This window comes from Benincasa hispida, chromosome 1, assembly GCF_009727055.1.
Source record: "Benincasa hispida cultivar B227 chromosome 1, ASM972705v1, whole genome shotgun sequence".
Lineage (NCBI taxonomy): Eukaryota > Viridiplantae > Streptophyta > Magnoliopsida > Cucurbitales > Cucurbitaceae > Benincasa > Benincasa hispida.
In genome coordinates this window covers 14,421,485-14,486,448 of record NC_052349.1, presented here as the reverse complement: position 1 = coordinate 14,486,448, position 64,964 = coordinate 14,421,485, and the positions used below count along the sequence as shown (strand labels likewise).

The following is a 64,964-nucleotide window of genomic DNA, read 5'->3' as shown; positions in this document are numbered from 1 at the left end:
TCGTAAGATTCCTATGTCAACTTGCTATCATTTTTATGTGGACTAACTAGTCGTTAACGTGGCGACTCCTACGGAAGTTTTGTAACATAGGAATTCGGAACAACTCCAGCCTTCAGTAAAATGGAATTACGGTCTTATAGTTTCGTGTCTTGGATATTTGTCTTTAATCTCGGATGTATTATTTCATACCGTCCTTATAAGATCTGAAAATGGCGGGTCACACTACAAGTTATATAAGTGTTAGTAAAGATCTTGAACAAAAACGATAACCAAAAGAAATATTGAAAATATAGTTAAATAGTTAATAGTATTTAGTCAAGAACTGCTTGCTTCTGTGAAGGAATCTTGACTACCCCATGTTAACACTTATTCTAAATTCACTTAAGTATCGTAGCAAATTAAATAAAGGATTTATGGGCACTTTATTGTTTTGCTAAAATGGATTTAGATGCCATATTTAATAGAGTTGTTTAAACTGTTTTCAACAATGCAAACTCGATATACAACTACTTACTTCTGGACAAATTTAACGGAGAGGTTACTCCGAATTGGAAAATCAAATATCAAACAATATTGGTAGTAGAGATTTGAGGTTTGTTGTTAACAGAGGAGCGTCCTCCAGTTCCCAGTTCTGTCATGAACAAAATCACTTAAATAACAACGTTGTTTAAATGAATTGCAAACTTACAACAGATGAAAGTCAAGGAAAAAGAAATAAATGTTATTTAAACGAAATAACAAGGTCACGTCTGGTAAGACCGTTGATTTAAGAAATCCTCACTTCTAAGAATAAAACCGTTCAGTAAAAGAAAGGAAAGGGAAAAAGAAAACCACGAGAAAAACAAAAATAAAACCCTAAGAAAAAAATGTTTCCATTGTGGAGAGGTTGGGCATTGAAGCCGTAATTGCCCAAAATATCTAGCCTGAAAAAAAAAAAAAAGAAAAAAGAAAAAAACAAGATAAATTATGATTACTAGTTGTTTGGAAACATGTGTAGTGGGAAAATTCTCACCTTCCGGATATTAGATTCGGGCATGCTAATGCAGATTTGTACTTTTCTACCAGGAACTAATTCTGGAGAAGACTTTCTGATTGGATATTTTCAGGTGGGCACAGGTGAAGTATTTAGCTGAAGCAGTGGGAGATGTGAATTTGTATTTTGGGAGATTTTTTATCTTACTCAAAAATGTGTTTTTGTACCTAAGATGAAAAGAAATTTTTTTCTGATTCCAATTTCTTGTCTTTAGAGTAATTTATAGGTATCTTTTGAAATGTAATGAAGTATTTGTTTATCAAGAGGTAATATTTGTTTATGCTCGGACTTGCAAATAACTTATACAATTACAACCAACGGAAGCAAAAAGCTATTTTAAATATAGAGAGTTAAAGCGGTTGAAACTCATAAAAAAATATAAAAAGCGAAAATTTTTCTCTAACCTATCTTTTAGCACCCTCAGGCTTTGGTCAGAATTAATCCAACAGGATTGGAGATTAGTAAAAAACGGTCAGTCTAATCAGTTAGAAGACAGTTCCTACCTCCATGTGAATCATATCTTGAGGCGAAAAATGACGATAAGATTCTATTTTTCTGACAAAGGTCTTCGTGCCAAAGGAAACCTCTGAATTTATACAACTCAGACCTTTGTGGTCCGATTAATGTTAAAAGTAGAGGAGGATATCAGTATTTCATCCATTTTTATTGATGATTAACTCTTGATATGCCTAATATTTACTTAATCATTCACAAGTTTGAAAAACTCTTTGAAAAAAGTTCAAAAGAATTTGAGGGCTGAGACTGAAAATCAGTAAGTAAAGAATTAAAACTTCGATCTGATCGAGGTGGTGAGTATATAGATTTCGATTCCAAACTAATCTAGTAGATCATGGAATTCAAACGGAAACTCACAACATCTGAATACACAACGTAAATGGTAATTGCAGAAAGGAGAAAACGAACCTTGGTTGGATATGGCCTCGGTCCTATGATGATATGTCATATCCTCAATCCTTTTGAGGATATGCAGTACAAACTAATGTTATATTCTGAGTGTTGTTCCGTCCAAAAGTGTTTCAAAAACCATATGAACTGTGGAAAGGACGCAAAGCAAGTTTAACGTTCATTTCCGCATTCTGGGGTTGTCAATCAACACGTTTTGGTACGAAATCCTAAAAAATTGGAAAACACATTTAAAATTAATCTATTTATAGGATATCCCATGGAAACCAAGGAGGATACTTTCATGATCACCAAGAAATAAATGTTTGTATCCGACAAATAACCATTCTTGGAGAGGATCATATTAAAAATCATCTACACCTCGAGTAAACTAATATTGCAAGTACCGTCTAAAGATATTTACGGAAAATAACAAGAGTTGTTGATCAAGCTAGTCAAACAACGGTTATTGTCCGTCAATCCATCCCAAAAGACTTGGGAATGTCTCCGTCGTAGTGGGGGATTATTCAAACAACCTAAACACTACATGGGTATTAACAAAAAAACTCAAAACGTCGTACAAAAAGAATGATGGTTTAGAGGATCCATTAACCTTAAAAAGGAAATGGAGATGTCGACAGGGAAAATGATGATAAAAGACGTGGGACAATTGAATGGAGTCTATTGAAGGATCTCATACCAAGAAAGTTTCCTGAGCGTGGTTCATATTACTCCGATTTCAACAGTGACCAAAACACAAAAGATATACATTCAACCACAAAACAGTTATGCATATAAACCTAATTATCGGCATGCCCATAAACCCCACAATAAATAATAGGGAAAGGTTCATACAATTGAAGACTCTCTTCGAAATTCTGAACCCAATGCAACGGAAACCCTCAATCAGATCTACCAACCCCCGGCGGGATTATGGTCAATTGAAACAGCACAAATCAGTACAACACGAACAACTGCAGCAGGGACGAACACACCACTAGTGAAACCTGGTATTCCTCCGGAGTGAACCCAAAGAGTGGCGCTTTTGTGAGTTGGTAAGAGGACGGAGGACAACGATTCTTTTAAAGATAAGGCCAAGTGGGAGAATAATAAGTGCTATCGTTAGCGGAAATGCCTATCGTATAGAAGAGTTAACACGATCGTGTAGGAAAGGCTGAAACAAATCGTTTAGGTAAATAACGGATACCGTCGTTTAGAGAAATTGGTGAGGTAGAACAATTCGTTTAGACGGAAAGAACTTCTATTCGTATTAGGCTCTCGCGATCATTTTCACGAATTTTTTTTGGGCGACAAAATTAATATAAATGCACCATTTGTGAAAAATGAAAACACCCTTTTCCATTTTTAACCCCGCCAGTTACAATAACCAACGCTACCCACTACCCAAGTCCGAAACGTGAAGATTGGTTAATTATCATATAATCAATCAATTAATTAAATAAATAAAATATAATCAATATTGTATTTATATCATATAGTTTGATATCACATATCTAGTATTTTCTCCTCTACTTGATATAAATCATATTTATATCTAATTTCCTCCAAATAATGTATCTCATACATTTAGCCAAGTTATATCAATATAATTAAACAATCCATTATAATCAATTTCAATTATATCATATATCATTGAACTTCCTCTTGTCAATTTGAACATTTCAAATTAACCCAAATACTGGTTCTTCGACTTTATCCAAGCTACCCAGGGGACCTAATGAACCTGTGGCTCGAAGCTCCAACAGTACGTGAATAGTTACTAAACTCTTTAACTACGAGATCCACCATCCGTTAACTGTTAGTGATCGCACTAAAGACCAACAGCTGAACTCTTCTTACCCACAAATATATTTATGTGTCCATTGGATATAACCAATCCTGAGTACGAGAACCTTCACAGATTGCTCGTAAGTACAGCTAGGCTAATTTACCGTTTTACCCTTTGTAGTTACATCTCACTTCTTAAGTACCACTGATTCCTCTAATGAAATTATACAACATAAGTCCAACTATGTGTGAACACCTCTCGGGCCAAGAGAATGAGTGTGGGCCACATCGTTCAAGCCCCGCGAATCAACCCTTAAGGGAGTCATCTATCTATTTACCCATGCCTCGGGAAGAAGTGAATTCCATCTTGTGTAGTTGAGTTCCCAACTCTCAAATTAGACGATCCAAAATGTTAGGTTTGAATCACGACCCTGGCCACTCACACCCATACAAATCAAAGGACCACCCTCAATAGCAGGAGTTCCCAACTCACTCAGGATTGAGGTCATGTTACCTATGGTCATCCTAATGAACTGAAGTCTCTTCATGAACGGTGTTATATAACAAGACGTTACACTTCGTGGTCAGATCTTATACAAACTCTTTGTATAGGACGCCCCTGCTCGCATGTCCATACACGATTGATCAGGATCAGACCATATGTGACAAATCACAACATTTGTGACCATTCACAAAGCGGGTCGTCGTCCGTTAGCGTTACCAGGATAAGGTTCCCTTCTTTATCCATTTATACAGACCATTTTGGTTATCACTCAAGACATGATCCACTTGTATGTCACACCAATACATGCTTGAGTCATATACAGATAACCAGGGATTTTATGTTTATTGATTTTGTTAAAAGCAAATAAAACAATTAACGAGCAAAAATACAAGATGTGAAGTAAATATCATATACTAACAACATAAGTGTTCGTACATACTGTTTACAAATACAGGATACGAGACTTTAGGGCATAACCCCAACAATCTCCCACTTATTCCTAAAGCGAAGTAGGGGTGTACAAAAATTTAGTACAAAACAATAACAAACTAGGGCATAAAATCTAGTACAAGAAAATCTCTCACTAGTCTTAGTCCAGCCGCGGCGATCCTGTAGACTCATGCTCCGTAGATGACCCTCAAACATTGTAGCCATGAGGGCCTTCCGTAAACAGTTTAGCAACATTGTGCTCTGAAGCTATCTGGTATAGCGATCACGTCCCCTCCATTGCACTATCTCGCGGATTACATGATACTTCCGCTCTATGTGTTTGTCACGCCGTGACTCCTTGGCTCCTTGGAGTTCGCCACTGCCCCACTATTTATCACAATAGAGGATAATGGCCTAGACATATCTGGAACAACTTCCAGATCTTGTTAAGAACTTCTTGAGCCAGACACCCCTTCTTAGCAGCTTTCGCAAGCCACTACGTATTCTGCCTCCATAGTGGAGTCGACGATGTACCCCTGCCTTAGTGCTTCGCTATACTAAAACTCCTCCATTAAAGTAAAGACTGACCTTGATGTGGACTTGCGAGAGTTCTTATCAGTCTGAAAGTCAGAATCCGTGTATTCTGTAAGGATCAAATCCCTCGAACCATACACGAGCATGTAGTCAATGTACCATGCCTAAAACAGTGTTAGCACTTTGTTCTTACGATCCCGAAAGGTTTGTATACGTAGAACAAACTGAGTCACTCCCAAATCTTTCATTTGGAATTGGGCCGCTAGCCAGTGCTTAACTGCAATCAGTAGACCTACGTCATTCCAAATGAGTAGGATATCGTCTACATACAACACTAAGAAGACTACTGAAGCGTTAATGATCTTCTTATATACACAAAGTTCATTAACGTTTTGGTCAAAGCCATACGACTTGATCGCGGTATCAAACTGTATGTTTCAAGATCGAGACGCCTGTTTCAGTCCATAAATGGACCGATTCAGTTTGCAAACCTTTTGCTCTTTACCTTGGGCTATGAATTCCTCAGGTTGCACCATATAAATGGTCTCCTTAAGATTGCCATTCAGAAAAGAAGCCTTGACGTCCATTTGCCAGATCTCATAATTATAATAAGTTGTAATGGACAGAAGGATGCGGATCAACTTTAACATGGTAACAGGTGAGAAAGTCTCCTCACAGTCGACTCCCTCAACCTGGGTATAACCCTTTGCCATAAGTCGACTCTTGAAGGTCTGTACCTTCCCATCAGCACCTCATTTGTGCTTGTAGATCCATTTACAACCTATAGAGTGAACCCCATCAGAATGATCTACAAGATCTCATACTGAGTCGAAGTACATCGACTCCATCTCGAGATTCATAGTCTTGACCCATTCATCCCAATCAACATCCTCCATTGCCTTCTTATAAGATAACGGATCCTCAACGCCGCCATCTACTACCGTACACAACGATCAAACAAGTGGGAGATGCGGTCGTTTATCGCATAGACAATATGCTTAATCGTTTAGATGAAGTATACGATCGTGTAAGAAAAGTAAGCGATCGTCTAAACGGTAACCTATCGTTTACATAATAGCGCGTGACGGTGTAATCGGTATGTGATCGCTTGGCAATATCGTATATGTAAGCGATTGTGCAGTCACTATCGTATAAGCACTGATTTTCTAAACGATGACACTATCTTTTCACAATGCATGTGCCCTTTGTTCTCAACACACCGTCAGCTATTTATAATGCACTCATATGTTATTTAGAACAAAAGAGGTGCATTTCCATTTCCTTTATAACCGTTCAATGAATGTGATCTTATCATATTCATAACATATAATTAATATCATATATTAATTATAATATTTTCCTTTACTAGATACAAATCATATTTATATCCAATTTCCTCCAAATTGTTGTATCTCATACATAAAGTTAATTATATTATATTTAATTAACTTGTTCAATTATATCATATATAATCGAACTCCCTTTTGTCAATTTGAACATTTCAAATTGACACAAAAAATGACTCTCAACTTGTACCCAAGCTACCAAGGGGACCTTATGGACCTATGGCTCGAAGCTCCAACGTCAACTATTCACCATCCGTTAACTGCCAGTCATTCTACTAAAGACCGACAGTCGAACTCTTCTTGCCATAGATATATTTCTATGTCCATTGGATATAACCAATCATCAGTACGATGACCCTTCACATATGCTCGTAATTGCAGCATGCTAATTTACCATTTTGCCCTTTGTAATTACATCTTCCTCTTTAAGTACCACTAATCCCTCTAATGAATAATACAACATAGTCCTACTATGTGTGAACACCTCTTAGACCATGAGAAGGTACGTGGTGCCACATTGTTCAAGCCCTGAAATCAGCCCTTAAGGGAGTTATCTATCTACTTACCCCTGCCTCAGGGAAGGAATGAATTCCATCTTGTGTAGCTGAGTTCCCAGCTCTCAAATCAGACGAATCCACAAAATAGTAGATTTGAGTCGGCGTTCTCGCCACTCGCACCCATGCAAATCAAAGAACTGCCCTCAATGGCAAGAGTTCCCAACTCATTCAGGATTGAGGTCATGTTACCTATAGTCATCCTAGTGAAGTAAAGTCTCAGTTATGAACAGTGTTATATAACGAGACGTTAACACTTCGTGGTCAGGTCTTATACAAATTCTTTGTATAGACGCCCCCCCTCGCATGTCCCTTACACGAATGATCGAGATTAGACCATCCGTGACAAGTCATAACACTTGTGACCATTCCACAAAGCGGGCCGCATCTGTAGCGTTACCAGGATAAGGTTTACCTTCTATATCCATATACTACAGACCATGTGGTTATCACTCAAGACATGATCCACTTGTATATTACCATATATATACTTAAGTTACATACAGATAACCAGGGATGTTAAGTTTATTGGTTTGTGGTAAAATGATCTAAATGTGCAAAGTCAAGTAGTGGAGTAAATATCATTTATATTATACATCACAAGTGTTCGTACAAAGTTGTTTACAAATTATTGGACATGAGACTTTAGAGCACAAACCCCAACAATCTCCCACTTGTCCAAAAACGAAGTGGGGAGTACAAGTAAAATGGCACAAAACAATAAATTAGGGCATAAAAACCCAATTCAACAAAATCTCCCACTTGCCCTAGTCCAGCCGCGGGCAGTCCCGTAGACCCATGCTCTGAAGGTGACCCTCAAATACTGTAACTGTCAAAGCCTTCATAAACGAATCAGTAATGTTTTTCTCCGAGGCGATCTTCGTGACAATCACATCACCTCAATGCACTATCATGCGAATTGACTTTAACATGGCAACAGATGAGAAAGTATCCTCATAGTCGACTCCCTCCACCTAGGTATAACCCTTTGCCACAAGTTGAGCCTTAAAGGTTCGCACCTTCTCATCAGCATCCGTTTGCGCTTGTAGATCCATTTACAACCTATAGGTCTTACCCCATCAGGCTGATCTACAAGATCCCACACCGAGTTGAAGTACATCGACTCCATCTTGAGATTCATGGTTTTGACCCATTCATCCCAGTCAACATCCTCCATTGCCTTTTTATAGGATAACAGATCCTCAACGTCGCCATTTGTCACCATAGTTAGGATTTCCGTGAAACCCAGATAGCGATCAGGCGGGTTCGTAACCCTTCCACTGTGTCGAGGTTCCCATAACTCTTGAAGTGGAACCGACCTACCAGATGAACTATCATCAACAATTCTGGTTGATGAATCAGGTTTTTCAACAACTCTTGTTGAAGTTTCAGTAGTTTCTTTGGAAAGCTCACTTAACACGACTTTGCTACGTAGACTGTGCTCCCTGATATGATCCTCCTCCAGGAAAGTAACGTTCGTGGAAAAGAAAACACCTTGTTTTCGGACAGATCATAAAATTAACCTCCTCGTGTACCTTTAGAGTAGCCTATAAAGAGGCACAACCTCGATCGTGATTCCAACTTCTTGGAATTTGCCTCAAGCACATGTGTTGGGAAACCCCATATGCGAAAGTGACATAAACTAGCTTTACGCCCATTCCACAACTGCAACGGTGTTCTTGCAACACTTTTAGAAGGAACACAGTTGAGAATGTATACCGCAATCTCCATTGCTAACCCCCCAAAACGAGTCTGGTAAGGAAGTGTAACTCATCATCGAACGAACCATGTCCAACAAGGTTCTGGAGAAACTCGTTGGCATTTCGATTGAGTTATGGCAGATTTAAACATTTCTATGTTATGGAGGAAACTTAAGGCTAAAGGTCTTAGCACATACAAGTTATTTTCCAGTTTAGCTGTACAAAATTCAACACCGTCCTTACGAATAAACACTTTATTCAATTTAAAAGAAATAGTGTAATTGTATTGTAACATACACTTTACAGAAATAAGGTTCCTTTATAGTTCATGAACTACAAAGACATTTTTTAATATAAGAAACCTATTCTGTAAAGTAAACTAGATGTCTCCCCTTTATCTGTCTTGGCCTTAGCCTTGGCAGCCTTCTTTTCCTTCAAATAACGAGGACAATTCCTCTTCTAGTGTCCGTCTAGGTCACAGTGGAAACATTTTCCTTTTTCAACCGGCGGTGGATGCTTCTTCTAGGTGACAAGTGGCGGGTTAGCAGACGCATTCCCTTTCCCTTTATCATCCTTCTTCTTCTTCCCCTTTCTAGAGTTAGAAGTTGAAGGTGCAGACTTTGTTCCTAAGATCGAACCTCGATAGAACTTTTTAGAGAACGAGACAACATTTTCCTCACCTCCTTTTTTCTTCGTACTTTTCAGTAAGGGTTGGTAAGTCTGTAACTCGTTGAAGGGAGTGGTAAGGGAGTAGTCCATTTTGTTAAGAATCATATTACTAACAAAGTAGAGGAAGCTCTCCGAAAATGAATGCAGGATAATACTAACCTGACTGCCCTCATCGATTTTAGACCCATTCATCTCCGCCACGTTAAAGTGAACCATCATTTTCAGCATGTTTTCATAAACAAAGGTGCCTTCCTCCATTTTGGAGCTGAAGATGCGTTTTAGAGCCTCATGCTTGAGATGTCCAGACGGCTATCCAAACATTTCCTGTAAGGACTCCATGATCTCACGAGCTGAGACCATGGACTCGTGTTTTTTGGCCAACACGTCACTAAGATTGGTCAGTATATAAGCTCGGGCCTTTTCGTTTGCTCGTGTCCAATGCTCATACGCTGCCAAAACATTTCGAGTAGCGTCTTGAGGTGGAATAGGAGGACATTCCTCCATAAGGACAAACTTGAGATCCTTGATGATGAGTATCATCGTGAGCATATGATTCCAACTTGAATAGTCTAGGCCATTCAATTTTTCGGCACTAAGTAAATTGATAGTGGCTGAAGCCATTAAAAAACGTTGCTGAAAAAAATGAATAACCTTTTATAAGACTTTGCAAAAACCTCATTTTTAATTAACCAATTAATTTTTTAATAAAACAAATTCCAAGTACCCTAAGTAAAAAGACTTCAATTTTGCAATGATGCCCCAGTATGGCAGAACCAACTCTTGGAACTAAACCTAATAGCCACCATTTGTTCAGTCCATAATAGTTAACCCTTAACAATCCTGCGAAGTGTAACCCCACGTTTTCGGCCCTAGAGTCCCGCCCTAATGCGCTCACCGTAGGGAAAAAGACAGATTAGGACAAGAGACTAAGTAACCTTATCCTCTTACAGGAGATCAAATAAAGAAACGCGCAAAACAGCCATCTTATAGGGGGACACACCCAGGATGCCATGAGGCGATGCGCATAAATTTTATTCAATCCAACGAGAAAGACCGAGGGATATGCTGTCGCATTTTCCGCTCCCACTTACTATGAACACTCTCTTCATCCACCTTGATATTGACCTACCCAAACACCATCCGTTGGGGGGACATGCCAAAGGTGCCTCGAGGTCGAGGGTAGATTTCACGGTGTGGACTATAAGGGAGAAACGCGAGAGGTGAAGAGGAAGCAGCAAATGCCCCAAGAACCTCCCAATGAATGTTCTACCTAGAGGTTTATTAACCTAGACAATCGAGCTACTGATTATGATCTAAGTCATTTATAAAGTTTGCTTAAAAACAACTTTTGTCTTTGATATTAAAAAAAACAACAAATCCAAGTAATCACATTAAACTCTTTAATGGATTCGCCTTAATTTTCATGCATGCATCAAATCTATCTAAATTACCTTTCTAGTTAGGTTCCCAGGTAGGGGTGTTCCGTTATTGTCATCTTAAATACCCCAGCCTAGACAGAACTCGCCTTCGACAAAAGGTCTACTATAGATAGACTTGCTACATATTAATCTTTCACTAATTATTTTAGTTCTAATTTTCATTTTATAACCATTTATAAAATAAACAACTAAAACACTCAACCCACATAACGAAGTATTTATAACACTTATAAATATAACGTTAAAAAAAATAAAGCATACATAAATATAATCCTTATATTATATGATGCATGAGCATGCATTTATGTAAATTAAAACATGCTTCTCTAAATTATAACTATTATAATAAAGAGAATATGCATGACCTAGGGTGAGATTTATCTATATATGCATATCATATGACATATTAAAAACATACATCGCATGTAATAAATGAAGGATTAATGGACCGGGATGAGTCTTTACAAAAATCGGAATGAAATATCCCTATCTAATACATTTTTCATCGAGCAAATCAGTTCACAGGCGAACTAGGTCTTGAACCACCAAGAGGACTCCATCGTGTAGTAAACGTTGTAGATTGACAATTGTCCAACGGCACAAGACTATAAAAGCAAAATTAAACGATTGTGTAGACAACAACGAGGCTACGAAGCCTGATCGTCTAAGGGATCGCTTAATGCGGCGACAGGTAAATGATTTACCTTGCGTTACTAAGCAATCGTTTAGTCAGTTACTAAGCAATGAAGCTTGCTGACCAAAACGATCGTCTATATGATCACTTAACGCGGTGATAGGTAAACGATTTACCTTGTGTTACTAAGCGATCGTTTAGTCAATTACTAACCGATGAAGCTTACTGACCAAAACGATCATCTATCTGATCACTTAACGCGTCAACAGGTAAATTATTTACCTTGCATTACTTAGCGATCGTTTAGTGCATGCGCGCGTTAAATAATATGCAAGCATCCCATTGTCACCGCGACCCGATACTCAACGATCGCGTAACCGATTGTCGACACGATGTGATCAACCATTGATCGCTTTCCTGATCGTCTACACAATGCAATCATTAGCGATTGCGTACCTCATCGACTGCACGATGCAATCAACACTTGATCGCATACCCCATCGTCTAACCGATGCGATCAACAACGATCGTGTAATCAATCGTCGACACGATGCGATTAACCCTTGATCGCTTTCATGATCGTCTACACAATACGATCATCAGAGATCGCGTATCCCATCGACTACACGATGCGATCAACACTTGTTTGCATACCCTATCGTCTGCACGATGCGATCAACCCTTGCTCGCATACCCGATCATCTACACAATTTGATCAGCAGTGATCGCGTATTCCATCGTCTGCACGATGCGATCAACAACGATCGCGTTCCCCATGTCTGCACGATGCGATCAACCGGGATTGCGTTCCTCATCGACTGCACGATGCAATCAACCCTTGATCGTCTCCTTCCTCAGAGACCCACAATGTTTACTCCGATCTTCTTCATAAACGACTCAAAACTCAAATAAACTTTGAATAGAGACTCGATAACGATTATTAATACCCAAAAAATGCAGTGGCCTTTACAAATAACCGTAAATGTAAAAGCATTAAAACAAACTGAGGCTAACATCCATGAAAACATCCATAAATCCGCACATCCACAGCACTTTAACGCTTAAACAGTGTAGAAATGCACCCACCATGAACGTATTTTCAATTCTTATGCAGCAATGAATTGGAATATCAGAAAATCGATGCTCTGATACCAATTAAAGGAACACTTATTCAAGAGTACCTACGAGCGGAAGCGGATCTTTCCAATTCATTGTGACAGAATTACCACATATATATTCAAACATACTTTCATAATACTAAAGAGATCAAGAAATCATACCAGATGAAAATTTCTTCTTCACGGCGAGTCTGAAGCCTAACTGTCTATCTTGAACAATCACCACTCGAACAGAAGGAAATGAAGAAGACAACACCACTCAGATCCCTCAGCATTCTTGGAGTGAGAATCCAAAGTGTGGGCTTTGTTCGGATTTGGTAGAGGGAAGGAGGAAGAGAGATCGTACACAACGATCAAGCAAATGGGAGATGCGGTCATCTATCGCATAGACAAGATGCTTGATCATTTAGGTGAAGTATACGATCGTGTAGGAAAAGTAAGCGATCGTCTAAATGATCATGTAGGAAAAGGTAAACAATCGTCTAAAGATCGTGTAGGAAAAGGGTGAGTATTCGTCTGAACGATCGCATAAGAAAAACTAAACGATCGTCTATACAATCGTTTAGTAAATACCGAGAGCTAAACAATCGCTTAGGAAAAAGGTAACCGATCATTTAGATAATAGTGTGCGACGGTGTAATCGATATACGATCGCTTAGCAATATCGTATATGTAAACGATCATGCAGTCACTATCGTATAGGCACTTATTTTTTAAACTATGACACTATCTTTTCACAATGTCCGCGCACCTTGTTCTCAACACACCGTCAGCTATTTATAATGCACTCATCCATTATTTAGAACAGAAGAGGCGCCTTCCCATTTCCTTTATTATATTCATAACATATAATTATTATCATATATTAATTATAATATTTTTCTCTACTAGATATAAATCATATTTATATCCAATTTCCTGCAAATTAATGTATCTCATACATAAAGTTAATTATATCATATTTAATTAACTCATTCAATTATATCATATATAATAGAACTCCCTCTTATTAATTTGAACATTTCAAATTGGCCCAAAAACTAACTCTAAACTTGTACCCAAGCTAACAAGGGGACCTTATGGACCTATGGCTCGAAGCTTCAACGGTACGTGAATAGCTTACTAAACTCTTTAGTCAAGATATCCACCATCCATTAACTACCAAACATTCCACTAAAGACCGACAGTCGAACTCTTCTTGCCATAGATATATTTCTATATCCATTGGATATAACCAATCATTAGTACGATGATCCTTCATAGATGCTTATAATTACAGCAGGCCAATTTACCATTTTGCCCCTATAATTACATCTTCCACCTTAAGTACCACTGATTCCTCTAATGAACAATACAACATAGTTTTATTATGTGCGAACACCTCTTAGGCCATGAGAAAGTATGTCGCGCCCCATCGTTCAAGCCCTGGAACCAGCTCTTAAGAGAGTTATCTATCTACTTACCCCTGCCTCGGGAAAGAAGTGAATTTCATCTTGTGTAGCTGAGTTCCCAGCTCCCAAATCAAACGAATCCCTAAAATGGTAGGTTTGAATCGGTGTTCTCGCCACTTACACCCATGCAAATCAAAGGATCGTCCTCAATGGAAAGAGTTCCTAACTAACTCGGGATTGAGGTCATGTTACCTATGGTCATCCTAGTGAAGTGAAGCCTCAGTTATGAACAGTGTTATATAACGAGACGTTAACACTTCGTGGTCAGGTCTTATACAAACTCTTTGTAAGCACGCCCTCGCTCGCATGTCCTCTACACGAATGATTAGGATCAGCCATCTGTGACAAGTCACAACACTTGTGACCATTCCACAAAGCGGGCCGCATTCGTAGCGTTACCAGGATAAGGTTTCCCTTCTATATCCATATACTACAGACCATGTTGGTTATCACTCAAGACATGATCCACTTGTATGTCACCACATACATGCTTAAGTTACATACAGATAACCAGGGATATTAAGCTTATTGGTTTGTGGTAAAATGAAAAACATCTAAATGTGCAAAGTCAAGTAGTAAAGTAAATATCATTTATATTATACATCACAAGTGTTCGTATAAAGTTGTTTACAAACTACTGGATACAAGACTTTAGGGCACAAACCCCAACATATACAAGAAAATAGTCAACAAAACTGTAGCATTCTTAGTTCTATACGTTGATGATATCTTGCTCATTGGGAATGAGACAAGCTTTCTTGCCGACGTAAAGAGATGGTTAGCATCACAATTTCAAATGAAAGATTAGGTTGATGCTTAGTATGTTCTAGGAATACAAATCTTTTGAGACTAAAAGAATAGAACATTGGCACTATCTCAGACATCTTATATTGACAAGATGTTGTCAAGGTATAATATGAAAATTCCAAGAAAGGTTTATTACCTTTCAGGCATGGAATTCATTTGTCAAAGGAACAATGTCCTAAGACACCTCAAGAAGTTGAGGAGATGAATAGAATTCCATATGCTTCTGCAGTTGGGAGTTTGATGTACGCTATATTTTGTACACGTCCCGACATATGTTTTGCAGTTGGAATCATCAGCAGGTTCCAATCTAATCCTGGACACGGTCACTGGACCGTTGTCAAAAATATCCTCAAGTATCTTAGGAGAACGAGGAACTATATGCTTGTATATGGACCTAAGGATTTGATTCTTACGGGATACACTGATTCTGATTTTCAGACTAACGTAGATTCCAGGAAATCTACCTCAGGATCAGTTTTCACTCCTAAGGAGGACCTATAGTTTGGAAAAACATCAAGCAAAGTTGTATCATTGACTCCACCATGGAAGCGGAATACGTGATTGCATGCGAAGCTGCTAAGGGAGCAGTATGGCTACGCAAATTCTTAGCTGATTTGGAAGTTGTTCCAAATATGCACCTGCCTATCACACTGTATTGCGACAATAGTGGTGCAGTTGCTAATTCAAAGGAACCCATGAGTCACAAGCGTGGAAAACAAGTTGAGAGAAAGTACCATCTCATCCGGGAGATCGTACACACAAAAGACGTGCTCGTCACAAAAATAGCCTCTAAAGACAACCTTGTTGATCCATTCACCAAGGCCCTCTCGACTAAAGTTTTTTAGGGTCGCCTAATTGGACTAGGACTCCGAGTAATGTAATCTAGGGCAAATGGGAGAATGTCTATGGTATTATAGATGCCCTAGTTTTTTGTATTTTTCTCATTACGTATCTCAACATTATATTGTATATCTTTGTTCTCACTGGAGTTTTAGTCCAAATGGGAGATCGTTGGGAATTTCCTAGAACTCACAATTCGTGTTAAACATTCTTGTTGGCTTTTTGGCCCTTAATCTAAAATTAATTAATTTTAATTAATTAATGTTTTGATGATAACAAACTTAATTTTTAATTACTGAAAATCTTACTGTTTTAATATGTCCATAGTATAGAGCTCGGAATAACGATTCCAACACCTCTTGAATCACTCAAATCGAAGCTAAAACGAAGACGATATGACCGAAACAAGTCTATAGAGAAAATATCGTGGTGGATGACATGGCATAACCAGACCATTTGCATGTAGACATGTTGCAACATATTGGTTGAATGGTAGATCATTAAAAGATTAACATATAATGGACTTTTGATTTTTGGATTCATTTAAAATAAAAAAATGAAATTTAAAAGAAATTTAAAAGGAAAATAAATTTAATATTATTTTATGTTTGTGCTAACGGCAAGTTTTTTACATATGGTATGTTTTTTATTTTTGGATTGACTTTAAAAAGGATGATAAAAAGAAAATGAATTAAAAGAAAAATGAATTTAATATTATTTTATGTTTGTATCTAACGGCTAGTTTTTTACACATTGTATGATTTTGTATTTTTTGGATTAATTTTAAAAAGAAAATGAATTTCAAAAGAAAAGAAATTTAATATTATATTTTGTTTGTATCTAACAACTAGTTTAGTTTAAAATCTCCACCATTGATTTTTCTTTTCCAAAATCCAATGGTTCAAATTAATTGTGGTTTCTAAAAAATTTTCCATCTCTATATAAATCATCTTCCTCTCCAAATTATAAACTAACAAATTTTACATTTCATAATCCTCCAAAACTCAAAAGTTCCATTGTTGCTCTCTCTAAGTTCCCAATTTTTTTCATCTTATTCTTGAGAGAGTGTTATTGTATTGTGAAGATAAATTTGCACTAAATTTGTTGAGTGCTTAAACTTGTAAATCTACTCTAGTGAGAGTTGTATTGCGTTCTTCAAAAATTCCAACATTTGTAACGGTTTGATCCTAAACTGTGGAAAGGATCGGGTTTGCTCTTGAACCCATAAAAGGAGCGGTGGTGTATTTTATCCAAATTCCCAAGAGGCGCTTGGAGAGTGGAGTAGGTCAAGTTTGACCAAACACTATAAAAATTACAGTGTTTTCTTCTCTAACTCTTTCTTTTTTATTTTGGCAATTAATTTAAGAAATTTATTGTATGTTTTAGTTTATTCTTATTTATTTGCTAAAATTTGATAGAATTAAATTATCACATTTTTTGTCATCTTATTTGTTGCATAATTTGAATTTTTCTTATTATTTATAAAAAGTGTATTAATTAGCTTAATTGGATTAATTTAGAAAAAAAGTTTAATTAAACCCTATTCACTCCCTCTAGGGTTGTCATGTCGATCCAACAATTGTATGATCTTAAAACACTCTTTTTAGAAAAGCATGCTTTAGTTTCTGCCAAAATTAATGAATTTGAATGCTTATGGATCCTTGATACTTCTGCGGCATGTTTTTTAACTCTTTCACACTGGCGGCGATATAATACGTAGACCTTTCCGATATCATCCCTATGTATGTCAAGGAGACGGTCACGCAAAAGGGCATTGTCGCGAAAAAAAAAACGAAATAGAAAAGATCAAAAGAAAGAATTAAAAAAAAAAGGAAAAGAAAAGAAAGAAAGGAAAAAGAAAAGAAGGAAATAAAAACGAAAGAAATAATATATATATATATATATATATATATTTAAAAAAATTGAAAGAAGAAGAAAAAATGGTGAAAAAAATAAAGAGAAGAAAGAAAGAAAGAAAGAAAAAAAAAGAAAAAAATGTTGGAAGAAGAAAAGAAAAATGAGAGAAAGAAAGTATAGAAGAAGAGAAGAGGATAAGGATAAGGATAATGGAGGGGTTTAGGGACTAGGGTCCTCAGTTCCCTAACAAATTAGTAAATCTAAATTAAATAAAGATTTAATTTAAAATATTAGATTTTTATTGGATTTTCTAATTTGATTCTATCCTAATTTCAAGTTAAATTAAAAATAAATTAAACAAATTTCCTATTTAATTTAATTTTATTAGATTTTATTCTCAAATTTATGTTCTTATTCAAAAACAAATTAAATTGTGAATAAAATTTGAATTTTTTTCCTCTCAAATTAGAAATTTGGCCATATTTCAAATTTCAAAGCTTTTATCTCCTAACCAAATTAAATTGAAGATAAAACTTAAAAAAAATTAAAATTAAAATTTAGTCATATTCGGAATTTTATTCAAAATCAAATTGTTCAACCTTGAGATTAAACTGTAAATAAAATCTCAAATTAAAATATGGACATATTCCAAGTCCAAATTTTATCTCAAATCTAAATCATCTAAATTTAGACTTTTATCCTCAAGTCAAATTAAATTAAAGATAAAATCTTAAATTGATGTAAAATTCAAATTTGGACATCTTCTCTTCTTTTTATCAAATTCATACAAATTTATGTTCTTATCTCTATTTCCAAATCAAATTGTGGGAAAGATCTAAAATTCATCACAAATTAAAATTTTGTCATATTCCAACTTCAAGTTATTCAAACTTGAGTTTTTATCTTCAATCAAAATAAATTGTGGATAAGGAAAAAAATCTCAATTGATCCCTTACTAAAATTTGGGTATATTTCAAATTTTATCTCAAATCCAAATCAAATTGGATAAAATCTCAAATTAAAATTTGTCTATATTCCAATTTATCTAAAATTCAAGTCAAGTTTAGCTTTATCTTAAATAAAATCTCAAATTAAAATTTGGTTATATTCCAAATTTTATCTCAAATTCAAGTCAAGTTTAGCTTTTATCCTTAATCTAAATCAAATTGGGGTAAAATCAAGTTAAGCTTCTACCCTCAATTCAAATCAAATTGGGATAAAATCTCAAATTAAATTTTGGTCATATTCCAAAGTTTATTCCAAAAATCTAGTTAAACTTATGTACTAAATTCATGGTTTTACGGACAGATCAATTGACAATAACATATATATTTGGATTTTGATTCCAACTTTATATTTTTTGAGATTCATCTACCCAAGACTCCAACTTCAAGGACATCTAGACATTCCGCTTTCATACATCAAGCGTATGCATTTAATCGAGAGAGAATCTGCTTTCATACATAAGCATATGCATTCAGAAGATTGAGTACTGGAGATCGAACCACATCGCATCATATCAACATCAATATCAATCACAACTCATGTTCAACTCCACGAAACAAGTCTCTCCAGAAGCCTCGTAAGACCGATCATCCAAGAAGACCAATAAGCTCCGGCCAATCATTCAAGAAGATCAACAGCCCAGATCAACCAGCTTAAAGATTATAATTGATTTTGAAAGCATCAAAATATTATGTATTAGAGATTGTACTCACTTTCGAACAAATTAATACAAAGTTCAAGTTTCGTGAAATAAATTTCTCTTGAAATCTGATGCAAACAACTTTCATAAAAAGTAATCCACAATTTTAAAAGTAGACAACTATTGTATTTCTTTTGATAAGCTTACTTTTATTCCTTCTTTTTTATTCATCACAATCAATGTGGAGTATGAAAATTTAAATTTTCAATCTAATAAAAAAGAATATATGACAAGATAGGTTCGTATTGATCCCTTATATCTATCCTCCCAAACTTAATTTTTTGTCCTTGCCTAAAGTTATTGGATCTAGATCCAAGACTACAAAACTTTTGAAAGAGAAAAATGTGGGAAGAAAGAAACAAATTTAGGGAAAGGATTAAAGAAATAACTTTTTCTAATAGAGGAACCGAGAAAGTGATGGTTTCTCTCACAGCAACAATATTTTAGATACAGGTTAAAATTAAATTACAAATTATTTTACTTTTAGCTATTAATAAATTTAAAAATAACTTAATGAATAAGACAATATTACTATAAGTATTACAACAAATATTACTATAGAATAGAATTATAATACCAACTCGGTACATAATTTAGACACATCTGGAACAACTCACTCAAAACATTTAGATAAATAGAATTTGAGTCAATGCCAAACAAAGGGTAAAACGACGTCAAATATTACTAAATTTGTAATTTTATAAACAAAAAGGATGCAACCAATCCCATCAAACTTACAAAAACATTACAAATTATATAATTACAGTCCATTGAGAACTACACTTTGAAGGACTAAAACAAAACACCCACACACAAAAAGCAAAAGAAAAGAATCAAAGAAAGGTCAGATATTGGAGAGCTTTTCTCTAGTTTTTCTTTTATTTTGTTTTATTTTATCATCATCTTTGTTAGTACCTGTTTCCATAAACCTACAACAAACAAAGACAAGCAAACAAAATTTCCTTTAAAATGGGATTAAGATAAACAAATCATTTCAAGATTTTTTTTTTTCCAATCTAGATGCATTCAAATATTTTTCTTTATCGAATACTCACTTCATGTGATGCAATCGATCGACAATAGTTTGAATTTGTTAACACCGAGCATGTCGAGCCACATTCGCTGTCCTTAAGCGACACCGTCGACTGGTCAAGCTTCATAGGCCATGGAGGATAACCGTAGTTCTGTGCGGCAGAGCCCAAATGTGACGACGACCGCTGCATTCTCACCGCCCTTGGAATGTTCCTCCCCTCCACCGATGCCCGCCTTCGGCTCGGCTGCCTCTCAAACGACTCCGGCCGGGCCTTTGGCGCGCTCTGGGACCGCACTTTTGCCTTGGACGATTCGGTGTTCGCCATGTAATTTGGGAACAATGGGTAATCATAAGACAAAGATTCTGCATATTCCGATCTGGGAAATTCGAATGGGAGTCGATTCGGGTCGGCTTTTGCCAAAGCGGAGAAGCATTGTGGGCTACTTTGAGCTGTTCCATAAGCATAATCTTCGAAATGGCCGCTGTATGTTCTCGGGCTCATGTCAGTCATCGCCGACGGCGCCGGCGAGAGGCGTAGGTTTTCTTGATTCGAATAGGCGTAATGGCTGTAACTATTGCGATTCTTTAGGCTTCCCCCTAAATCCATCTCCACAATCTTTATGTTCTCCTCCATTTCTCTATCAATCTCCTGCAAAAGAAAACAGAGCAAAAACAGAGTCGAACCAAATCGTTAAGAACAATTATGAAATAATGATCCAATTTTTTTTATGGGATTTGAAAATTACTTGATGGGTTTGTCTTAGGCGACTTTCTTGGAAGGATTTTCTGTGGGATGAGTGCCATTGATGGGAAGTGGGCTTTGAATCTTCCGCCATTTTAATCCTCTGTGTTCGAGCTCTGGCCTGTGCCGTCACTAAAGCTTGCATACATCGCAGAGTTTCGGTGGCTCTCTGTCTCACTAAATGGCCTCTCACCATCGCTTGTAATTTCACCAATCCTTTCAAAGCACAAAGAGCCTTCCTTGCCTGAAATTTCAATCACAACAAACAATTGCTTCAAATTTTGATTTGGGGATCCTCAATTTGGGGGGTTCATTTTGAGTTTTTGTGTATATACCAGATAAGATCTGAAAACCGATTGGATTTTAATTGCAGCAGCTTCTTCAATCGCACTAACTTTCCCATTTGACGCTGCAGTCAAACGAATCACAGCAGCAGCAGCTTGAGCAGCTGCGACGGCCGCCGCCGTTGCAGCTGCCACCGCCATTGCCTGTTTTTCCTGTTCCTTTTCCATGTCTAACGAGGTGGTCGCCGGTGGGGTTGCAGGGACGAAAACATTCGATTCCGGTGGGTTCACATCCTTGGTCGGAGAGGGTCGCCGGAAACTCCATCGTTTCTTCTCTTTGGGAGTGGAAATCGGAGTGGTTGAATTTTCTGAAGAAATCGTAGAAATCTGATTTGTGATTTGGGAATGTTCTTTGTCGAATTTCTTGCCGGAGAGGAAATTCTTCAGCCATTTTCCGGCCTTGCCCATTTTTTCCCCCTCTCTGAATGAACTAAAAAATGGAGATCTCTGGTTTTTGTGTTAGGTTATGAGATAAAAATGGCGGCCTTCACTTTCAAGATTGATCTTTGTGGGTTTCATTTGTCTGTTCTTTGATTTGTCAGTACTCATAAATTTAGAGAAAATGATGGAAGTGAAGGCGTTTTGTGTTGAGAAACAGAGTGGAAAGCTCCTCTGCTTAACAGATTCTGGAATATATCGATGGACTTTCTTTTTCTTTTTCTTTTTGTATTTGCTTTGTCATATTATTATTACTTCAATTAAAAATTAGAAATTTTTCTAATGCCAAACGGGTTTCTATTTTTATTTTCTTTTTCTTTCCTAAACAATTATTATCCATTAAATTTATTCTATGTCTGTATTTAAAGTGAGATATTCATATGCATATGCCTCATAACATTTACACCATTCTCAATAATTATTGGTGGCTTTCCAGGATAAAAACAAATATTGATTTAAATTTTCAGTTTAAATCTCTATTTTGATTCTAAAATTTGTTAGTCTCTCAAATTTTAGGTTTTATTCCATTTTTTCTCGATTTTAGATTTGATTTTATTCGATCTTAAATTTTTAAAATATTTGAGTTTAGTATTCAATTTATTTTTAAAGAAATTAATTTTAGTCGTCATCTTAATTTTCCTTTAAAGAAGTAGATGATATCATTGTAAAGTAAATCAAAGATAAAAATGATTAATTTAGAGACTATGTGGTTAGTAAAAAAAATGAAAGAAATTAAATGAATGTTGTATGCATTTAGAAGCTAAAATAGAATAACCATGACCATTTTTGGGATTAAAATACAATTTAAATCTAGATTTTAGATAAAAACGTAAATTTAATAAATAGTTTAAACTAAAGAGGAAAAAAAGAAATTTGAGGGTGAAGCTTCAAAAGAACATGGCCACTCTTCTAAAATACTCCAACGAATCATGTGTAGTGAAGCTGCCCATTACTACTATATAATTTTTTTATTTTTATTTTTTGAAAATTATATCAAATATACATTACTTCCGATTCAATTTTTTTTTTTTTTCCTTTTCTACTTTTTATCAATGATTTAAAAAAATAAACCAAAATTTGAAAACTAAAAAAATAATTTTTAAAACTTGTTTTTGTTTTCAAAAGTTGACTAAAAATTCAATATTTATATTTAAGAACTATCCAAATCATTATAAGAAGTGAGGTGGAAATGATTTAATTTTCAAAAATAAAAAACAAATAATAAAATAGTTACCAAACTAATTTTTGTTCTCTTTTTCTTTTCGGGTTTAACTTGATTTTAAAAAATTCATGAACATAAACATTAATTAGTAAGAATGAGATCAATTCTCTTCCATAATAAGATATAATTGAAATTCAACGCAAGAGTACAAAAATCTTTTGAATTAAGATGATTGTTTGATTTCTAAAGGACATTTGGTTTAAGGTTTTAAAGATGTCCATAAATTAAGTATGTCGTGAATAAGATTGCTAGGAATCAATGATGATTGTGTTTGGTTGTACATGGAAATGTTATCAAAATTTTATGTTAACAAATTAGCTTTGTATTTTATTTATAAAATTAATCATGAACACTTCTATAAAATTTTGATAGATTAATTGATAAACAATAAATTTAATTCAAAGTTTTGAACAAAATTAATTATTTAACTATCAATTAATAATATCATAAAGCTTCGTTATTCCATTTCCCTTTTGTCAAATAATTATTAATTAAAAATATTTGTAAAATGAGTAGTTTATAATTAAAGTTACTTGATTACATAATTTGATGTATCAATTTGATGAATTTATATAAATATGATGTATTAATTAATAAAATAATCAAAATTAGTTTTAAAATGTAATATAAAATTTTGTGATTAAAAATAATGAATTATAATTAATCAATGATATACTAATTATAATTATTTAAAAATAATATCATAAAATATTAATCATAATGATAATTGATTAACTACATATATAATTCATTAATGAATTAATGGTACTAATGCATTGGTCCTTTACAATTTATTACATAATTAATTAATATGTAGTAGTTAAATTTAAAAATTGTAATTTAAAATTTAATATAATTTTCTAAATTATAAATTTAATATTTATATTTTAAGATAAAATAAAAGAATAAATTCATGTATTAAAATGGAAGAGAGAGTATGCATCATCCATGAGTATAAGAAATGCATGAAAATAGCTTATTCTCATTTCTAAAGTTTTAAAATTGATACCAAATAAGGGATGTGTATCCTTTATCCATTATCATCTTTATTCTCATCCCCATTCCCTCAATCCAAACTCAATATATTACATTTAATAGATAAACAAAAGCAACTAAATATTTTGATTTAAATTATAGGTAAAGTCTTTTATGTTTATGCTCAACCGTTCTAAAAATTCTAATTAGTATCTATACTAGAATTAAAACTCACAAATTCTCTTGCCTAAAGCGAGGATATGAGTACGGAGCGAAAATTTAAGGTTCAAATTGTAAATTTTGAAATATAAAAATCAAATTTAAATAAAAATTTAAAATTTAAGGATAAAATTATAACGTTTTAAAATTTAGGGACTAAATTAAAGATCAAATTCAAAACAACTAAAATCAAGTAGAGATTGGTTCCGTCTCGAATGGATGAGGAATCCTCAATTAGACAGGGAATAGGGAAAAATACATATGAGTGAGATATTTAATTATTTAAATAAAAAAAAAAGATGGAGAAAGAAATTGGTGGCTACATTAGAGATGTTCGATTTCTCTACGGGGATGGGCCCCCGCCTATTCCCCGATTAGGCGGAGAATAGGGGAGGGAGTCGGAAAAAAATTTATGTTATTATTATTATTATTATTATTATTATTATATAAATATTACATTTAAATTCAAATTGTTATATAAAACTAACCATAATAAATAATTTAGTGATAAAGTTGATTATTTAATTAAAATTTGATAACATTAGTGATTTAAATTAATTGACTTTTTACGAAAAAAGTAATAGGTTCCCGCGAGAATCCCCGCCCCGATCCCTATGAGGAATTTCGCGGGATGAGAAATGAAATTGGGAGTGGAGATGGAAATTGAGAATGGCATTCCGGTCCCACTACATGGACATCTCTAGACTACATCTCTAAAATCGGGTGGGAAGTAGACCACAATCTTGAGATTAAAAAAAAAGTTTTTTTCTTTTTTTTTTTTTCCAATTTTTGTAGGGTCAGTTGAAAGAGCCCACGTGGCTTACCTTATAATTTGTATGTAAAAGAACTGGATTGGAGTGGTCAAAGTGATTCTTACGAGAGAGAGAGAGAAAAAGGAGAGGAGAGAGATGCTTTCTTTTACTATGAAACAAGTTATTCCCAAAATAATAATAATAACAACAATGATAAAAGAAGAAGAAAAAGAAAAGTCACAACTTCCCAACATTTGAGGAAAATATATAAGATCTCAACTACTTGTGATGTGATAAATAAATGCCATTAATTGAATAGATTTGAGAATTTAATTGCATCCATTAAAACACTATTCTTAAAATTACATTAACCCAACCTTTGATTATCCACTAAGTTTACCCATAAATTAAACATTTAGGTGAATGATGAATTAGTAGTGGTTAAAGATAATTAATCAATGATATGGATTCAGATTTGGTGGTTTCATCTATCTAAATTATTAAAATCTTTACGAATAGTTCGGATTTATTTGGTAGGAAATATGTAAACAATAACTTTAGTGAAAGCCAGATTCAGAATTGGATTCAAATTGAAATAAGGGGTTAAAATGTATTTGATACCATTTATAAATCATAGAAGTAGTTGACGATAAACTATTTATTTATTTGTGAAAGTGGATTATGGTAAAAAAAAAAAATGTGCAACTATTATTTTGTAATATTATAAATTTTTAATATATTACAATTTCAAATTTCAAATTTATAAATAATAATATTTTTTTTCAGAATTTGCACAATTTGTTATACATAATTAAAAAAAAAATGGTCAATCAAATAAGCCCTAAATGTGTAGGGCTAAGTCGATTGGCAACTTAATAAAAAGTTTATTTAAGACAAAAAAAAAATTATACTTTAAATTAGAATTATGTTGCTTAAAACTTAGAACTAATAATTGTCTTGATTAGAATCGTGAATTTTGAGACAATTAAAATTTTACATTAAGATTTCATTTAAAACATGTTAATGCATCATTTTTATAGATGTATAAGGCTTTTCGAATGTAGGATTAACATATACTATAAGAAAAATGTTAAACTGAAATGAATACTAGTGACTTTAATTAGTTTAACGAGCGAGTTTTGATCTTCTCTTCAAACCTAATTTACCCTACTTATTTAACAAAAATAATGTAGTATTTTCTCTTAATGCTATGGTAGAAGAATGATTTTATTTATGTGATTTGAGTTAAATGGAATAAATTATCTATTATGTGTAATATTATATAATTTATAATATATTAGAATAATTTTAAATAGAATAAAGTAAAAATAATAATTTAAAAATTTACAAATAATTATAAATTATCTATAAGTGGTATAAATTGATTCACTTATAAAAGTTTAAATTGATACGACTATTAATATAAAATTTTAATTCATCATGTGTAATTGGTTTTTTTTTCCATATAATTTAATTCTACCGTTCTATTTATATAATTTTTTTTTTTTTTTTTGAGAAAAAACTTTTATCGTTAATTAATTACACATTAATCTTTATATTTGTAAATTAAACTAAAACCCATATTTTATTTTTTGGACTTTCATACTTTATTTCGATGGAAAGGATCTTAATGATGAGAAAAGAAATTAGCTGTTTTTTTAAAAAGATTCCAATTTCAATGCCATAACTCAGAATAATATAAAGTCTACCTATAAATGTTTTGTAACAATAAAAACAAAACCAAAACTTGCATGTAAAATTTCAAATATCAAAGAAAAAACATTTAAAAATTAACAAAAACCAAAAATAAAACAAAACAAAATAAGAAGGTTCCTGGGATCAACAATATATATAGGACTTAAACTATTATATATTTTATGAGAACAAATAATTTTGTAAACAAATTAAGATAATCTATTCCAATTTTTTTTTTTTTTAAAAAAAAGATTAGATGATGTGATAAATGAAAATGATAGAGATTTGACAACACACATTACCACCAATGGATAAAAAATGTGTATATTAATCTTTGTATTATTTATTAAATGATTAAACAACAATTAGTTGGCACTCACATGGCCTGTTTATATAATACAAATGCTTCCCCCTTTGAACTTTTTGTTTTGCCTTTGGGAAGCAATTTGCCTTATTTCATCTACTTTCTGAATATTCATTAATAAATCAAACTATACTTTAAATAATATAATAACAATCTTTTGTTATGTGTACAGGGATTTGTGTTACATTTCTGTTAATAATTAGTATTATCTTTACACGATCTTTTTAAATAATATTGTGCAATTTTAATATAAACTATATATTTTTTAATTGATATATGTGAGTGTATTAATTTAAACTTTCAACGTCATAAAAGTAAATGTATGGAATATACTTAATTAAGCATCGAACTATTTTTCTATGAATTTTTTTTTAAAATTTTATGGGATTATTGATAATATTGATTTTTATTAGGAATCTGAAAAGAAAAAAACTCATAAATAAATAATTTCTGTAGATTCGATCCATATGTCGTTTATATATGCTTAGGTGCTCACCACATGGAGATAATTTAAAAACATAGCAAATATCTATCCATGTGCAAGATTAAATTAACGCAATTAATTAGGGAATAATTAGATTGTTTGCTCTACTGAATTTTATTTTATTTTATTCACCATTGATTGAGAATTAAATTCGAAGATGTGAATTATGAATACTAATTATCGTACTAATAATAATAATAATTAAACAGTTTGGAAAATAGCTAAATGAGACTAAAGTTATATTTTAGAAACGAGTTTATAATAAAAACGCATTGAAACGAAAACTTTTTTTCTTTTTTCCTTCTTGAAAATAGAAACGAAATGGGCGTGCATTAATAATCAATGGAAAAACCTAGACTTTTAAATGTCTTAATTTATTTTTTTATTCAAAAAAATGTGATTGTCATACCCGTAGAATTATGTTTCAAGAGTATTTTAAATACAATAAAAATAGTTTTAACAATTTCAAAATCACTCTTAAACATATTATGAATAATTTAGACTTTATAATATCCAAACAAGTCTTAAAAGATTCTCTAGTTCCTCTTATCCTCCATGCATTTAGAACGTCTATTTGGCATTTCAAGATATAAAGGCATAATATGATCAATTTCAAGGAATCAAGGGACAAGGAAACAAATCTAAAAGGTACGTTTTCCTTTTTGTCTTGTTTAATATTTATTTCTAGATCTAAACGATGTGATAAATTTCGAAGTTTTCTAAATATTTATGAAAATGATATGAACTTCCACATAGTAATTACACCAACTCCTTTTCTTGTTTTTCACTATGAAGCAAACATAATATTAATTTTCAAACATGATATATGTAGTTGACTTACAAATTTGGGACATTATTAAAAGTTGGGGAGTGTTTGGAAAATTGAAGTAGATATATTTTTTAGTTTTAAACATTAATAAGAATAATAGAAAAAATATCAATTTGTATCACTAAACTTTAGCGGTTGTATCAATTTAAATACTGAAATTTTATAAGTATATCAATTTACACCCTCATTTATACTCTGTTTGAAAAAACCTCATGTAAAACTTATAATTTTATTAATTAAGCATGTGAACTTTAATAAATGAATCAATTTAGACTCCTGGTTAGAATTTTCTAAGAAAATTGGTCGTGCGTTTATTCTAGTTGTCCATTTTGTAAAACTGGCATTTAAAAATGTTTACACATGTTTGAAAATCAATGCATTGATGATTTTCAAAAGTAATCGTAACGAAAAGTCTAAATTGATTAACGTATGAAAATTTAGAAGTTTAATTGACTCAAATCAAAAGTTTCAACTATATTGGTTGAACAAAATTTGGAAGAAAGTATAAATTAATTGTAAACCCCGAACTAGTTTCCCTACTTTAAGTGTGATAATTAACGTGTTAATCAAGATTAAGGGAAAGTAAATAATATGTTTGATGGGAAAAGTTGGCTAAGTGTGGAAGGTGAAGTAGCCATGCGTTGAAGGTTATTAAAGTGTGTGGCAATCAAGCCCGTGAGAGGTTAGATGGGCAAGGTTCTTAAGGCATTGATGAGCATGGGTGCTAGACGCATGAGGTAAGGCAATGATAAGTTGAGATGGCACCGAGGATGGCCACATGTGTGTTGGCGAGTGGTACACGTCTAAGCACGACACCAAGGGTAGGCACCATGCATTGATGTGTTAATGACAAGGTGGGGCTATGCGTTAGCCAATCCTTGTGATGAAGAAAGTAGGACACCTTAAGTGATGTGGCCTATGCGCGCGATGATCTTGAAGACTAGGTATTGAGGGCAAGGGGGGTGCTGACGCATGCGTTGGTGTTGCTTAGGCATTGTTAAAACACTAGGCGTTGGTATAACGTGGGTGTTGGTCGAGAACAAGCTAGCTTTGGTGGAAGCCATGCGGTGATCTAGGTTATGTGAGGTAATTGAGTTATGTGAGGCATGCCGCAAGGCAAAGCCTTGGGCATTGGTCTTGAAGCAACACGATGGTAATGACAAGTTAGGTGACATGTGATGGCAAGGCATGTCTTGGGGAGTAGGCATGTTGAGGCGTTGGTTGTGGAGCAAAGCAACGGACAAGGGCACGCGGCTAAAGGTAGGCAAAGGTGCAAGCATTAGACATAAGACACGCGTTAATGGGATGGCATGCGTTGTGGGGTTGACATACATGGAAGTTAACTGAAGGCAAGGCCATGCGCTAGCAACTATGCTAGGCGATGTGCAATAGGAGGTTGGCATGCAATGGTCGAGAGGCATGCGTCCAAAGGTTGAAGGGTTGACAAGAGAAGCCTTGTGTTGGTGATTTAAGGGAAGCTTTCATCTCAATCACCAAAATTAATAGGCCAGTTTTCGTTAATAGGGTGACATCAAGAAGAGAAGTTCATTGATCTTGTGAGGATTATCCAAAAACTGTGAGTGACTTTAAATGTTTTATAAATACATTATGTATGCTTAAGTAATCCATGTTTTAGATGAAGTATTAATCTTATGCCGGCTATGTTATAAGGAGTTTACCAAACAAACGTATGTAACCATGTCCTTAACGCGTGCTAGTTTATGATGTTATAAAGCATGACTTATGAAACGTAGGCTAGCTCTTCAGAATGTAGTTAGCAATACATTCCCTTATGTCAATGAAAGAATGCTAGTTATCAATTATATAGTATGTTCCAGTTGTGTGCTCTTAATGATATGAGCATGCGTCTAAAACAAAGTTCTCATGAATGCTATGTTCTATGATACCATGTTTACAGTAAGCCTTCCTATGAAGTATTATCTTATGATATATGAATAGCTCAATATTGAAGTATTAGGAGAAGGTATCTGAACTTAGTTTAGTTGTGATCCTTGACGATAGGATCCAGGTTAGTTATACGTGCACGTATGTTAAGTATAGGAAAGAGAGCTATGCAAAAGGGTCTCTTCCTCAAAAGATTATCATGGAGGGCTGAGCAAAAGGGTCTCTCCCTCACATGAAGGTCAGTTGTAAGGTGATGGCAAAAAGGTCCACACCTTAGCCTAGGTTATAGTAAGAGTTGGACAAAAGAGTTTCTCTTTCAACCTAGCATCAGTTCAGTTATGTTTCCAGATATGTTACGTTTAAAATTTTTTATGTAAATGTTTACTTGGCAAAGTTTCCAATATACAGTTTACAACACTCAGTCCTTGCTTTCAGTTTTAAGCATGATACTTATGTTTTTAAATTTAGTCACTCACTGGGTTAGTACTCACTCGTTTTTAAATGTTTCCCTTCCAGGTAGCGGTCATCTCCCCAGAAGTTAACTGCATTGCTGCTCTGCCACTTAAAGATTAGCTGAAGTAAACATAGGTGGTTACTTTATAAATATTTATACACATGTGGTGCATATTAAGGACTAGTAATGAGTGTGTGAGACCCACTAAACCTTGCTTCTGTATGTACATATTGTAAGTTTCTATGAATGGTACCCTAAGGTTGTCTTAATGTTTGAAGTCCTATTAGTTCTGTAAACAGGTCAACTAGACAATAAGTGCCACATAAAGGGTTGGTAAGTGGTAACTGCTATTGTCACACTCTCTTTAAGGTTAAGAGAGTAATCTGGGAGGGGGTGTGACATTGATACATTTATGAAACTTCCAAAATTTTAATGATATCATTATTATTTTGAAGTTTTAATGGATATAGATCTTAATGGTGTGTTTGGGGCGAAGACTATCCTAAGATTATAATAACTACTAAAGTAAATACTATTTTGTATTCTCTAATTAGCTACAGTCAATATTATTTGAAAACCCTCATTCGCTACAATATTTACTATCTGCTACAGTTTTTACTATATTACATTCATCATGTTTTCATTCATTACTACAGTGTTTATTATTTCTTTCTCAAACTAAAATAGTTTACCCCTTAAATACCAACTATTATAACCCAAACTAAAATAATCTATACCCCAAACACAAACTATTATAATTCAACTATAATAACTAACTCTTTACTCCAAACATCTAAAAAAATTGAATATAAATAGATAATTGGAAAATAATAATAATTATTATAAAAAAAAAGGACATTTTTATAGTTATTGTTAAATAACATGTATATATAGGTAGAAATTGGGTATGGGGGCACTATGGAGAGTGTCGCATGAGCATTGAATTCGATTGCTGTTGAAGCTGTATCATGTCGGATCTCTTTCACGTTCTCATGTTTTTTTCTCCCACCGCCACCACCAACTTTATATTCACCCATTTCCCACCAATCAACCCATTCAAATATAACCAATACCACATATTATTCCACTAAAAAATATTGAATTAAATATATATTGAATAATCGAAGTGAACATAATTTAGTAATAATTAAAAGGTACGTATATTCATTTTGTTGATGTCGGAACTTCAAATCAACCAATCTCTAATGGCTACCATTTAAATATATATATATATACTAAAACAAAATATGTATGTGTGTATATATATGTGCCCTTTTAGTTTTAGTACTTTGGTACTTATTCTATGGATTTTTTTGTTCTCAAATGTCTATTTTCACAGAATTTAAATGATATATGACTCATTTTAAAATAAAAAAAAAAAAGTAAGTTTTATAATCTTTTGTTAGCTCATCATGACGTAAAATTATGGAATCAATTTTATTTATGTACGTGTATTGATACTCGACTCTTTCTTCATTTCTTAATCTAAATTAAATCATGAAAATTATTAGTTTAATCTTTCCACTTTTGATGTTATCTTATGAATGTGTAGTTTTTTTTAATTAAAAAAATTGTTTAATAAATTTTATACTTTCTTATTTATGTTTAACATGTCCTAGAGTTTAAAAGGTTTCACCAAATAATTGGATTTTTTATTTTGTGTATAATAGATTTTTTTATCTGTTTGATAGTTTTACAAATTCATGACCTATAATTAGACTCAAAATTGAGTGACCACATCCTTTCATTTGTGTTAATAAACTTTTTAATTTTTAAAAAATATCACTAACACATTTTTTAAAGTGTCAAAAAGAACATAATTCAACCGTAATTGTACTATCAACCTCAAAATCAAGGTTTTAATTCTCTCACTCTATCTATAGTATAAAAAAACATTTTGAAGTTTCAAAGTCTATTAATTCTGGAAAAAAAAAATCTTTTAAATTTGTAATCTATTTTTTATTATTATCTTAGAGATAGAAAAACAAAAATCATCACATTTAATTTGTTGTTGAATCGTTCTTCACAGAGATAAAAACGAAAATTTATTATTATGTGCATCATTTGAAAAGAAAACTATTATATTTTAAATAATGATTATTTTATATTATTATTTTTGGAAATAATCGTTAATTTGCAGAATCATTGGTTGATTTGAAGGTAAATTACAACAAAAATTAAGAACATTCTACCTTTTAAAGTTTAACCATATGTTATTGCACTTAGTAATATTGGAGGGTCAATTATAATAAAGGGCTTGGAGAGGGTCCGAAATGATGATGGAAGATCAATAATGTGGGCCTTGGCTCAAAATGAATAAGGCTCAATTTTGGGCCGTACATAATTCTGTCTTACAAGTGGGAAGGCCTAAATGGAAAAGGTATTTTTACATTAAACAAAAAAAAAAAACCTTATATTTAAAAAATGTCTTTGAATTTGAATTTTTTCAATAAAGACTTTTAGTATTATTTTTTAACAAGTTTACCCTTTTTATTATTTTTATTCCTGACTTATATATATTTTTTTCTTATTTCAAAATTTCTTGACGACGGAGAGAGAAATTACGTTTATTATGAGAGAGAAGATTCATTTAATATGATTTTTTTTTTTCATATTTTCAAGTGAAGAGAGAAAATGCATTTATTTGTTGAGATTTTTCTCTTTATTTAATTTAATTGGAGAGAAAAAATGCATTTACGTTTTTTTTTCTTTTTTTTTTTTTTGCCAATTCATGGTTATTTAAAGTATACCTCATAACATTTTGTTAAGTATTTGAAAACATTTTAACCAATATATATGAAGTAAATCCCAGTATATAAATTTAATGTTTGATATAAATCATCATATAATGTATTTATTATGGAGAGAGAAAATTCATTTATTATGATTTTTTTCTCTTTTTCAATTGTAGATATAAAATATATTTGATATATTTTTCCATTTTTATTTGGAGAGAGAAAATGACATTTAATATGATTTTAGTTTCCATTTCGCTTTTCATGTTGATTTTTGTTATTATGTTAAATGTTTCATCATTTGTTCACTTGTACATGTAATATATTCCGTTGTTTATTTGGAAACATTCTAAAAATATATATATAATATATTGGTAAATATATTTATATCTACTCAAATATTCATGGTTAGTTTTAAATATACCCTAGAACATAGATATCTGCTCAAATATTCATGATTATTTTTAAATATATTTTAGAACATATATACAAGCGTGTATATATCATATATCATAAATTTAAAGTAGTAAAAAATCAACGAAAAATATCTACCATAGTATATATATCAAATATGTACTTGAAGTTTAACATAGAACATATATATAGGCATATATATAAAAAAATAAGAAATATAAATACAAAAATCATCATCATTTATATAAAATAAATGATTATATATATCATCATCATTTATATTAAACCCCCACCATCGGCTAGAACTTCTTGCCTAGCTCCGTCAACTGGATCTGCCCGAGTTCGGGCGCGAATATGCTCGCACCCAGTGTCGGAAGCTTCGCCACGTCATCTCATGTCGTTTTTTTTCTTGAGCCCACGCCGCCATCGACTGGATCTGCTCAAGTTCGCGTCGGATTTGCTCGCGCCTGGTGCCAGAAGCTTCGCCTCATACCACATCGTCTCACGTTGTCCGTTTGCAACCATGTTGTTGTCTACTCAAGCCCATGCCGAAGATTCTCTCTCCCCACGCCGTTGTCTACTGCCTGCAACTCACACAAGGAGAAAAGAGAGGGAGGAAGAAGAAATTGGTGTGAATTATGGGGGAGAGAATATATGAAATATATTATTAGGGAGAGAATATATGCATGGGGAGAGAGAAATAAATATATATATATATATATATAGAGACAGAGGTTGTTTTTAAATATAGAAAAATGGACCAAAATATAGTAAAATTTTAAAACTATCAATGATAGATACTATCAGTTTCTATCAACGTCTATCATTGATAATTCTAAAATTTTGCTATATCTTGTAAATATTTTCAACAGTTTTACTATTTGAAATAATTTTCCTATATATATATATAGCCACTTATATTAGTGAAAATAGGAAGGCCAATAAGACATTAACGTAATATGTGTCTATTCTTTAGGCCTTTTTAGATAGAAATCCCAATGAAAAAATCAAATATATAGCACTAGTTACACTCTCATTTAGAAAAATAGCAAATCACGAAATTCTTTTGAAATATAACAAATTGCACCACACACACGTAGGTTGATTTTCCGTTAATTCAATTGTAATTAATTATGCATTTTTCTTAATTACACTGTAATTAATTTATCAAATTTATGATGTGGACTCTATTGATTTCCTTTTGAGATTTTCACCGGGACCTAAGTGTATTTTTCCATGCTAAAAATCTTACATAAATTTCGTGATTTCATTTGAAAATAATTCAAATTTGTATCTCAACAATCTTCTATCGTCACAAAAAAAAATATATATATATGTATATTGAATTTTTCTAAATCCTTTCATAAACTGACTTCTTACATTTAATTATATTTTCTCTTAATCCTAACTAAATCATCTGTTTTTTAATTTTTTTTTATGATTATATTATTTTGAATTTTCAAATCTTATATTATATTAGTTTTCTTAACTAACTTTTTATGTTTATATTAGATTTTTTTGTTATCATAACTACATCACATGTTTTTTTTTTTTTTTTTTTTTTAATAATAATCACATGTAAACATAGTTTTTGAACAAACGCTTGTGATGTATAATATATGATATTTTCTTCACTCTTGTCTATGAACATTGGATGTTTTACTTGCTTTACCACAAATCAATAGACTAAGATCCCTAGTTGTCATTTGTCACTTAAGCATGTATGTGGAGACATACAAGTGGATCATGTGTTAAGTGATAACCAAAATGGTCTGTAGTATATGGATATAGGAGGGAAACCTTATCCTAGTAACGTTACGGATGCGGCCCGCTTTGTAGAATAGTTATAAGTGTTGTGACTTGCTACAGATGGTCTGATCCTGATCATTCATGTGGAGACATGCGAATGAAGGCGTTCTATACAAAGGAGTTTGTATAAGACTGGACCACGAAGTGTTATGGTCTCATTATATAATGTCATTCTTGACAGAGATTTCGCTTCACTTGGATGACCATAGGTAACATGACCTCCATCCTAAGTGAATTAGGAACTCCTGCCTTTGAGGACGGTCCTTTGATCTGTATAGGTGCGAGTGGGCAAATCGTTGATTCAAACCTACCACTTTGGGGATTCTTCTGATTTGGGAATTGGGAACTCAGCTACACAAGATGGAATTCACTCCTTCCCCAAAGCAAGGGTAATTAGATAGATTGCTCCCTTAAGGGCTGATTCTTGGGCTTGAACGATGTGGCGCTACACATCTTCTCATGGCTCGAGAGGTATCCACACATAGTAGGACTATGTTGTATTGTTCATTAGAGGGATCAGTGGTACTTAAGGAGTTAGATGTACTTACAAGTATCTGTGAAGGGTTATCGTACTGTTGATTGGATATATTCAATGGACACAAAAATATATGTGCGGTGAGAAGAGTGCAGTTGTCGATCTTTAGCGGAATGCCTGAAAGTTAACGGATGGTGGATCTCGTGGTTAAAGAGTTTAGTCAGCTATTCACGTATCATTGGACCTTCGAGCCATAGGTCCATAAGATCCCCTTGGTAGCTCAATAGATTCAAGTTGAGAATCAGTTTTTGGGTCAGTTTGAAGTGTTCAAATTGACAAGAGGGAGTTCGATTATATATGATATGATTGAACTGATTAATTATATATGATATGATTGACATTATGTATGAGATACATTATTCGGAGGAAAATAATATAAATATGATTTATATCTAGTGAAGGAGAAAAGACTATGGTTAATGTATTGCATATGATGTGATATTAAACCATAGGTTAATGAATATAATATGATTATATTTATTATTTATATTGGACAATTATAGGATAATTGTGTTGGCATTTTCTCTGTAACCATGTGATAGTGGGAGGTTTCATTCAGATTTTGTAACTGAAAAATAAAATGAAAATCGTTTTCATTTTGCAAAAAATCAGACATTCGCTCACAAGTTGTATATTGTCTATCGCATAGCAAACCGAGAGCCTACATGATGGCTCAACGTTTCTAAACAATCGTATACGCTCGCAACTTACTAAACGATCGCATAAGATTTGCTAACGATCGTCTAGCTTTTTCCTAAACGATCGCACGCCTGAGCGTTTAGTAAACGATCGTCTATACGATCGTGGCCTGTTTACGAAACGATCGTGTACCTCTTTCTAAACAATCAAGCATCGTCTATACGATATACCTGATATTCTCCCACTTACTCGGTCGTGGTATACGATCTTCTCCTCTTCCTTCCTTCTACCAAATCCAACAGAGCCTACACCTCTTGGATTCTCACATCGAGAATACTGAGGGTTCTATCTAAGTGGTGGTGTCCTCTCGACTGTTTTATTCGTGTGAAGTCCGTTCATGGGTAAACAATCGGGTTTTTGGTAGACGATTTACTTGAACGTTCTCAGCGAGAGCGAGAAGAGCATTCCTTGTTCGAGAACGAGTCCTAAGGTGAAGAAGGGTTCTTCAACTGGTACGTTTCTTGTTCTCTTGTTATTTAGTTTTCAAAGCATGCTGGTAATTTATTGAATATTGCATATCTATTCTGTTATATTGTGAATGTGTTAATTCTGTCACAATGAGTTTGGAACGATTTCGCTTCCGCTCAGAGGTATCTTTTGATAAGAGTTCCTTCAACATCGACACCATATCATAATTGGTTTGTAATTTCAATTGACAATGTTTAATTGAGATTTTCATAATCTAATCTAAATCGATTTTTTTCTTCATGAATGCAACTTTTTAGATAAGTCAATCCCTCACTTTCTTAACTGGTATTTTGGAACTAGAACAAGCAAAAAGATTGTCACAAAATTTTGGGTAAGCTCAACAACGATTTAGATGATTTGGTTAATTGATTTTCAATTACAAAGTATAAGTTTTGTGTATTTGTTGGGCATAGTTTGGAGACTAATTATAGTGTATTTATAGGTTACATAAATATCCCATCTGAAGTATGGCAAAAAAAACTTTCACAATAACTTTTAGGACTATAAAACTCTCATCCGAACTATAGTGTAACTAATTTTTTACTTTGCACGCTCCTTTTATAAGAGATCTTTATTTTCTCCTAAAATATCTCTCCTGTTTTAAATCATAAAATCATGATGTTATTTTTTTTTCAAATATCAAAACTAAATCATTTTTTTCAAATATAATTTTATTTAATTGTTTTTATTTTTTTAATCTTTTTTCAAATTATTTTCTATTTTTGCATTTTGATTTTTTTAATTAGTTTGAAAATTTTACACACACACGCACATATATATATATTACAAGTTAATGTTTTTGTTAAACTTAAGTTATTTTAACCCAACAGTGTTGCATGCCCTCCTCCCATCTTCTTCTTTGCACCAATGGCTTCTTAAATGGTAGAGTGAAGAGTGAAAACAGACAATCATATTCAAAGTAGTAGCGGAGAAAATTATGGTTGCGATGATAGATTCAAAAATAGTGATTCTATTCACGACAACACTATTGTTACGGGCTGAGGTCAACGACGGAGCCTGTATCGGAGGAGTTGAGATAGAAGATGATGGAACTAGAACGATCACGGTTGGCTTCGAAGGAACAATAAATGAAGTCGGTGGAGAAGGAGCTGAAGCCAAAGTTGGTGGTGTCGTTTTGGTGGAAGGAGAGGGAGCCACGCCATACAAAGCAAAGGATGAAGTCAAAGTCGAAGGTGTCGCCAGTGTTGGTGGAGGAGTGGATTTCGGAGATGAAAAAATGACGGCGACTTAGTTGGAGAAGAGATCGGCAAAGCTTGGCCAAGAGAGACACCGACAGTCTCTAGATGTTTGTTTTAGTTACAGTGTAATTACGAATATTTCTTAATAAGTCAATTTCAATCTCATTTGTATGGTTGTGGGTAGTTTAGAATTTTAAAATTTTATTTATTTATTATTTTTATTTCATTTTCCATTTTTATGAGTGAACGTTGACTTGTTATTTTACAAATGAAAAGTTAAAATCTGTTATTCCTCTTGTTAGGCCAAGCTAACTAGATAAATTCAAATTTTAGAGGTTTTATTTGGAAAAATAGCAAAAAGTTTTCAAAATTTTGAAGATGGCAAAATCAAGTTAAATATTGTCAAAACTGTCCTCACTTATAAATAAATACCTAACGTTCAAAAACGTTAAAAAAAACTTCAAATACATTATAACTAAACAATTACTACGATAACCCATGCATAATATCAAACATCCAATGAACACCTAAATGATATGATTACTACATTATACTAGGCATTGATACAAAATTAAAAAAAAAATAATAATAATCATAATAATAAATAAATAAAACCTAATACACGATCAACTCAAATAAAAAATGAAATTAGGGATTTAGAAATCTTCTTCACGTGATCACAACCGTTTATCCTTCCGTTTGAATGTTTTTTTTTTTTCCTATTTGATATTTGAATAACTTTTTTTTGCCAACGGTGAATATGTACTGAATTTGACTATGTCAAGTAGGTTATAGACCAATTAAATTGATAAGAAAACTTTTGATATTACACCATACATTTTATATTTTATGAATCTTTGATGTAATTTTGTCCTTCCCAAGACATGTTAGAGTAAGGATATTCTTGACTTTGTTACTTGACCAACATGTGAGTTCACTATTTAGGATTTATTGAGTGTTTTAGTTTAGGGTTTTGTTTAATATACTTCCTTTGCATTTCTTACATTAAAATTGCATGTTCAGAAAAATTAAATTAGCTATCAATGTGTGAAATGTTTAAGTGAGGAACTAATTCACTTATCTTTTTCTCAAAAAAATAATAATAATAATACTCATCTTGAATAATTATTCTCAACTTGTGGGAACATTTGAATCCTAAGTGAGGAACTAGTTTATTCTTGTTGGTGGTGGTACAAATTAAAGTATTGGCCATGGTTGAAAACATACACAAAATAAAAATAAAAATATCTATATCTCCAAACAATAAAGAAACATCCTTAGTTTGATAGAATCTAGATTTGTCACAAAAGTCTTGTTTGGTTTGAACGAAATCTTTGAAAGAAAAAAAAAATCCCACTTTTTAATATTAAAAAGAAAACACACGAGTTATTGATCTTATTTAACTATATTAAGACTAGCATAACTCAACTCTATACAATATGACTATGTGTTAATAAATTACATCAAACAATCCTATATTTACATGAGTCCTAATATTTTTATAACTTTTGATTCAATCTGTTTTGAAATTGCAATTCAATCCTCTTTTTAATAAATGAGACAAATTTTATTTTCTCTAAAAGAAAAAAAAAAATGAGATAAAAATCTTTAATCTCTTGGTAGACGTGGTTGGAATAAGTTAGAATAAGTTAGTATTTGAAATTTCTATTGGCGGATAAAATCGAAGATGAAAAAATAAATAAAAATTAAATATGAAACTGCTAATGGGCGAAAAGTTAGGGACCATTTGCATATATTGAGGAAGAAAAAGGGAGTGCAGAAGAATATGTTACATCGTTTTGTTAGTTTAACCTCCGGAAGCTTAAGATTAAAGCAGAAGAAACGAAGAACAAAAAAAGTGGTAGAGAACAGACAGAGTACAGACACACATAGCCACAACAAAAACATTTCTTCATAAATTTCCCCCAAAACCTTAACCAACACTCAATCCATTCATTATTTTTCCTGTCTTTCTCTTTCTTCTCTTACCCTTTTTTGTCTTTCTTCTCAAATCTCCGCCATTGCCGCCGCCATGTCACGGCCGTCCTCCCACACCCCTCTGGATTCCTCCTTGGAGTTCCTGTCAAGATCTTGGAGAGTTTCCCCGTCGACCCACTTCGTCAATTCCAAGACTCCGGCCGCCAGTCACGGCGGCGGGAATTGGGGTGATATTGTTTTGGAAGATTCCAGCGGCGACGCCGAGGGGTTTTTGGTGTTTATGAATCCATTTTCGTTTACGTCTTCTGAAACTTCCCAAATGGTGATGGATCGTATTTTGTCACATTCGGTATATTCTCTCAATATTTCTTCTTGATTTTGTCATTTTGTGTTTTAAAATTGGTAAAATTCGATGTCTTTGTTTTGTTGTACCACAGCAGGATGTATCTCCTCGGACTTCCGGTAGGTTGTCGCATAGCAGCGGCCCACTCAACGCCGCCCACAGCGGCGGTGGTTCATTAACCGACAGTCCACCGTTTTCTCCCTCCGAAATCGCCGACCTCGACGCTAAGGTTCTGTTTCTTCTTTCACTCTGCCCCCCGCAATTTTACTCCGTTACATATTTAACCCTAATTTAATAACTATTTCCAATATGTATCAAACCCCACTTTCATAACCATCATTTGATTTCCCCCCTTTAATTAATGTTTTCGTGTTCATTTTTTTTAATAATGTTTAAACTAAAGTGAATTTAAGGGGAAAAAAAAAAACCTACTCATTTATAATTTCTTTTTGGTCTTTTATAAATGTGAAAATTATTATTGAAGTAAAAATGAGATTTAAAACCTATGACGGTAATTTAAAACGAAAACTATTATAAACTATTGTCTTACTTATTTCACATTTTAATTTTCATTTAAAATTCGTATATAGTTTTACTCTTAAATAGTTTTGAAAAATTGATAAGATTAATATTGTGCTTTTTAAAACAAAATCGATATCTTTTAAAATGGTAAAGTCAATAAGAACTTTTTTTTTTTTTCTAAAATAACATAACTCAACTACCATAAAAACGTGTTATCAATCTTAACTTCAGATGTTCGTTCTCCTGTTCAACCTTAACAAATTGTTAGTTGTATATTCAATTTCCATTTTTAGATGAGATGGGGAAAGATAATAGGGTAATTTGTTGATGACATTATTGAACTATTAAAAGAAACAGATTTTAGTTGAACATTTTTAGAATAACTAAAAACGAAACAAAAATTAGGAAATGGGTAAATTTAAAATAGGGGTATAGAGAAACAGTTGACCCTGTGAGGACCAGAATTGGTTAAGAATTAACCATAGAAAGTTTGAAGAGACCTAGTCTTCAGGATTTTAGGTTCTCTAAAATCAATGGTGGAGCTCTGAGAAACAGGGCTTTTCCGGCAACGATTATTCAGAGCAATTTCGTCCAGTTTCCTACCAATAATGGCAATTGGCAACCTCAATTCTTGTTCAATTAAACAAATACCCATTTCCCCGAAATTTCTCTAAATCATGAATCGCCAACATTCCATGCAGCTTTACCGCTCCAATTATTCTTTGAGTACCCATTTGAGAGCCACCGTCAATGGCTCCGGCGCCTCCGCCGCTCTCGGGGGCGGAAAGACCGTTGGCCGTTGGCTGAAGGAGCGTAAGGAGAGGAGGAAAGAGGAAAACAGAGTTCAGAATGCTCAGCTTCATGCTGCTGTTTCGGTTGCAGGGGTTGCCGCTGCCATCGCCGCCATTGCCTCTGCTTCTGCGTCTTCCTCCCATGCAAATGACGGCGAAGAAATACCCAAGACTGATATTGCTATGGCCTCCGCCGCTACCTTGGTTGCCGCTCAGTGTGTGGAGGCCGCTGAGGCAATGGGAGCCGAACATGATCACCTCGCTTCCGTCATTAGCTCTGCCGTCAATGTCAGGACCGCCGGCGATATTATGACCCTCACCGCCGCCGCTGCCACAGGTTGTATTGTCTTTTTTTTTTCCTTCTTTTTTTCGACTATACGGTGTGTTGAGCCCAACAAAATTTCATAGCTTACTGTCTTTTTTACTTTTGGAGCTGCTCTAATTTGTCTTTGATTTTTTTTTTAACATTTAATAAATTTAAATCTTAAACTTCTTGATTAAAGATAATATATCTTAATTAATTGAAATATGATCAAATTAAATTGATAAAGAATATTTTGATTTTAAGATTATATTTGTACATGTTAGTCTAATGGTTCTTTAAATTTCAAATTTGGTATAACATAAGTTAAGTTATATTTTATTTATTACACATGTATTAGATACAAAATTAAAATGTCTATATTATATTTTTTTTTTATAAAATTGAAAATCTAGTATCATTTTTTTTTTAAATAGAGTATATATGTTTTTAGATATGAAGTTCAAAAACTTAACAAGTACACTCTTAAAAGTCTATTCATTAACTTTAATTTGATATTCTAACTTTTTGGTACATACTACATAATATTTCAACTTCCTTCCCTTCAAGAAAATGAAATTAAGACGTGTTTGTGTTGACGGAAACTGTAGCATTAAGAGGAGCGGCAACGTTGAAGTCTCGGGCGATGAGGGATGTATGGAATGCGGCGACAGTAATTCCAACAGAGAAAGGGATTGGAGCGTCGTTGAGTGGGGGCTACTGTGACAGTGTCCATGGTAATTTTAATAACATTATTGTGAATCCAGAGTTTAGCGGTGAGTTTGGACCAGTTGCAGCTACCTATGAGTCAAATCTTCAAATTCAACGTCAAGATAATTTCCTCACTGTCTGCCATAGGGCTTTGCTTGCTAATGGCTGTGAACTACTTAAACGTACTCGCAATGGTAACTTGTTTTTTCTTTTTTCTTATTTTTCATAAAAAATACTCTTAACAATTTTAATTATATTCTTAAACTTTCAGAATTTTCATTATAATATTTGTAAATTCATGAATGGAAAAATTTATGTATGTTTACGTAAACAAATCTAAACACATATTAAAAATTAGATTTTTGCTTTGAGTTTGCAAAAAAATTATAAACGAAATACAAAAATTGGGAGTATGGGATTAAAAACAGGAAGAGATGCACAATGAGTTTTTTTCCCTTTCTGTTTTTTTTTTTTTTTTTTTTTTTTTTTTTTTGTGAACTTGTTGAAAAAAGCATACAAAGATTGTTGTGAAATAAACTTTAAATTTCAAGGGTTAAAATGAAACTTTTAAATGTTTAGGTATAATTGAAGCCAACTATAAGATAATATACATAGAATTTTTTAGGAAGAAATTAGCAATCATCATATTCTATTGAATTTGTAGGTGATCTTCATTGGAAACTGGTCTCTGTTTATATCAACAGAACAAATCAGGTATTTTCTCATTCTCTTTTATTTCAAGGTTTTGATAGTACAAGCACTATATCAGTTAAGTTATGTTCATTTTAGCTTTTAATGAAGATATAAATTATAAAATTCAATATAGTCCCAATGAACCTAAAGAGGAAAAAAATTGGAAAATGTTCACATACTACGCCACCCTTCATTTATTATGAGTCATCGTACCATGCTTTTAGAAATAAGATAGGTCCATAAATATTAATGTGAGATCCACTAGTTTTGATAAAAATAAATTTATAGCGTGAATAAAGAAAATATGATACAACTCGTGGGTAAAAATTTTTATATTACGAGAGTATAAATTCATTATGTCGCATCAACGTGTTTTTTTTAAGAAAAAAATAATAATTAAAAGTTTTAAACAATATTTCACGAAGATAAATAAAGAAATAGATGGTGGTGAGAAAAAATAGTGAGTGAATGGGTTTGTGTTACTGTACACAGGTTGTGGTGAAGATGAAGAGCAGACACGTGGCTGGGACCATAACCAAAAAGAAAAAGAGTAAGTTATTTATTTATTTAATAATTATTTACAGCTTTACACTTTGTAGTCTCTACTAATTTGAATAAGGTGTATGGGAGGTGGCTCTACTTTCATTTTATTCTCTTCACGGGGATTAATGAAAGCTAAAAAGCACACGCAGCAAAGTTGGAAAAATACCAAACCAATCATTTTACAATTTAAATCTATATTTTAAAAGAGAAATATATATATATATATATATTTCCATTTATTTTTAGGTTTTGGATTTAAGACGTTTTTTTAATACATTTTAAAGTGTTTAAAATAAATCATTTTTAAAAAAATTGTAATATTTGACAACTGTTCAAAATAGTTTTTTCGTCAAAAGAGTTTAAATAAAAATGAGTTTTTGAAAAATTCTTTTTTTCTCGTGTTAATCTAAACGGGCAATTAGTTTATGTTTAGTCCATAGGATTTAAAATGTTTTAATTTTTATCTTACGATTTGAGATTTGTTTTAATTTGGTCTGCAAATGTCAATATTTCTATTTTTATCTTGATTTTTTACTAAATATGCATCTTCAATATTTAGCGTGCATTTCTATTAATTAATTTATTAAAATAATAATGAAGTGAAATTGTAAAATTAATTTTAATAGTAGTTACAAAAACCCGTCAAAGTTAAGTAGTTACAATTCTTTTAATTCTTTTAAATTAATTAATAAAATATAGGAACCAAATTTAATCAAAACTCAATATTTAAAACATATTTGACAAACCAAAATGTTGGAAATTCTCACTTTAAAATTGTTGTGTTTATATTTGTACAGATTTGGTGGTGGATGTAGTGAAAGATATTCCGGCATGGCCAGGGCGGCACCTGCTGGAAGGCGGCGAGGACCGCCGTTACTTCGGGCTGAAAACGCTGCTGCGAGGGGTGGTGGAATTCGAGTGTAGAAACCAAAGAGAATATGATATGTGGACACAAGGAGTTGCCAAGCTCCTTCTAATGGCAGCTGAAAGGCTTTGTAGGTTTTGAGACAAATCTTGTCTGTCTCTTTGTTGACTCTAAAATGAGAAAGATACAAGCAAAAAGCAAAAAGCAAAAGAAAAAAAAAATGGATTTGAGAGAGATGAGAAAGGGAAATGTGAAGAAATTGTTTTGTTTGAATATAATTAATGGGGAAGACAAATTGTGAATTATAAGCTTTTCTTAATGGTTTTTCTTTTAAGGGTTCATGTAATGTGAAAGGAATTCATTGGGGAGTTGGCTTCTTAGACTTGGATTGGAAGTGAGATTATTAGTCAAAAAGAAGATATGCCAAAAAGACACAAATTCTTGATTTTTTTTTTTTTCACTTGGGTTTTCCTTTTCCTTTTGTGAGGCATAGATCCACATTTTTAATATTTTTATATAAATTGTCTTTTCAAAGTATTCAAATCAAACAATCAATGTTTGTTCTTCACTAAATTTCTACTTTTAGCTAACTTCTCTAGGGAGTGAAATCTAGATACTAGGGTCTACATGTTTTTAAATTCAATTTATTCACATGTCTTTTGTCATGAGTCACTATTAGTCCAATTTTTTTTATTGGCGCTATTATTTTGATCATACTCGTTAATGATAAATAAGTTTAAATATATACAAGATTCTAAAATAAAAGTATTTGAAATCAACTTAAAAGTTATGATTAGTATTCATTTTCCTCTTATTACGATTAAAATAAATGATTAGTTTATAAAAATAGATTTTTTTTTAAAGGAGGTTAAAACACAAATATAATCCTATCCTTATGAGTTTGTATATTATTATTTAGTTTTATTAGTATAATCAACTGACATAGTATTTCTACTACCACACATTGTTAAAAAATAAATAAATAATAAATTAAACTTATGCTTTCAAGATTTTTAATTTAGTATCTATTATTTTATCTTATAAACAATGGTTTCTTTTATATCCATCAAAAATAAAAAATCTACCTTTCCTAAATATTGTCATTGTAACATTGGACTAAATTGAGAGTATTCCCAAACTATCGGGTCCATAACCACAAAATTTCTCAAATTATTACAATGCCCATTGGAAACGAACAAGATGGCTTGAAAGAGGCCCAACAAGTTTGGGCTGTAAGGGGAAAAATGGCCCAAAATGTTAGTTGGCGGAGCCCAATTTTGGAAGTCTATATAAACTTGATTGGTGAAAATGGTAACTGATTTGATGGAGAGAGGAGAGGGATGTCTAGTAAATCACAAACAAACAGCCACTTGGGTTTCATTTTTCACAAACACAAAATTAATTTTTTAAAAAAAAGAAACTGTCAAATCAAACTTTAGGTTAATTAAAAATAATTATTATATAATAAAAAAAACATTGGATGAAATTAAAAATAGAAATAAAATCTTGGAGCCGAAAGTAGAACCATGGAGGGAAAAATAAACAACAATAAAAGTTTCTGCAGGGAATTGCTCAGACCGACATGACGTTTTTGAGTTTTGAACGACAACTCTGTTCCCTCCTAATCCCCAACTCTCATTAACTCCAACTCTTCAAAAATTACTTTTGGTTTTTGTATTTCGAGTATGGTTTCTATTTGAATTTTAAGTTAATAAAGTAGACCTCATGAAAATCTGATGATAAATCACGAAAAATTTAGGATATTTATGGGTTGGGTTAGAACATTGTTTAGATTTAATCTAATTGTTCAAGTGGTAAATTTCTTCAATCCAGATAATGCTTATTAAAAAATGAACCTAATCCAACCAAACCATGAAATATTTGTGTTAGGTTGGTTCGGATTAATCGGGTCATTTATTTATCATCTAAAAAAAAGTAAAACGTAAATATGTATAAATCTAATTTATTTAATTTCATATATTGAATTAAGATTAACAACTCAATTTCAATTTATATACTGAAATTTTTCTTTCAAAATGTAAAGAAACTACTTTTAAGAATTGTTGAAGGGTAAATTATTTAAAAAAATATTGGAATTAAATAAAACTAAAATTAATATATGTATAAATAATTGTGTTATAAGTAATAAAAAAATATATATTTTAAAGTTAATAATAAATTCAGATTAATTCGGATTATATTAGTTAAAACCTATGAACTAACTTAATCCATAAAATTTTCATTTATTTGATCTCAACCCATCCCAAATGAGTTAATAACCCCATCCAAATAGTACAGATTAAGTTGGATTGATTGGTTTTTTCGGATCATCCGGTTTTTTGAACACCCCTACTCAAAATTCAAAGGTGAAATTATAACCTTTCGAAATTTGAGAATCATTGAAAATTAAACTTATAACTCATAGTAAAACGTATGATGATTAAACTTCTAAATTGTATCCGTTAAATATTTAAGTTATCTGTAAGTTAATCAATTTAGATCATTTATTAAAATTGATTAGCTTTAAAAACAATGAGTAAATTAAAAGTTAAAATAATGATTATATAAATGGGCTTGAATTTTGGAGGAGAGAGGAATAAATGGAGTCCCTCCATGAACTGATAGCATTTGGAGGTACCAAATTGGTAGGCTTTTGATGAGAGGAATAATTTATATTTTTATTTTCTTAGAAAAGGGGTTGTTTTTATTTATTCATTTTAATTACCAAATTTAATAGAGGGAAAAGTAGTGATTGACAAGCATAAAGTTTTTTCACCCTCAAAAGTGGTAACAAAAGATTCAACTTTACTGTGCTCGTTCTGTGTGTACTGAGATTATGCTCATATACCCTTCCTTTTTTACTCGTTTTCATATTTTTCCCTGCAAACTTTTTTTTCCCCTTGTTACCCACAAAGTTTTTAAAAAGAAGAGATGCCCATATACATCTATTTCATTTCTCATCAACACATTCTATTACTCAAGTAAAAACATCCCCTCCTACTACTATTTATCTCACATTTCAAATCGAAACTAGTTTTAGGTCCAAAAAATCATTCCACTTTTATCCCTAAACTTATACAATTAGATTAAGAAATATTTTCATATACCTTCAATGGATTATAAATGGGTTGTTTGGGATGCTCAGTTGAGATAAGATGTTTTGAGTTCATATGTCTGTGAAGTTTATGTATCTGTGGAGTTTATATGTTTGTGTTTAGAATACAAAGTTATTTAGTCTAAGTTCATATGTAGATGCAGAGTTGAGTTCATATATCTGGGTTTTTTATTTAACTCTAAATAATATGCTTTTATGGTTACTATTTTTGTTTTGAAACTTTTTTATTAAATAATTTTATCTGTCTTTGTTTGAATAAAATATGGATTACAATTTTTTTTTAATTTTTAAAACTTTTCTTTCTTTCTTTGGCTATGAACAACAATTGACCCATTACATTTCTCAATAAAATGAGAAACTAAAGCGAAATCAAAATTTTTTATTCTAGTTAATTTTTCTCCATGAATTTCATTATCATCATCTTCTTCCTATTGTTGCTCTATATTTTTACTATGTCATAATTTTTTTAATTAAATATTTTCCATCATCGTAACAACCAATGGAATGTCACCATATTCCTTCGCACAGTTTCACTTTCATTTCCTCTAAATTTGGAAGATCATCAGAGAACAAATCTCTATTTTTTTTTTTATTAATTATTGCTAGAAAATGTTTCAAAAAAAATCATTTTATGGTTTTTTTTGTTATATGTTACATACTTTTAAACAACATACATATTTTTTTGTCTAAATATTCTTAACACTCATTTGATATGTGAATTCATTACATATAGATATTGCATTTAATGTAGACAAAAATAATATATTTTTTTATATATAATAAACAACCCTACAACATACTTTAACAGTTATCAATCTTATAGTAGTTAGAAGTGGTTGTCGAAATTGATTATCGAAGAGGTTTTTGCTAGAGTTTGTAGTTGGAGGTGGTTATCGGAGTCTAAGTTGGTCACATAAAGGTGTATTGGAGTTGGTTGTTGAAGTTTGTCATAGGAGGCGATTTTCGAATCCTGGAGTTGATCGGGCAAAAGTAGTCGTCGAAATTGATCATCGAATATGATTTTCGCTGGAGATTGTAGTCGAAGGTGACTGTCGAAGTCCAAAGTTAGTCACATGAAGGTCGTATTAGAGTTGGTTGTTGGAGTTTGTCGTCAAAGCCTTGAGTTGGTCGTCGGAGTTACTCGCTCAAAGGTGATCATCGAAGGTGATTTTCATCGAAGTTTGTAGTCAGGGGTAGTTGTTGAAGCCTATGACGATGATTGTTGGAATTGGTCATTGGGGTTTGTTGTTAGAGCCAATTGGTCGTCGGAGTTGGTAGCATGAAGGTGGTCGTCGAAGTTGGGTCACCAGACGTGGTTGGCAGAGTTGGTCGCGCGAAAGTTGTCAGAGCTCAGAGTTGGTCACCAGAGCTGTCATCGGAGGTGGTTGTTGGAGTCTGAATTTTCTTCATCGAAATTGTCATCAAAGGTGGTTGTCGGAGTCCAAAGTTAGTTGTCGGAGTTGACATCGGAGGTGGTTGTCAAAGCTCGATGTTGGTCACTAAAATTATCATCGAAGGTGGTTGTCGGAGCCTGGAGTTAGTTTTCAAAGTGTGACAGTGGTCGATGGGTGGAGCTATTGAAAACATGAGAAGAAGAGAGAGTTGGGGTGAGTTAGTAAAATATACCAATTCAACTCCACCAACATTTAAAAGTTGGTGAGCCAATACCAACTCAAACTTAACCCATATTGGTAAGTCAAACGCCCCCAAATATGTATGACACGATATTAAAATTTCTTTTAAAAAAAACAAAAATGGGTTAAAAATAGTACACGTCTAAAAAAAATAGTACATGGTTTTTGTTTAAAGATTTCTACATTTAAGTTTTTTTCTTTTTGGGTTAAAAATAGTACATGTCTAAACAAAATAAAAAAAAGACGGTAAATTATTAAACAACCTTTTTTTTTTGGTACAAGGAGTGGGTATGATTGGTCTAAACCTTCAACCTCAATGGAAAGTGAATACATGTCAATTAAATTTGAGACTTTGGCTACAAAAATGGTTCAATTTAGGATTCACTAGAAGTTTATGATGAGAATTGATACAATTTGACAAGTTTAAGGATAAAAAATATTTTTTTAAAAAATATAAATTGCATTTTAGTCATAAACTTTTGTAATCATTTTATTTTGATACATGATATTTTGGAAAAATATATATATTTTTTGTTCATAACTTCCGAGTTTGATTTTCATTCGGTACTCAGATTTCAAGATGTTACACTTTATGTCTTAAGTTTTATGTTTGTTTGATTTAGTTTCTAGGTTTCTAGATTAGTTTTGAGTTTTGTTTAATTTAGTTTCTAGGTTTCTAGATTTATACTTTTAATTTCGATTTTTATTATTATTATTTTAAATTAATTGATAAATATCAACACTAAAGATAGACCATGGCTATTCAGTGAAACACGTAAGTTAAAAGTGAATCTTAAAACCTAGGATTTAAATTCAAACAAAACTCAAATGTCAAAAATAAAATTATAACATTTTGATATTTAGATATTAAATTGACACAAAACTCAAAATTAAGAACCAATAGGGTACCATTTGTAACTTAAGAATCAAATGAAAATTAAATCCAAAATTAACATGGAATCAAATATATTTTACCTCACTTTTTTTCAATCTAAGAAGAGGGGGATAAAAGAAGTTTTTTTTTTTTTTTTCTTGAGACAAGGGAATTTAGGTGCAATTGAAGATTATAATTGAAAAGGTATTGGAACTGACAGATATAGAAATTGCTATTGTAAATATTGAGTAATAAAAAAGTAGAGAGAGAGGAATTTGCAGAATTTTAATCATTTAACCCCAGATGTATATATAATTCCAGTTTCTCGTTTTTTGTTTTGTATTGCGTTTTCCAATGCAAATGAACCAAATTTCAAAATAACTTTATATTGAAATTTGAAACCATCAAGTTTAGATTTGTTGGGATAATTGGGTTGATATTCACTGTTTTAGATCAGCCTTTTTTCTGCTTTTCTTAACAGCTTCATCTTGTGTTTTGCAAAACTTCAAAACTGTACTTATTTTTACTGTTCATACCTTCTATAATTCTGGACACGGATCAACAAAATTACACGTGAACTTTTAATCATTGTTTTTCTGAATGTAGTAATTTTCTGTTCAATAACCTTTGTAGAAGAACTTAAATACGCTATCCCAAACAAAAATACTAATCAGACATAATTACATAATTTGCGTTAACAATTTTAATTCTTCTTCCCCATTTTTTATCCTACCTTTAACCCTAGTTTAGATTTATGTCTATTTAGTGTGTGAACTCTAAAGAGTGATTAATAAGATTACTAAACTAAAAAAATAGGGTAAAGAAGAAAGTTCATTAAACAATCCGTTAAATTCAATCACCTTCCTCAATTAAAGATGCGAAATCGGTGGTGTATAGAGATCGTTTTTATTCATTGAGTGCACTTTTAGCAAGGTTATTTGGAGGATATGCTCTTATGTTGAGTATCATTGAGATACTAAAGTTTAAATGAATTTTCATTTTATTGTATGTAATCAGTCTCCGATGTAAGGTTTAGAGGATTGTTTGTCGTAATATTATCTATCATATTTGGCCTGAGTGTAAACCGTGTGTCTATGGAGTTTTTTTGCATGTCATCTCTAAATATTAGTCAAATTGTGCGGTCTGAAGTTTTTATTTGTTTTGCCCTTAGTGACAATGACTTCTATTAAACTGTTAATGACATATGAATACGTTATGAAAACGAGCTACAATTCCCTAGATGAAATTGTTCACAAGCAGTAGTATGGCTCAATTTCTACCCATTCTAAGTGCTTATATAATATGATGAGATGGCAAGAATTTAGGTAACATGTTCACAAGCAGCAGGGTAGGAATTAATGAGTTCACAAGAATTTACGTACAACAAATTAGGTCACTTCAAAAGTCTTTAGGTTCTCCAATTTTTTTTTCAAAAAAAATGGATTTTTGAATACTTTCTCCTCATAACTAACCTAATTTCTCACCTTGCTAAAGAAAAAATACCAAATAAACTATCCAGAATTATTTAATTAAAATTTGTAAAGAATAAAATTGCTAGCACTAATTACTATTACAAGGGTCGAGAGTCCCCAGTTACATAATCGTTGGATTTTATTAAAAAAAAATAGACAATAAATTGGAAAACACCCCACAAATTAACAAGGAAATGACACTTTTTAATTAATTATTTTTTATGATTAGTCCCCGAAGTGAAAACACCAAGTACAAACAAAGAAATAGCTTTTAATTAATGTTATGTTTAAGGATACATTAATTAAATCGATTAATTCTCCTCTGCCCAGTTTCAAGCATAGCAATTATAGTACTACCACCAATAATAACTAAGCAGATCAATATAACTATATACACACACAAACAAACACGACATAAAATAATTAATTAATTTCAAAACCCGTAAAAGGAGAAAATTAAATTAATTACTATTTGTGGAAGAAATAATGTCAAGGCATGAACAGTTTATTCCCACACTTGCATCTCCAAGCTTCAGGATAATACTCCAATGGCACACTCAAACCCGGTTGAATTGGAACATGAACCGGTTCACACGGCCTGCATCTCCCACACTTTGCTCGACAGGTCGGCGGGCACGATCCCGGTCCAACCAAACTCTTCCGATCCCCAATCCACCCTCCGCTTTCTGACACGTAAGTATATAATTAATAATTAATCCATAATTTTTTAGTTTTAAACTGACGGGTTACAGTAAATTTACCTGGAGAGGCAGAGACAAGGCGAGGGAATAAAGCCGTAAGGAGGAAAAGAATGAGAAGAAGAGAGAAATGGTAATAGTAATTGGATGGTGATCCCATTCAGAAATTGAAGGGAGGGGGGGTAGTGTTGTTTATATATGTATGAAAATATGAAGAAGAATAGAGGAAAATGAGAGAGTTAAAGAGGCTGCAGAAGGAAAATTTTTGTTCAACTTCAACCTGCTCATCTGCTTCTGATTCTGCCTCTGCATGCTGATTCCTTTGTTTTTTTTTTCTTTCCCTTATCGTTTTAAAAATAAAATGGGAATTTTTTTTTTTAAATGCTAGAGAGGATTTGAAGTCAAAGACATAGAGCTCAAAAAGAAGAGAGAGAGAGAGAGGGGGCGTTTGTCTTATTGTGTGGCTGAACTTGGTGGGTGAGGGTTCCTTTGGAGCGTTTGTATTTGAACCATTTTTTATCCCTAAATTACTCATTTACCCCTCCTTTCAATATTTCACTATATATAATTTTTTCTAAGAGTGGTATGACTATGTATTCTTAGCATTACTACAATTTTTTTTGTTTTTCTTTGAATAAAAACACATCATTGTATTGTAATTGTTGTTATTATTATTCATTTTTAACCTTCTTAACCTCCAACTACATATTTTATGTCAAAGTGTAAAATAGGAGAAAAGAACACCCGTGTGGGTTACGTACGTGGGGGAGAAAAAAGGTAGAGGGTGGTGTCTCGTACAGGACCAACATCTGAGTTACTCTTTACTTAACTTACTTACTTACAACACTCCATTATTTGTTTTCTCTCTCTAAATCTCCACCCTTCGATCTTATTTCGTGGACGGTGCGATCCTCTTCGTTTAATGTGATGTGGGCCCCGCCTGTTTTGCAGACCTATACCCAGATTCCCACACTCTTCCTACACTTGGACGCTACTTGTTTTTACTACTCACTTCCTCTTTTAATATTATTTAAAACAAATATACAATTTCTCTTTTTTTTCCCCTTTTTTAAAAACCTTTTAAAATAATAAAGTTAATTTCTGACGTGACTTTTGTATTTAGAAGTTGAAGATTCAATTTTTCGGTCGTAGTTGTATTAAAATAACATCTTTTAAAATATATATTAGTTAAATTTTTTTAAAAAAATTAATAATTTATTTAAATTTAAAATGAACGGAAAAAAACTTGTTTTTGTAGACAATTTGAAAACAATGTTCTATTTTATGGTTTTATAGAATTAAAATCTTAAATTAAATTTCAATTTTAATAATATTTTTAAAATGTATTCAATAATATATATAGAAACCATAAAGCTAGCTGAATATTTAGTCTAACAGATAATCTATCGCTAATTAATTTATGAACTTGTTTTTTTTTTAAAGAAACCATAGTTTTTAAAGAAAATTATGCATTTGAGATGAAAAATACAACATGCTCAATAGAAAGAAAGAAGAATTAGGAAGATGAGACTTATTGTCGTATTGGAAAAGAAGAGGAAATAAATATGCATCTTATGCTATGCATTGATCTCCATGCGTTGGACTAGAAAATATACAATATGCGCTTAAGCATGTATGCAATTACTATGCGTTCCTGCCACAAGTTTTCATACTTTCTCGCCAAGTATAACGAGAACGCAAGTTTCTCGGGATGATCTGAGGTCAAACACAAGTACTTGTAACTTAATAATGTTTGTGAAGTAATGCGATTTAGGCGGTGAATAAAAGTAAAAAGACAAAGTTAAAGGATTATACAATACTCCTACTCCTACTCCTAACTAAACAGATTGAGCAATGAAAGTTTAACTATGAGAATTGGTAGAGATGCAACAGTTGTTAATGCATAATAATATTCATTATGTTAGGTCGCCCGAGTAATCCCAGCTCGCCATACTAACGCATCGCACACCTCTTGGTGGTCAGCCGCATGCCTATATCTCTATAATACATGATTGCGTCGAGCATAAGATCGTGCCTATCTCTAGGAACAATGCATACTTTGTTTTAGTGTGTTCCATTACTCATCCTCTCAAGCGGTTAGTTGTGGCTAATCAGCTCATAGACAAGCATTGCGATGACTCATAGACAAGCGTTGCTACCGCCTCACACCAAGCTACAGGTACCGTTAGAGCGGTATAATTTAATTAAAGAGTTTAATTAATTGTTCACGTACCGTTGGGGCTTCAAGCTACACATCCATGAGGGCACCTCGGTAGCTCAACGGAAATTAATGAGAATCGGTTTTTGGATTATTTTGAATTGTTCAAATTAATTAAAGAAATTAATTATATATGATATAATTAATATAATATATTTGATACATTATAATATTAAGTAATTTGAGATAAATTAAATATTTGAATATGGTTCAAATAGTAATTATGTGAATTGGATTCATATAATTAAATTTAATATAAATGGGATTTATATTAAGTATCATTGTTGAGAGAATTAAACCATAGGTTATATTGTATTGGATATAATATTGAACTATAGGTTATATGTTATATTTGATATAACATATAGTTTAATATATATTATATGATTGTTATCATAGATATATATATATATATATATATATATATATATTAAAGTTTGTTATTAAAATTAATTTTAATAATTTTTAATTAAACAAAAATATTTTTAGGAGGGAGTTTTAACTCCTTCCCTACCTTTTGCTCCCTCAGATGTGAGAGTGAGAAGTTTTTATTAGAGTGTCTGATAGTTAACGAATGGTGAATAATTTAATTAAAGAGTTTAATTAATTGTTCACGTACCGTTGGGGCTTCAAGCTACACATCCATGAGGGCACCTCGGTCTGTCTCTTATACACATCTAGATGTGTATAAGAGACAGATATTGTATTGGATATAATATTGAACTATAGGTTATATGTTATATTTGATATAACATATAGTTTAATATATATATATATATTAAAGTTTGTTATTAAAATTAATTTTAATATTTTTTTAATTAAAAAAATATTTTTTGGTAAATTCCCTCCCCACCATTTCCTCTTTCAGATGTGAGAGTGAGAAGTGTGCTCCTCATGCTCTGCAGTTGATGTGAAATGAGTTTTTCTAAAGATGCTCTCAACACAGGAAAACTCTATGCGAAAAATTCATCATCCTTTCTCATTTTCTGTCAATTTTCCATTCCCTCACAAAATACAAAATAGCCAGAGGCCCACACCTTTTGAATTCTCTGCTTGAGAATACTGAGGATTCCTGTTGGTGGTGCCCACTTGGCCTTTCGAATCTGTTCGTTTTTTTTTTCCACAAAGAAGAGGAAATGTGAAGATTTGGATTCTTCAAAGGTAAGTGTTCTCTTTTCGTTTCTTCCCTTCTAATTTCTAAAGCATGTCGTATTTTGTATATTTGAATGTATTGTCTGTTTCTGTATAATGTAAACTTAATATTTTTGTAAATTTTTGGGAATTGGGACGATCCGCTTCCGCTACGGACCCTTCAAATAGATCCTTCAATTTGTAACACTTTACAATACTCGTAACATCTATAAAGTGGACCGTATCCGTAGTGTCACTAGAATAAGGTACCCAACTTTATCCATCTACTATAGACCGTTTAGGTTATCATTTAAACATGATTCGCTCGTATGTCTCTACATACATGTCTAAATAACGTAAAATGACATAGGATATTAGTTTATTGGATTTAGTGTATACTATTTGTTTATACAATGTTTAGAATCTAGAATACAAGAGATTTAGGACATCAATCCCAACATAATCTACGAAAGATAATTGATTGGTTTGTAGGTTTAATGCTACTAAATGTCAAATAAGACATCTTATATTTTATTAAATAAATAAAATGTTTGTACAATATAATTACAAACTATTACAAACTACAGGACCTTACGAGATTTAGAACACCAACTCCAACAGTTTTCTGTTAGCTTTTCTTTATTATTATTTTGTGACATTATAGTATACTATATAATACATATGCGAACATAAATAAGTTTATGTCATAGAATACTAGATTTGTTAATTTTTTTTATATATAATTTTGTATATTATCTTACGTTTTAAATTTTAAATTTAAGAACTTAATATACTAAGAAGATAGAAGATATTATTTTCATAGTTTGCATCATTTGGATACATAATCTAATAGCAGTTTTCGAAAAACATATTATTGTCGGCCTACCAAATACATATTTATTAAGTTCAGCTAAACTAAAAACATAAACAAGATTTTAATTGTCTACCAAAGATATCTTGAATTTTATCTCTAAACTTGTCAAGTTCTATCATTTCTTTCAACTTTACCGGATTTGACCTAAGCTCAAGTTTTGCACTCTCCTCGATCTCGGCTTATTAGTTTTCGATTTGCACATAAGGGAACAAGGATGTACGTGGGTGTTCAAGTTAGTTCCTGAAACCAATGTTTCAGTTAAAAATTCAATGCAAAATCGACATTTTGAAACCGAGCCAACGATTTGATTTAAACCAACAAAATGTATCCAAAGGAACCAATGAATAATTTCGATTTGTCTCATTTTTTTTAGAAAGGAGCTACCTCAAATAGAGAAATGATGGACATAAGGACATTGGTTATCCGAATTTGGTGAATAAAGCACAACTATAAAAATTGTTCAACAAGAATTGAAGTAGTTACTAGGCATGAGCTTAAGCCAATTATTTTTTGTGCGAGTATATTTGAAAGTAATTTAAGAAAGTTTTGGACATAATGATTTAAATGTATTAGAAATTATGTATTTGAATTATAATTAAAAAGGAAAAGAAAGTTAGAAAGTTTACTAGTATAAGGCAAAAGCTAAATGAGAGAAAGAAGAGAGAAATAAACAAAATTCATCCTTTTCTTCGATTTAAAAAAAAGACAACAAAGAGACATGAGATAGAGAAGAGAAGACGATAGAGAGGAGAAAGGAGAGGGAGAATAGAGAGAAGTGAAAGAAAGAGGAAGAATTGAAGAGAGATAAAAAAACAATATATTTTTCAAGCCATCTTGTTGAATCATATTGTTAATTAATTTTATGTTTAAATTTAATAAATTATCTTTTAAATTTATTTTTAAAAATCCAAAGACTAAAATGACTAGTTTGAGGTAATAAGGATCAAATGCACCTATTATTTAAAATCCATAAATCATATTTTGAAAGAGGAAAAAAAAAAAAGGATCAAATGGACTGGATCGACTTATTAGTGGAACTAATGAACTTCGGCCCATTTTTCCAATCTAAGGCCCAGTTATCTGCAGGTTGCTCTTTTAATGAGCTTGGATGCGTGGCCTTTTTTTCTTTTCTTTTCTTTTTTTTTAACGAAAATATCTATTTTCACTCTCCAACTTGTTATGTTGTATTAGTTTTAATCTTAAATTTTCAATTTCATCACATTTAAGTAAGTTTTGCTATCTTTATTTTAAAATTATAAAAAGTTGCAATTTTAACCCACCAATAATTTATTGTTCCAAATATATCGTTAAAAAGTTTTCTTATGTCTTATTTACCATAAGAAATCGATAAGAAATTTGTATTAGAGCTATTTTTGGGTAAAATTTTATAAACGTTAGCAAATTTATTCAATAGATAATTTGTACACTGTAAAATTATTTTATTTTATTGAAATTTATGGGTTTATGATGATCTTTACATTGTTCTTTTTTTTTTTTTCCTTTTTTTTTTCCGGGTTAAATTTAGGGGTGAATTAGAGAAGGATGGTGAACATAGTAACAATTTTTTTATGTTTTATGTTTGATGAGTTCATAAACTTAAAAAGGTGAAAGTTCACCACGTTTTGTTAAGAGTACAAATGAGTATAAACTTTTTGATTTTTTTTTTATCTAAAATACATTTCGATATTAAATTTGTTTAAGAAACAGAAAGTTAAAATAGATTAATCATCAAAAGAATGCATATGCTTCAAATATTGTAGGTTTGTGAAGATGAAAAAATTGAAATAAAAGGAGGAGAAGTTCAACTTGTTCACCAAAGGCTTTACACAATTTCAAATAATGAAAATAACAAGATTGGTCAGTCTTTGGAGTTTCCTTATACGAACTCCTAAAATTCTACACAGTCATTTGAATTCAAGCTTTAATTTTCCTTGCGTTCAATTTTCTCAACACGAAAATGGAAATTCAACCCCACAATCTGGAAAAATTATGCTATCCATTTTCTTCTACCGGCAACCGGACTCGCCGGTATACTTGACCAACGTTGCAGCCTCCACTATGTCGCATGGCCACCCACCGGTCCGGTCCACCCTTCCCCCGTGTGGAACCTTTCCCAGGAACCGCTAAATTCTGAATCTTTTATTCCATTTCCAACTATAACCTTTTTCTAATCGGTGAAAAAACATTTGGTCTGAATTTGCGTGAAATAACAATTTAATCTCTCAATTTTTTATTATAATGATTTAATTTTTGTATTTTTAATTTTGTAACGATTTAGTCTATAAACTTTAGTATACAACAATTTAATTTTGGTATTTTCGATATTATAACAATTTAATCCCTAACTTAAAAAAAGTTATCAAAATTAGATGTCAATTCGTATTTTGTAAGAATATTAAGTCTCCATTTAGTTTAAAGATTTATTTATACATAAAATCTAATTAAACCTTAACATTAATTTCTATAATAAGAATTAAATCGTTACAAATTTTAAAAGTCAGGAACTATATTGTTACATAGTAAAGTTTATGGACAAACCGTTAGAAAATTGAAAATATAAAGACTAAATCATTACAAACTAAAATTAAAAGACTAAATTATTACTTATTCGAAAGTTTAGAAACTAAAAGTGATTTTTAACTTTTCTAAGAATATAGTAGGTTCAACTATATAAATTAGATTAGAATACCCTTTGATTTTCTTTTAAATATCATTTTGATCCTCATACCTCTTTTTTCAATGATCTAATTTTAATATTTCTACTTCTTATAAATTTTAGATCTAATCATTTAAAGTTAATTCTTATCCAGATTAGTTAAATAATAATAATATTAATAATTTTTAATTTAAGAAAAATAACTACGCGATTCTATTTGAATAATTTATAAAGTTAATGTTAGTAAAGACTAATTTTTAAATGAAAATTTGACTAATTTTTGAATGAAAAATTAACAGTAAACTAACTGCAATGAATAATTTTAATGTTTATTAGTAAATATTGGTAAAAATGGAACATTTTGAAGTACCTCTTTATATGAGTCAAAATGGTATTTTAACCCATAAAAATATGGAATAGGTTTCAATTATTTTGGAAACGTGAAAAAAAGTTTAAAACAAATTTCATTTTAATGTTTGAATTTTGACTTTTTTTTAATAGATATTTTCCTTTTTAAAATTAATGTTTATATATTTAAACAATAAAAATATTGTAAATGAATAAATTAAGACAATAATATAAAAGGTCTTTTAGATTAACTAGAGATAAAAATATTTTTCAAAAAAATCATTTTTATTTTTAAAATAAAATTTATAAATATTTCAAAAATTATTTAAAATAATTACAAAATACATCAATAAATTAAAAATGATTAATTTTCAAAATTAAATCATATAAAAGATCTAAAAAGAAATATTACTCTTTCAAAAATCACTCGATAGAAAAGAAAATGGTGTAAAGAAAATCCCAATGGATCTAGACAAGAAAAATGACGCCCATGAGTCGTGGGTATTATCGTCTTTTCCGGTTCAATGAATGTGTATATAGTTCCTTCGTTTTCGCCTATCAACGCGTTGCCTTTCAGCAATCGAATTTGATTGAGATTTTTATTTTGAAGCAGAAGCCGAAGGGGTTGCAGTTGACGATGGCTGTTCCTGACAAGGTAAATCTCTCTTTGTTGTTCTTTGCATCGCTTCTTTTCATGTCTTTCATCGGCACAAGTTTGTTCTGTTATTCTTTTTCGTTGAGAGTTTGGCTTCATTTCCGCCCCAATCGGAGAGGGTGGGGATTTTGGGTCAATTGGCAATCGGCTTTGCATGTTTGGAGTTTCTGGAAATTTCTGGATGATTTCTTCTTGAAGTTTCATTGTCAATCGATTAACTTGAAAATCTTGCGTTGTTTACGCTGCTGTTAATTCCTAAACACCAAGATGACGCTGCCCTAGACTGAAACGTCTGCATGTATCTCCTCCTTGGAACTGATTTTGGTTTAGAGTTTTTGTTACTTTCATTTTCCGTCCTCTTTTTCCATGGGGAAAATGCTAAAATTCCGGTTTGGATTTGGGAATTTCTTTAAAGGTCCGTTAAAGAAATCCCGGCCGCTGGCCATTGGGGGATTGGTTTGGATTGATGTCTTAATTTCTGTATATTGTACAACCATCCAATATTCATGCATATTCTTCTTTTTTTCGAACTTCGGCAAGCTTTAGTAATATTTATGCCTTAAGGTTCCAGTATTGATATGAGTATTCTGTTTTGGCGGCAATGTAATATTTGGTTTTCAAGTTTGCTGTCACTATTAAATGGGCAATCCCGGTGTTTTATGTTAATGATTCAAAATAGTGATCACTTTCAAAAATGAAAAATGCTATCAATTTTCTTTGATGTCGAGCCTTTTGTAGTTTGTGGATATAGGACTGAACATCATAGAGTGAGGAAAATTTAGGTAGGCTTAGATGGCATATCGATAGTGGTGGTACTGATGGAAATCATAGGTTCTTAGTTTCCTTTTTAATAGTTATGTTCAGGACTACTGCCCTGAAATTTGTCCGTGTTTGGTCCAAATTTAAGTGCTCATGTGTTCATCAATATCATTATGATTTCAATCTCTTGAAACTTTCATTTACAGGACCCAAGAGAGGAAGTGATTCAGGCATGGTATATGGATGATAGTGATGAAGATCAGAGACTTCCTCATCACCTTGAACCAAAGCAATATTTGTCCCTCAGACAACTTGACGGTAAACCTTGTTGAGAAATGAGAATAAAATAGCTTACAGTTGTACAATGCTATGTGATTTCAGACAGACTTATATTGTGTGAATTGCCAACATTTTAGAACTTGGAGTTCTGAGCTGGAGGCTAGATGCAGACATATATGAAACAGATGAGGAATTGAAGAAGATACGTCGTGATCGTAATTACTCCTACATGGTTCGTTTCTTTTACTAGTGTGGTTATGGCCTTCTAATTTCCCTATGTGGACAAGAATGTGTTCTAATGCTAGTAAAAATTGGTTTGAAATTGAATTTTCCCTGTTCTAAGTATTTTATTTTTCTCTCTCCTCGATCGATCTCATTATCTTATAGTTGACCATACTTTTATTGTCAGGATTTCTGTGAGGTCTGCCCAGAAAAGCTTCCTAATTACGAAGAGAAGATTAAAAACTTTTTCGAGGAACACCTTCACACTGATGAGGAGATCCGTTATTGTGTGGCTGGGAGTGGTAGGAATTAGGATTGATTATATTTCTAGACCTTATCATCCATTATTTATGGCTTCTAATTTTCTTCTTCTTTAACGTGGGTGGATGAAGGTTATTTTGATGTTAGAGATCTAAATGACAAATGGATTCGCATTTGGGTAAAGAAGGGAGCAATGATTGTCTTGCCTGCAGGAATTTATCATCGCTTTACTCTGGATTCTGACAATTACATCAAGGTAAGCATATAAGTAATAGAACTTGCATTTGTAGACTCTGGATGCTTAATTATGAGTAATGACACAAGCTTTCTAAGTTTCAACCCCTTCTCATCGTTTATTAGCCTTCCTCACCAGTGTGTTGCTGTTTAGCAATACTGCGTGTAGTTCATTTTACTCCTCATATACTTTGCCATAATTTCCACCACAATTTTTCTCTAAAGAGCAAAGATTGGTTATCATGTGGTTTACTGCATTGAGTATAGGGGTGGAAACGGTTCGGTTCGGTGGTCAAATCGAACTGAACCGAATATTTTAAAATGTGAAACCGAACCGATTTATTGGTTCAAATCGAACCGAACCACATCGGTTCAAATTCGGTTTTGGCATTTTTAAAAAATCCATGTTATATTATTTTTTAATTAAAAACGGTTCGGTTCGGTTCTTTAAGTTAAAAGCGGTTCGCTTTTACTCTTTTTTTAAATATATAAATAAATATATATATATTAGTTAAAAACGGTTCGTTTCGGTTTCAAACTAGGTTTTCGAATTTGAAACCGAACCAAACCGAATTAATTCGGTTTCAAAATTTCTTCAAACCGGATTTCAAACCGGATTGAACTGTATTTTTCAGTTTCACTGAGTTTTCGGTTCGGTTCGGTTCAGTTTTTGCGGTTTGAATGATCACTCCTAATTGAGTACATCATGGATTTAGTTCTTATTGTTTTACTCTATTTACCAATCTTCCAACCAACAAAAATCATTAATGGTTATATAAAGGCCCTCCATGTGCTAGTAATGAAAAAGGGAGAATAATTACCAAGTAATTTTGATCTGGAGCATCACCTAGCAGCATTAAATTCTCTAACATCTTTTCCCATGCCTTGAAAAGTAGTATTTTTTCCAAGAAAAATTTGGGAACAATATTGTTATTGCAGTTTTAATAGCATCAATTCTATTGCTCAATAGCATTTGTATATATTATAACTGCATCGGCAAGGGGAACAATGTTTCTCATGAAGAAATGTTTTGTAGGCTATGCGGCTCTTTGTTGGTGATCCTGTCTGGACTCCTCACAACCGTCCCAATGATCATCTTCCCGCAAGGTACTGCCATTGCTTTGTTGGTGCAGTCATGAGCTTTTTCCTGTGCCCCTTGCCATGAATTTGGCTCAATTATACAATACCCCTCTAAGCTTCTTTGCTGCTTTTCAGGAAGGAGTATCTCAAAAGTTTTGTGGAGAAGGAAGCTGGTAATCAAGCCGTTGACGCTGCAGCTTGAAATTTCCCTACTTGAGCGTCCAGAGGTTGAAATCAAGTCTTGGGCTATCGATAGATGTTACTATTTGTATTGTCGGGTATGCATGTCCTTTCTTGGATATATCCATGGGTTGTCATGCTTTGCTAGCAATGCCTTGCTTATGCGAAAACTTGAATATTTATGCTCGGTGTTTTTCGTGTACTGTCTCTGAAATATATGTAATTTTAGCGTATGATATAGATGGAATAAACAAATCGGGAGTCATTGCGCATATTTTGCCCGATTATCCGGGTAATTCTGGTTTTGCTTGCAAATTTTCGTTCGTGTGACATAAATTGTTCTGTGGTCAGTATAGTAGTATAAATTTTTCAGGGAATTGCGGTATCTTATAAGTTAAAGTGAATTTGTTCGATGGTCATGAATTCCTAGCCAAATTACAACTTCACCTTTTCTGGAGAAAAAAAAAATTCAATTTGTTGCAAGTAAGATGAAGTCGTCATTTTCGAAGGAATGAGAGTTTAGTCCCTCTAGTTTGGGTAATATTTTTAGTTGTAAACGTAACTCGTGTCGAGTTAAGAATTTGATATATGACTTAACTATTTGCTGGATAAAAGTCGGATCAAACTTTTATATAAATGGTGTTAAAGAGTAACTCAATCTGAAAGAATAGCGTTGGAAGAACGAGTTTCTTCTTCACTTTACTCTCCCTACTCTTAAGTGGGTTTTTTTTTTTTAAAAAAAAATAAATTAAAAATATACTTTATCCTTATATTTTCAATTTTGGTTCATTTTGGTCTCCATATTTTTAAAATGTTCACTTTGATTCAATACTTTTAACTTTGATTCACTTTGATCATTTTACTTTAAAAAAATGATCATTTTGATCTCTTAAAAATGAAAATGAAGGGACCAAACTATTCACTTTTTTAAAATATAAAG

General features: G+C 32.2%; 4 protein-coding genes across 6 annotated transcripts; 2 read left to right on the top strand and 2 right to left on the bottom strand.

Moving 5' to 3' along the window:
• Window positions 1-19,993: 19,993 nt before the first annotated feature.
• On the bottom strand, window positions 19,994-22,060 carry LOC120089400 (protein IQ-DOMAIN 14-like). The gene is made up of 4 exons (XM_039046856.1): window positions 21,423-22,060; window positions 21,092-21,331; window positions 20,368-20,994; window positions 19,994-20,241 (listed from the first exon to the last, which is right to left on the bottom strand). The coding sequence occupies exons 1-4, from the start codon at window positions 21,837-21,839 to the stop codon at window positions 20,221-20,223; spliced, it is 1,305 nt and encodes a 434-aa protein (XP_038902784.1). The 5' UTR covers window positions 21,840-22,060; the 3' UTR covers window positions 19,994-20,220.
• Window positions 22,061-40,356: 18,296 nt separating this feature from the next.
• LOC120073306 (VAN3-binding protein) lies at window positions 40,357-45,777 on the top strand. Of its 3 annotated transcripts, none has more exons than XM_039026081.1 (7): window positions 40,357-40,887; window positions 41,003-41,137; window positions 42,132-42,558; window positions 43,134-43,427; window positions 43,898-43,947; window positions 44,419-44,476; window positions 45,267-45,777. In XM_039026081.1, exons 1-7 carry the CDS (start codon window positions 40,660-40,662, stop codon window positions 45,473-45,475), a joined length of 1,401 nt encoding a protein of 466 aa, XP_038882009.1. In that variant the 5' UTR covers window positions 40,357-40,659; the 3' UTR covers window positions 45,476-45,777. The 3 variants fall into 3 exon arrangements, with proteins under 3 accessions (XP_038882009.1, XP_038882000.1, XP_038881991.1); XM_039026072.1 differs by having other exon boundaries at window positions 40,357-40,914; window positions 41,006-41,137; XM_039026063.1 differs by having other exon boundaries at window positions 40,358-40,914.
• A 6,903-nt stretch (window positions 45,778-52,680) lies between these two features.
• Window positions 52,681-53,592, bottom strand: LOC120091288 (EPIDERMAL PATTERNING FACTOR-like protein 4). The gene is made up of 2 exons (XM_039049260.1): window positions 53,191-53,592; window positions 52,681-53,115 (listed from the first exon to the last, which is right to left on the bottom strand). The coding sequence occupies exons 1-2, from the start codon at window positions 53,285-53,287 to the stop codon at window positions 52,919-52,921; spliced, it is 294 nt and encodes a 97-aa protein (XP_038905188.1). The 5' UTR covers window positions 53,288-53,592; the 3' UTR covers window positions 52,681-52,918.
• Window positions 53,593-60,854: 7,262 nt separating this feature from the next.
• Window positions 60,855-64,339, top strand: LOC120075619 (1,2-dihydroxy-3-keto-5-methylthiopentene dioxygenase 2-like). The gene is made up of 7 exons (XM_039029217.1): window positions 60,855-61,009; window positions 61,975-62,086; window positions 62,185-62,279; window positions 62,457-62,571; window positions 62,662-62,786; window positions 63,801-63,871; window positions 63,980-64,339. Exons 1-7 carry the CDS (start codon window positions 60,992-60,994, stop codon window positions 64,044-64,046), a joined length of 603 nt encoding a protein of 200 aa, XP_038885145.1. The 5' UTR covers window positions 60,855-60,991; the 3' UTR covers window positions 64,047-64,339.
• Window positions 64,340-64,964: the final 625 nt, after the last annotated feature.

Bases quoted from the DNA above. Each gene is read 5' to 3' on its own strand.
- LOC120089400 (XM_039046856.1), bottom strand. From the start codon at position 21,839: ATGGGCAAGGCCGGAAAATGGCTGAAGAATTTCCTCTCCGGCAAGAAA. The intron at 21,332-21,422 runs GTATATACACAA...TTGAAATTTCAG, and splicing joins CGGTTTTCAGATCTTATCTG to GCAAGGAAGGCTCTTTGTGC. The intron at 20,995-21,091 runs GTAATTTTCAAA...TTTCTTTTGCAG, and splicing joins GCCTAAGACAAACCCATCAA to GAGATTGATAGAGAAATGGA.
- LOC120073306 (XM_039026063.1), top strand. From the start codon at position 40,660: ATGTCACGGCCGTCCTCCCACACCCCTCTGGATTCCTCCTTGGAGTTC. The intron at 41,138-42,131 runs GTTCTGTTTCTT...CATTCCATGCAG, and splicing joins TCGCCGACCTCGACGCTAAG to CTTTACCGCTCCAATTATTC. The intron at 44,477-45,266 runs GTAAGTTATTTA...ATATTTGTACAG, and splicing joins CATAACCAAAAAGAAAAAGA to ATTTGGTGGTGGATGTAGTG.
- LOC120091288 (XM_039049260.1), bottom strand. From the start codon at position 53,287: ATGGGATCACCATCCAATTACTATTACCATTTCTCTCTTCTTCTCATT. The intron at 53,116-53,190 runs GTAAATTTACTG...CTTACGTGTCAG, and splicing joins CCTTGTCTCTGCCTCTCCAG to AAAGCGGAGGGTGGATTGGG.
- LOC120075619 (XM_039029217.1), top strand. The intron at 62,572-62,661 runs GTAGGAATTAGG...GGGTGGATGAAG, and splicing joins TTATTGTGTGGCTGGGAGTG to GTTATTTTGATGTTAGAGAT. The intron at 63,872-63,979 runs GTACTGCCATTG...GCTGCTTTTCAG, and splicing joins AATGATCATCTTCCCGCAAG to GAAGGAGTATCTCAAAAGTT.